Source organism: Jaculus jaculus, chromosome 8, assembly GCF_020740685.1.
Source record: "Jaculus jaculus isolate mJacJac1 chromosome 8, mJacJac1.mat.Y.cur, whole genome shotgun sequence".
Lineage (NCBI taxonomy): Eukaryota > Metazoa > Chordata > Mammalia > Rodentia > Dipodidae > Jaculus > Jaculus jaculus.
In genome coordinates, this window is record NC_059109.1 from 80,907,564 (window position 1) to 80,979,367 (window position 71,804).

Here is a 71,804-nt window from a genome sequence, read left to right on the forward strand (position 1 = left end):
ACTTTTGTAATTTAAGCAAATCCAAATTAAAGAATAAAACTTAGTCATAAAGAACTTATCCAGGCTAGAGAGATGGTTTAGTGATTAAGGTGCTTGCCTGTGAAGCCTAAGGACCCATGTTCAATTCCCCAGATCCTACATAAGCCAGACACACTAGGTGATGCACACACAAGGTCACACATGCACACATGTGGTACATGCATCTGGAGTTCTATTACAATGGCTGGAGGTCCTACTGTGCCAATTCTCTCTCTCTTGCTCTCACTCTCATTAAAAAAAAAAAAGCCAATCTGTTGGGTTTGCCACAAAAAGTGAAAAAATAAAAATTAATTTTTTAAAACGTTTTCTGGGTGTGGCCTGTGCACACCTTTAATGCCAGCACTTGGGAGGCAGAGGTAGGAGGATCACCATGAGTTTGAGACCACCCTAAGACTACATAGTGAAATGCAGGTCAGCCTGAGCTATGAGACTCTACCTCAGCCCCCCGCCAAAAAAGAATTTATGCAAAGCTGTAGGAGACTCAGAGCCCTGTGATCTTCCCAGAGCTTTGTACCATATCTCCCAAGATTCAATTGGGGGTGTAGCCAGGAGAGACACCCCTGCCTTTGTTCAACCTATGGAATCAAGGGTAGCAGGAGTAGGGTCAGGCTGTACCTCCCAGCTTTCTGCCCTTAGAAACTTCTAATTTAAGACACAGGTCTTCATGACTAGAAAGCTTGGATATGGGTTTTCATCTTTATTTTTTTATTTTAAATTGTTATTAGCATTTGCCATGATTATAAAAAAAAAAAATCCCATGGTAATTCCCTCCCTCCTCCCACACTTTTCTCTTTGAAATTCCATTCTCCATCATATTACCTCCCCATCACCATCATTGTACTTACATATATACAATATCAACCTATTAAGTACCCTCCTCCTTTCCTTTCTCTTCCCTTTATGTCTCCTTTTTAACTTACTGGCCTCTGCTACTAAGTCACCTTTATTTTTTTAATTATGTATTTATGTATTTGTAAAGGAAGGTAAAATAGGAAAAGCTAACTTCTTTAAGGCAGGTTCAGTTAGAAATTGAGGCCTAGAGAGAATCAGGAGATGCTAACCCTCCTTGGCATGAATAGAACTCTTGGCAGGAATAGACCTCATGTCTGATCAAGACTCATTCATCTATAACTGGCTACAGTTCCCTTGTTGCCCACAGTCTAGCATACTGCCTATATGGGCTGGCTCTGGAGTCCACCCTCCAATTCTATAAACTAATTGGGTCTTCCCTTTACATACCTGAATCTGATGTAGGATTACATTTTCTATGTTATAAAGGCTGTGGTCTTCTTTTTATTGCTCTCTGCCTGCCTCTCCTCTCTCTGGTCACAAGAATACAGGAGTCTGGTCTCTCCCACAACACAGCCTGTCTGTTTCTAAATCTACCACTACTGCAGTTCCTTTATACTCCAGATCTACCACTTGGATGCTTTCACTAACTCTAGGCTTGTTACCTATGTAACTTCTCTAAACTTGGGGTAGGCATGGGTACAACTCTCTTTACTACTCATATCTCACTTGAATTTCTTGGTCTCTGCTTTGATATTTTCCCTCTTGTAGTGTTCCTTAAGTTCCCACCATTTGCCCTCTTAACTTCCTTCCATGGAGAAATACAAGGTGGATGTTATGTGTGTTTCTTCTAAATCTCCCTACATATACACCTAGGCTCTTTCATATGCTTGTGGCTCTATTCCAGTATTTCCTTAAAAACCTCAATTTCGGGCTGGAGAGATTGCTTAGTGGTTAAGCACTTGCCTGTGAAGCCTAAGGACCCTGGTTCGAGGCTTGATTCTCCTGGACCCACATAAGCCAGATGCACAATGTGGCACATGCATCTGGAGGTTGTTTGCAATGGCTGGAGGCCCTGGTGTGCCTATTCTCTCTATATACATATCTGAATATATATATATCTGCCTCTTTCTGTCTGTCTCTGTTGATCTCAAATAAAAGTAAACAAAAATTTAAAAAAACCTCGATTTCTCTGAAATGACCCTTATGAACTATGCAGTGTTTTCCACCTGAGTGTGTGTTTCCTACTTCCCATGTGCTTTTGGCTCTGCTCTACCCTTCTTCCTAGACCCCAATTTCCCTTAAATAAACCCCACAACTTGTGATTTCTCCCTAAGTAAACTTAATAATTCATAATTTATCATTCTTGAGTTAATTTGTTTTTATATATTTATTTGACAGAGAAAGAGGGAGAGAGTGAAAGAATGGGCATGCCAGGGCCTCCAGCCACTGCAAACTCCAGACACATGTGCCCCCTTGTGCATCTGGCTAACATGGGTCCTGGGGAATCGAACCTGTGTCTTCTGTCTTTACAAGCAAACACCTTAACCGCTAAGCCTCTCTAAAGCCCTCTTGAGTTTATTTTATTTTTTATCACGTGTTTGTTAAAAATATAACGGGAGGGGGGCTGGAGAGATGGCGTAGTGGTTAAGCTCTTGCCTGTGAAGCCTAAGGACCCCAGTTTGAGGCTCCATTCCCCAGGACCCGCGTTAGCCAGATGCACAAGGGGGCGCATGCGTCTGGAGCTTGTTTGCAGTAGCTGGGAAGCCCTGGCGCACCCATTCTCTCTCTCGCTCTCTATCTGCCTCTTTCTCTCTCTCTGTCACTCTCAAATAAATAAATACAAATCTTTAAAAAAAAAAAAAAATATATATATATATATATATATATATATATACACAAACAGGGGGAGCTGGGCATGGTGGTGCATGCCTTTAATCCCAGCACTTGGGAGGCAGAGATAGGACCTAAAATTGGGGTTCATAAACTTTGGGGACCATTCTTCAATTCACAAATCCTGTATCACAGAGAGAAAAGGGGCACACCAGGCCCTTCTGTTGCTGCAAACGAACTCCAGATGCACACACCACTCTGTGCATCTAGTGTTACATGGGTACTGGGGAATCGAACCTAGGCCTTTAGGTTTTGTAAGCAAGCAACTAAACTCCTGAGCCATCTCTCCATCCTCACTTTTCTTTTTTTTGAGGTAGGGTCTCGCTCTAGCCCAGGCTGACCTGGAACTCACTATGAAATTTCGGGATAGCCTTGAACTCACAGTGATCCTCCTACCACTGTCTCCTGAGTGCTGAGAGTAAAGGTATGTGTCACTACACCTGGCTCAGCCCTCACCTTTTATTCCCCCGAGGCAGGGTTTCTCTCTAGCCCAGGCTGGCCTTGAGCTCACACCAATCCTCATACCTCTGCCTCCCCAGTGCTGGGATTAAAGGTGCCAGCTCCCCACCTTTTAATTAAATTTTATTGTGGTATAATTTACATACAATAAAATCCCATCAGATAATTCCTTTGTGCCCCTTATCAATTATTACTTGAAAGACAACCACTGACATTTCTGCCAGTAAAGGCCAGTTTGCTAGGCTTTATATTGATGGAATTAGACTATATAAACTAAGTAATTACCCCCTATTTTTATACCTTGTTGAGGTACAGCTGAAAGGTAGAGATACATGAACTTAACCTATTGAACAGTACAATCTGAGGCACTGTGGTATACATCTCAAATTGAAATGACCACCACACAAATAATGAACACATCTACCACCCCCAAAAGTTTGTGCCTCCTTGTTTTCCATCACTCCTTCCTCTACTACAAATTATTTTCATTTTTAAGAAGTGCATATAGAATCATCCAGTATGCACACTTTTATGCTTGGATTCTTTCACTCAGTATAATTACTTTGATTCATCTTGCTGAGTATCAGTACTTCATTCTTTTTTTTTTTTTTTTTGAATTATTGTATGGAAACACCAGTTTGTGTTTGATTCACTTAATAACGAATATGGAAATATCTTATAGTTTGGGACTCTTGTGGGGAAAGCCACTATGAATATTTTTAATAATATTTTATTTTCATTTGTTTATTTGACAGAGAAAGAGAGGGGGAGAGGGGCGGGGGAGAGGGAGAGAGAAAGAGAGAGAGAGAGAGAGAGAGAGAGAGCGTGAGCGAGCGAGCATGCGCGCTAGAGCCTCCAGCCACTGCAAACAAACTCCAGACGTGTGTGGCCCCTTGTGCATCTGGCTAATGTGGGTCCTGGGGAACTGAACTTGGGTCCTTTAGCTTTGCAGGCAAGCACCTTAACTACTAAACCATCCCTCCAGCTCCACTATGAATATCTTTATACTAAAACCTATTTGTGGGCTCAGGAGATGGTGCAGTGTTTAAAAGATCTTGCTTACAAGACCTGCCAGCCGAGTTTGATTCCCCAGTATTCACATAAAACCAAAGGCACAGGATGGTGCATGTATCTGGAGTTCACTTGCAGTGGTAGGAAGCCTTGGTGCGCCCATTCTCTCTGCTCACAATTTAAAAAATAAAGAAGGAGTGGAGCCAGCATGTAGCACAGGAGACCCTTAGGGGACACTGCTTTGTTAGGAAAGCTGCTACTAAGGAAGAAATTTGCCAGACCCTTTCTGTGTTGAGAGACCCAGGTGTCTTCTGCCCAGCACACCAAAGCAGTGGGCTTCCATTTCCATGAGGTTTGACGGTTTCCCAGACATCTGGTAACACACTGGAATACAGTACTACTGCAGCCAACCAGAACGTCTGGGGCAACATTGAGAAATGGCATTAGAGTGGAGGTGTGAGCCTAACAAACTGTTTTTGGCATAGCTTAAGCTAATCTGTGAGTCCCTCTTTTTTAGTAAGGTGAACAGTATTTCATAATAAACAGGCTTTCCCACTGCTGTGGATGGCCCTGGCTCTCCTGACTGCCCTTCCCAGTAAGATGTCACTCAAATGGAACTTCCTGCTGCTGTCACTGCTGAGTGTCCTGGTGATGTGGTACCTCAGCCTTTCCCGCTACCATGTGACCAGGCATGTGAGCTGGGTGTGCTTCTATGAATACGGGCTGCTTACAGACAAGAGTTTCTTTCACTCCACACTCCAAGGGCATCCAAACTGCTCTAACAAGAACCCCTTTCTGGTCATCCTGGTGACCTCACACCCCTCAGATGTGAATGCCAGACAAGCTGTGAGTTACCTGGGGTGAAAAACAGTCTTGGTGGGTATTGCAGTCCGGTTCGCATTGCTGGTAGAAATCACCCAACCAAGAGCAGCTTCTGGGAAAAAGAGGTTTATTTTGGCTTATAGGCTCGAGGGGAAGCTCCACTATGGCAGGGGAAAACGATTGCATGAGCAGAGGGTGGACATCACCCCCTGGCCAACATAAGGTGGACCACAGCAACAGGAGGGTATGCCAAACACTGGCATGGGGAAACTGGCTATAAAGCCCATAAGCCCGCCCCCAACAATACACTCCCTCTAGGAGGCATTAATCCCCAAATATCCATCAGCTGGGGAGCTAGCATTCACAATACCTAAGTTTATGGGGGACACCAGAATCAAACCACCACATTCCGCCCCTGGCCCCCATAAACTGATATCCATACATGATATAAAATGCAATGCATTCATCTCATTTTAAAAGTCCCCATAGTTTTTAAATCAATCCCAATGATGTTCATACATCCCCATAGTTCAAGATCTTTTAACTGAGCCATAATACCAAAAAATAACCTCAAAAAAACCCATAATGGCACAGAATAAATACTCATACTGCAACAGATGGCATTGGGCATAGCAAAGAAACATTCAACCAATACAAGATTTAAAACAACCAGGGCAAACATCAAACTCTGTAGCTTCAAGTCCAGCAACTCTAGCCAGTGACAAATCTCCAAGTCCGATAATTCTAACCAGCAACAAGTCTCTGGCATTCCAGCTCCACCCCTCCAGCTAGGCTACTCACAGTCCTGGAAAACTTCATTGGGGCTGGCAGCTCCTTGGCAGCCATCTCATGGTCCCGGCATCTCCATTGGGTCTCTCCACTGCAAGCCACAGTTCATCCTCATGGCCCCATGGGGTCTCTATGCAGGCAACCAGCAAACCCGCTTCACACTGCCCATGGCCATTTCCAAAACACAAGACCGTGTTGCAAACTCAATGACCCTCTTTCCAGCATTTCTTATACTCCACAATACCAGGTAGGGTGCCAATTTGTTAATCCAGGGGGGAATAAAGCAGACTTTGAAGAACAGGACACTCCTTGAGCACTCAGGCCCCTTCAAAAGAGTCTACATTCTTCTTGTTGCTCTAGCGCAGGTCAGCTAGCCCAGTCTCATAGATTGTAATCTCTCAGTTGCAGCTGAATGGGCAACAGTTCACCCAAAGATTTTTCTTTCTGTGCCATATCCCTCTACTCACACCAGTTCATTTCTACGCAAAGCAACCCTGCACAACTTCTCAGGACACAGACATAACAGCAAGCTTCTCACACAAACTGCTAGCCCAGTCCAAGCACAGCTCTTTCTCACCCTCATGAGCCAAACCTCACAGTCCATAGTTCTGACCAGAATAGTCCATCGAGCTGTACTTACAGCACTTCAAGGCATCTCTTAGGCCAAGATTTAAACTCCTTCCACTTTCCTCTTGAAAATCAGCTCCAAAAAGGCTGAAGCCACATAGTCAGGTGTTTAGCAGCAATCCCACTCCTCGGTACCACTTTACTGTTGCAGTCAGGTTCGCATTGCTGGTAGAAATCACCCAACCAAGAGCAGCTTCTGGGAAAAAGAGGTTTATTTTGGCTTACAGGCTTGAGGGGAAGCTCCACGATGGCAGGGGAAAACGATTGCATGAGCAGAGGGTGGACATCACCCCCTGGCCAACATAAGGTGGACCACAGCAACAGGAGGGTGTGCCAAACACTGGCATGGGGAAACTGGCTATAAAGCCCATAAGCCCGCCCCCAACAATACATTCCCTCCAGGAGGCATTAATTCCCAAATATCCATCAGCTGGGGAGCTAGCAGTCACAACACCTAAGTTTATGGGGGACACCTGAATCAAACCACCACAGTAGGGCTATGAAGTTCTTACATTTTTTTTATTAGGCCAAGAGGCCAAAGGAGAAGAGAAAATGTTAACATTGTACCTTAGAAGAGGAATACATTCTTTAAGGTGACATAATACAAGGCTTTTTAGATACATATGATAACCTGACCTTGAAAACCATTATAGCATTCACGTGGGTGACTGAATTCTGCCCCAATGCCACATACATCATGAAGACAGACACTGATATCAACACTGACAATTTAGTGAAGTATCTTTTAAACTTGGACCACTCAGAAGTTTTTCACAGGTTACCCTCTAATTGATAATTATTCCTCTAGAAGATTTTTCCAAAAAAAACCCAAACAAACAAATTTCATTCCAGGATTATCCTTTCAAGGTTTTGTTCCCTCCCTACTGCAGTGGGTTGGGTTATATAATGTCCAGAGATTTGGTGTTGAAGAATATATGAAATCATAAGTCATGTGAAACCCATCAAGTCTGAAGATGTTTATATTGGAATCTGTTTGAATTTGTTAAAGTGGACATTCACATTCCAGAAGACACAAACCTTTTCTTTTTATATGGAATCCACTTGGATGTTTGTCAGCTCAGACTGTATGTGGCTTTCCTTCCAGGGAGATCACATTCTGGCAGGTTATGCTAAGGAATAGCACATGCCATTATTAACCCACAATCGACCAGAAGCTAGGAAAGGAAGAGTGCTTTATAGAAAGGGTTAAAGTTGGTGCCATGTAAAACTAACTCATAAGGTGGTCAACACTGGCTTGCCTGGAACTAAACCTCAAGGAGCTCCCCTGGAATAGAGGCCAGAGGTTTCCATAATGATTTACCTTGAGACTTAACTCAGGTCCTTTAAAGATCACAGAGCAGTTAAACATCCTATAAATGAATAAGAAGATTTTTTGCTAATAAAACCAAGGGACCAGAGAATTCGACAATCTGTTCCACACACTAGAATTTCTTAGGGTTTCCCTGAAAGGTCAGCTCATCAGTCCACAGCAAAGAAGCATTGTGGAGTTGTATTTATTGGACATCTGATCACATAAGGGGTCATTGTGTACCTTACATGGGTTGCCAATTTTAAAAAGTACATATATATTGTTCTGTGTAAAAGACGACACCAAAGTTATACTGAACAAAGGTTCATTTGTTTATGGTCACTCAAAAGATACTTCAAGTTCTGGTATTTCAGAGTTATCAAGTGTTATTAATATCATTTCAAACTTTATGAGTGTTTAATGTTATGATGGTTTCATTACTGTATAAATAGTAAATTTTTAATATTTAGCTTTGTTCTACATACTCCACTGATCAGTTTATTATTGAAAGTCCCACTAATGTGACATTGTAGATTATTAAGCAGTAATTTGTTGAACTTTGTTACACACTTCACTGTGGTAACATGGAGAATTAGGAAAAAAAATGAACAAAAAGAAAATAAACAAGGCCGGAGAATGGTTCAATGGTTAAAGGTATTTGTTTGCAAAGCCTGACAGACTGAGTTAGATTCCCCAGTATCCACAAAAAGTCAGATGCACAAAGTGGCAGATGCATCTGAAGTTCATTTGTAGAGGCAAGAAGCCCTGTCATGTCCATATTCTCTCTCAAATAAATATTTTAAAAATGAACATGTCTGTCAACATAAGTTTTATCTTGGGCAAAAACCCAAACATGGAATAGCCAAGTCATAGGTAGATGTACATCTAACTTTCTAAGAAACTGACAGGCCATTTTTACAAAGTGACTGTTCTTTTTTACATTCTTTTCAGTTGGCTGACGTTGAGCATTGGTCTGGTTCCTCTCATTGCTTTTGTACTTGTTGTCCTCTCTTCCTGGAACAATCTCCCACTAGTTTTGGCATGGAAGCCTCTCCATATTCAGGCCTCATCTCACTGTCATATTCCAGAGTTATAAAAGGAAATGAATTATATTCCAGGCCCAAATTTATACATTAAAGCCATAACTCCCAGTATGTTGCTGTCTATATTTGGAAATGGGGCCTTTAAAGAGGTGATTAAAATGAAGTTGTTAGAGTCCTAATATAATAGGATGAGTACTGGTGAATGCATCATTGGACTAGAAGAGGAAAGGACACAGGGATGCACCCCACAGAAGAAATGGCCTCTGAGAACACAAGAAAGCTATCATCTGCAAGCTAAGAAGGCCTCAAGAGAAAGTACACCTGGCCACATCTCAACCTTGTTTCTAGGCTGTAGACTCATGAGAAAATAAATTTCTGTTAAGTAACCCAGTCTGTGGCAGTTGTTATGGCTGCCCTAGCAAATCAATATAAAGTCTTGCCAATTACTTATTTATTTATGGGTTGTTTTTTGTTTTTGTTTTTTTTTTTGAGGTAGGGTCTCACTCTAGCCCAGGCTGACCTGGAATTCACTATGCAGTCTAAAGGTGGCCTTGAACTCACAGAGATCCCCCTCTCACTGGCTCCTGAGTGCTGGGATTAAAGGCGTGACCTGATCTCAGTCATCATTTTGCAATGATTATTTGGAAAAAAAAAAAAAAAACTTAGCCAGGTGTGGTGGCTCATACCTTTAATCTCAGCCCTTGGGAGGCAGAGGTAGGAAGATCACTGAAAATTCAAGGCCACTCTGAGACTACATAGTGAATTCCAGGTCAGGCTCAGCTGGAGTGAGACCCTACCTCATAAAAACCTTGTGGTCAAGCAATAATCTTGAAAATGCTTTTTTGTTTTGTTTTATCAAGGTAGGGTCTCACTCTAGCTGACCTGGAATTCATTATGTAGTCTCAGGGTGGCCTCAACTCACTGTGATCCTCCTACCTCTGCCTCCTGAGTGCTGGGATTAAAGGCGTGCTCCACAACCCTAAAACAAATGAATGAATGAATAATATTCAGTCTCTCAATAGCTTTCGAGAAGATACTTAATAGTAACAAAGGAGGAAAAAAAAATGGAACTTTTGAGCCTGGTGTGGTAGCACCTGCATTTAACCCCACACACAAAAAAGAAACAAGAAATGCAGGGCATTGTGGTGCACGCCTTTAATCTCAGTATTCTGGAAGCAAAGGTAGAAAGATTGCTGTGAGTTCCAGGCCATTTTAAGACTACATAGTGAATTCCGGGTCAGCCGGGGCTAGAGTGAGACCCTACCTTCAAAAATCAATACTCCTTCTCCCATCAAAAAAAAAAAAAAAAAAGGTGGGCTGGAGAAATGAGGTGGCTCTGCACTTAATGCACTTGCCTACAACTTGGGTTCAATTCCCCAGAACACACATAAAGTCAGATGCACTAAGTGTCACATGTATCTGAAGTTCCTTTGCAGTGGCTAGAGATCCTGGTCCACACATTCTCTCTCTGCTTGAAAATGAATAAATAAAAATATTTTAAAAACAACTACAACAATAACAAAAAAATGCAACTTTTCAGTGTAGTACCTGGTAGCCATCACCTTAACCAATGATCAAGATTAACATAATGAAGCCAGCAGGCATGGCTGCACACACCATTAGTTCCAGCACTAGGGAGGCAAAGGAGGATCCCTGTGAGTTTGAGGCCAGCCTAGCCTACAGAGTGAAATCCAGGTTAGCCTGGGCTAGAGTGAGACCCTTCCAAAAAAAAAAAAAAAATGAAGCCAGGCATGGTGGTGCATGCCTTATGCCTTTAATCCCAGCACTCAGGAGGCAGAGGTAGGAGGACTGTCGAGTTTGAGGCCACCCTAAGATTACACAGTGAATTCCAGGTCAGCCTGGGCTAGAGCAAAACCCTACCTCAAAAAGGAAAAAAAAAAAAAGGCTGGAGAGATGGCTTAGCCATTCAGATACTTGCCTGTGAAGCCTAAGGACCCCAGAACTCACATAAGCCACATACACATGGTGGCACATGCGTCTGGTGTTGTTTGCAGTGGCTATAGGTCTTAGTATGCCCATTCTCTCTTTTCCTCCCTCTCTCTCTCATCTAGTAGACTTCTTGCCTAGTAAGCATGAAGCCCTGGATTCAATGTCCAGCACCGCATAAACCAGGCAAGGTGGTTGATGACTGTAGTTCCAACATTTGGGAGGTGAAGGCAAGAGGATACGAGGTCATTCCCCACTACAGTGAGTTCCAGGCCAGCCTGGAATACTACAGCCCCTACCTTTAAAAAACTACCCATAAACAGGGAGTGGTGGCACGCGTTTAATCCCAGCACTCCGGAGGCCGAGGTAAAGAGGATTGCTGTGAGTTCAACGTGAGATTATGGAGTCCCAGGTCTGCCTGGGAGCTAGAGGGAGACTCTACCTCGGAAAAAACAAAAACAAGATACCAACATAAAAAGCAGTAATAATCCGTCCCCCAGATACATTCCTTTCAAAAGAAGTTACATTGGACACAGTATTTCGCTTGGACCTATTAACCTGGGGAGCGAGGCCCACAGGGTTTGGCGGGGGTGTAAAGGGCAATGACTTGCCCAAGATCTTCGAGCTAATTAGCCAGCGTTAGGAGCATTCTAACCAGGCCTGAGCTCCGAATCTCCCGACCTGGTAAATCCAATTATCCAATTAGTTTTAGGTGCTCAGGCGGGCGAGTAGTCCTCACTCACGGAGGAGAGGGCCGACCCCAGGCTGACGCGAACTGCAGGATTTTGGCGCGTATTTTTTGTTGGCTGAGTGTTCTCGCCGGTGATTGGTCCAGGGCGCGACGGGTCGCGGCTGCTCCGTAGTCTGGACTGTACCTAGGCGGCGCCGCACTCTGCGGGCCTCCCGGGGGATGGGCCACCAGGAGTCTCCGCTGACCCGGGCTGCGGCGGGAGGTGCCGCTTACATAAAAAGGTTACGTAAAGGGCTCAGCTGGTGCGAGCACGAGGAGAGCCCCAGGAATCTGGAAGGGGGAGCGTCCCCAGCGAACGCCGCACGCCGGGCGTACACCGCCGCCTCGCGCCCGACTCGACCTCGGAGGCCAGCCGGGCCCGGAACGGACCTTCCCCCAGCGCACGGTCCGGGGGGAAACAGGGCTGTCCGGAAGTGGAACAGCGCGGGCCAGGTAAGGACTGGGGAAAGGCCCAAGCTACCCACCACTGCTCCGTCCACTAAAGGAAGCAGGGCCTTGGGTTTGTCGCGCTCTCACTTGAGCGACCTTACAGCCACTTTCGGCCACCGCTGCCCTTGGGACTAGGATCGGTCTTTTGGGCTTCTCTGGGGCTTACTTTAAAGGACTGTTTACACTTGGGAGAACCGCGTAGAGCGCGGGGAGGAGGGTTTAGACGGGACCTAGCGTGAGCCAAGACTAAGACGGCCCAAACCTCTCCTAGGGCGGTTGTCGTAGATGGTGAATGCCCATGCTTTTTGCTTTTCTTATTCTTGGGCTATAAATCGACCAAGAGGGCGGAAAGTTTGCGCTTTTCTTTCCGGGTCTCCCTCTGTGTCACTGCTCAGTGGTTCCGTCTCCCGCTTTCTTCCCCCTCCTGCGTTCAATCAGCCGCGGGGTCGACCTTCTTAAAGGAGCCGTGGCCGCGGCGGCGGAGGGACTCCCCCTACGGAGTACGCGCCTATTCTGCCCTTCGCGGCCTGCTTCTGTTCAGCGATTCTTCCACCCCCAGGTCCCCATCCAAGGTACTGCTCCTCGGCGTCCCGGGGCCAGACGGAGGGATGAGGCAGGGGGGGGCCGGGCGGCACCGTTGCTGCTCCCCCTGTCGCCCGCAGTCATGGAAACGGGGAAGGAGGACGGCTCCCGTAGAGGTACACAAAGCCCGGAGCGGAAAAGGCGAAGCCCAGTACCGAGGGTGCCCAGCGTAGAACTGAGGCCAGCGGCCCAGGCCATGGATGCGGTGGCAGCTGAGGCCCCGGGTGAGGCCTTCCTGGCCCGGCGGCGGCCGGAGGGCGGCGGCGGGGCTTCGCGGCCGCGCTACAGCCTATTGGCCGAGATCGGGCGCGGCAGCTACGGCGTGGTTTACGAGGCCGTGGCCGGGCGCAGCGGGGCCCGGGTGGCGGTCAAGAAGATCCGCTGCGATGCTCCGGAGAACGTGGAGTTGGCGCTGGCAGAATTCTGGGCCCTGACCAGCCTCAAGAGGCGCCACCAAAACATTGTGCAGTTTGAGGAGTGCGTCCTGCAGCGCAACGGTCTAGCACAGCGCATGAGTCATGGCAACAAGAGCTCACAGTTGTACCTGCGCTTGGTGGAAACCTCGCTCAAAGGTAGGAACGCCCTCGCAGGGTCTGGTCCCTACGCTCTCCGAACTCGTCGTCCTGTCTTCTAGCTTGCTAGGCCCTGGTCTTGCTGCTGTCACCTTCGCCCTGAGCCCAGACACACCCTTCTTGCCTAGGCATTGGGACCCTCTGTGTTTGTATGCCGGATCAGTCTGTGCCTCAAATGTTAGCCAACATTTTCATAAACAATAGCTTAAGCACTAACATTCATGTTAGTAAGTACTCAGTAAATCTGAGCTTTATTAAAAGCCTAGTACTTTTTAAAGGTGGATGGACAGCTAGAAGGGCAGCGTTGTTTGCAAAACTACGGTGCCCTCTCAACCCTCTATCATTTCTTCTTTTTCTTTCAACAAAAACCCTACCTGATCTACCCATTCCTGTGCCTTTCCTAGTTCCTAGTTTTCTGACACCCTCTGGTTTCAACCCCCAAGCTCCAGCATCCTCTTGAGATCCCCAACCCTTCATCCCAGGGCAGATAAGCAAGCCTGTTGATTTTCTGGCTTAGTCCTCTGGGACATGCAGATTAATAACCAACATATGTGGACTGTGAGTTGTCACATAACAAAATATAACATCTTTTCTAACTGTTGAAAAGTGGTTTTGTTTATAAAGAACATGGGGCTTCTTGAGGCCAAAAGGGCTTGTGGCCCAGAGAGAACTACAAGTATCCTAGGATCTGTTCAGAGGAGATGGGTAGTGGACTAGAAAAGTCTGAGGCTTTTTAGAGCTGGAGAATCCAAAGGTAAAAATTACATACTCAAGCCTCAGATATGGTCTGAGCACTAAAGCAACTTTAGTTAATGACTGTAAGTGTAAATTATATGCTCTTTCTATAAATAGAGAAACCAAGGCTTAGTGGTAAACAAATATAACTAACTTGATTAAGAAGGATAATCAGCTTGAAAGGTAAGTAAGTGGGACTCTGACCTCCAGGTTTCAAACCATGTACTTCTTGTATTTAGTGATCTGAACCCAATCTTCACTCATGACTTAGGTCCTTTCACTTGGGTAATGCAGCTTTCTCTACCCATGGTTGAACTGTTACTGGTGGGTTGGATTTGGGATTGGAGAGGCTGGTTTCCCTAAGATCTTTGTGGATTTTGAGAACTCCTTGAAAGGTTTCAAGTCAGTTTCACAGTGGATTGGATGGTGTGATCTGAGTCACTTTTCAAACTACACTGTCCTTTTCCCATTTTATCTGTCTGCTTTGAAAAGCCCACCATCCCCCCTGGGTGAATGCCTTTTATTTATTTATTTGAGAGCGAGAAAGGGGGGGTGCAGGGGGAGAGAGAATGGGTCCATTAGGACCTCCAGCCACTGCAAATGAACTCCAGACACATATACCACCCAGTGCATCTAGTTTACATGAACCCAAGTCCTTGGGCTTTGCAGTTGAATGCTTAACAGCTAAGCCATCTCTCCTGCCCTGCTTTTTGTTTTTTAAAAACTTCCCCAGGGAGAGTCATTTACTTTGTCTCTATTCTAGCTCAGTCCTTATTTTTTTTAAAGTCTTTATGCCCTTTGACTTCTTTATAGTTAATGAATGGTCTATACTTTGTATTTCAGGACTGCCTTGGAGTGTACACTTTTGCCTTGCCAAACACCTCAGTTCAGTGGTGCCAGTCTTGAACCTCACCTTCAGTTCACAGCCCTTGCTTACTCTCCTACTGTATAAATACTTTCAGACTTTCTTTACAGAAAGCCTCTGTAAGAGTTCTACAGTAAACACTGGCAAGTGATTAAGACTGTGGGCTTTGGGTTTACTCACATTCAGTCCTGGCTTGTCCTCAGCTGAACAGTGTAGGACACAAGCAAGTTTTAAAATCTGTGAGGAGCATGCTTTATCCTAAGATAGGTGTATCTATGTCATAAGGTTGCTGTGCATGTTGGGAATGTCAGTACTACTAAGATAAGAAGGAATTCACTTCCTCATTAAGGTCAGACTGCATTCTGAATCAAGTTCTTGTTGAAGCTTCCTAAAACCTTTTTTAAAACTACTGTATTTGGGCTGGACAAATGGCTTAACAGTTAAGGCACTTATCTGCAAAGCCAAAGGGTTTAGGTTCGATTCCCCAGTACCCATGTAAAGCCACGCTAAGGTATTACAAGCATCTGGAGTTCATTTGCAGTGGCTAGAGGCCCTAGCCAATTCTCTCTGTGTCTCCTTCTTTCTCTTAAGTAAATAAATGAGTAAGTAAAATATTTTTTTTAAATACTTTGTTTATTTGTTGGAGGGGAGGGGAAAAGAGAGAGAGAGAGAAAGAGAAAATGGGCATGCCAGGGCCTATAGCCATTGCAAATGAACTCCAGATGCATGGCTTATGTGGGTACTGGGGAATCGAACCCGGGCCGTTAGGCTGCACAGGCTAGTACCTTAACTGCTAATCCATCTCTCCAGCCCAGTCTAAAACTTTTTTGAACATGGAATACATCTTATTTTCTGTATGGTCAGCAATATTAAGTTTCCAACAACACTAGTATTTTCATCCTCCCTTTGTAGAAGTAGGAAAATGAAGTATTTCCCTTTGGGCTACATACTTAGGAAATTGTCCTCTTGAGTTTGGAGTCTTAACTATTTGAGCTTCTTCAGTGGCTGGGCTCGAAGATAGCGAAGTGAAATGAAGAAAGTGTATATTGTCTCTGCTTATTAAAACGACAGTCACACATGTCATGTGTCACCCTAGCAAGTACATAATCAAGTTTTGTTTTTGAACATTAAAGTGGGGAACAAAGACCCAAATTTCTCCAGGTTAAGTATTTCTGACCCCAGTTTCCAAGGTACTTTTGTCTTGATCAGTCCTATGGCTCTGGGTCTTATAGCATACTGCTGCTGTCCAGTAATGTCAGAGCAAGAAAAAATTCTAGAGAAAAGTTCTTGAAGCTAGGAAGATGGCTCAGCAGTAAAAAGAATTTGCCTGCAAAGCATACTGGCACAGGTTCAATTCCCAAGCCACCCATGTAAAGCTGGATGCAAAAAGTTGCTCAAATGTCTGGCTTTCTCTTAGAGCAGCAAGGGGCCCTTGTGTGTGCACACATAAATAAATAAATAATAAAAATTAAAAGTTCTTTGTAGTCATCATTTATCCAATCTCCTGAAATTTTCAAATAGGTCAAGGTGACTGTCTGCCTTGAAGTGTTAGGCACAAACTTTTAAAAAAAATATGCTTTTATTTATTTATTTGCAAGGGATAGAAGTCAGATAGAGAGAATGGGTGTGCCTGGGCCTCCAGCTGCTGCAAATGAACTCCAGATGCATGCTCCACTATGCATCTGGTTTTACATGGGGACTGGGGAGTCAAATTCTAGGCTTTGTAGGCAGAAGCCATTTCTCCAGCTCAAGTATTTGAAGGGGAAGAAGAAAAGCAAAAACTTATTTACCGACTTTGCTTATATTTGAAATTTGAAGACTACAAAAGATTTATATGATAGAGTCAGTGGGGGAAAAATGTCAGGTTAGCTCATTAACAAGGGCTTTGTGGAGGATATTATAAAGAATTAAGAGAATCAAGGGTTAGCAGAGAAGGTTGGCTTGAAAAGAGGCCATTCAGGCCATCAGTGGCAAAGAAAAGTTAAAGAAGAATCAGGCTGACCTGGATCTTAGTCTGTAGCTCCAGGCTAGTCTTTTGGTTTTTCAAGATATAATCTTGCCCAGGCTGACCTGGAATTAGTCTCAGGGTGGCCTCAAACTCCTGGCAATCCTAGCTCTGCCTCCCAAGTGCTGGGATTAAAGGTTTGTGCTACCACTCCTGGCTTTTTTTTTTTTTTAACTTTATTGGCAACTTTCATAAGTGTAAACACTATACTATGACCACAATCCCTTCCCATACTCCGCCTTTTCCACTCTCAAATCCCACCCCCATTGAATACCTTATTTCCAACTAGTCTGATTTTAATGTCATCATTGTTTTCCTCCTGTCATGCAGCTCTTATGTAGATTGCATCAGCCACTGTAAATTCAAAGCCACTTTGTATCTGGAAGGTAGCACTGTAAGCAGTCCTATCCTTCCTTTGGCTGTTATATTCTTTCACTTAGTGTTGAACACTCCACTTTCACATCTCAGCACTTTGTTGAGTTTTGAGTCTCCCCAGTTTTTATCTGCACAGAGAAGCTTCTCTAACCAAAAGTGAGAGTAGCATTACTATGTGGCCTAAACATAAGTATTTAGAAGGGTCTCTGTTTGGTGAGCATAGTATGTCCATTTAATCAGACAATAGTAGTAGTTTCCCCCTTAGGACTTATGACTTCCCAGCCTAAGGGCTTTTGATAAGGTTTTTAGTAGCAGGCAGAAATTGCCTCCCATGGATTGGATCTCAAATCCAATCAGAAAGCAGTTGGTTTTCCCAAATAGACATGCCATCATTGCACCAGTTAGTACTTTTGGCTTGCCATTTTGGCCTTGAACTCATGGTGATCCTCCTATGTGCTGGGATTAAAGACATGTGCCATCATGCCTTGCTGAAGATTTATTCTTATTATTGGGCCAGTAGAATATTTTCTCCCTTTCATCTCAACATCTCAGTAAATATTCAGAAATTATTTCTATAGTCTCAAGCAATAGCTTGTTTTGTAAATAATTTATTATCAAAAATGAACAGTGTTCTTTTAAAAAATATTTATTCATAAGCACAGAGACAGAGGAGAGAGAGATAGCACACCGGGATCCTAGCCACTATAGACAAATACCAGATGCATGCACCACATTGTGCATCTGGTTTTAAGTGGTACTGGGGAATCAACCCAAGTCCTTAGACTTTGCTGGCAGGCACCTTAACTGCTGAGCCACCTTCCCAGCCCAGAAACCATGTTCTTTGTTATATTTCACTTCTGTACATCTTGTCTTTCCTTTGTGAGCACAGACTAGACAAGTACTACAGTATACTATCAGAACTGGACTTAGATGTCTCATGTGGTGTCCTCTTTGGTGAGGGGGGTTGATGAGATAGGGTCTCGCTGTAGCCCAGGCTGACCTGGAATTCACTGTGCAGTCTCAGGCTGGCCTTGAACTCATTACAATCCTTCTACCTCAGCCTTCTGGGACTAAAGGTGTGATCCACCACACCTGGCCGTTTGTTTTTTAAGACTCAAACGTGCTATGTAGCAGAGGATGACATCGAAATTCTCTATTCTTGCCCTCTCCTTCCAAGTGCTCAACATTGGCCAGTGTCCGTAGTGTAGTGGTTATCACATTTGCCTCGCACCAGGTGCTCAACATCAATCTAGGGTGTTATGCATGCTGGGCAAGTACGTTTATATTTTATTTATTTGAGGGGGGGTGCAGAGAGAATGGGCACTCCAGGGCCACTGCATATCAACTCTAGATGCATATGCCACTTTGTATATCTGACTTTAAATTGGTTCTGTGGAATCAAACCTGGGCCCTTTGGCTTTGCAGGCAAGCGCCTTAAGTGCTGAGCCATCTCTGTAGCCCAAGCACCAGCGTTTTTAAAAACATATTAACAATCCTGCAGGTTAGGTTGATGGGTTGATATTCGTGCCTTTAACTTTCAAGTGCTTTTTACACAAACCAGAATTAAGGCATCAACATTTGCTTTAATCCTTGCTTTCCTTTGCTAAAAGCCCTGCTCTGAATGGTCCCAAAGCTGATCACTGCCAACTGGAAGGCAACAAGCAGGCCTGACTCATTTTCAAACTCAGAAATTTATTGCTCTAAATTTAGATCCTTCTGACCAACAGGAGAAACCTCTCCCAAGCAGACAAAAATTGAAAACTCATGAAACTAGAAATTTGAAAGTGCTGGGAGCTTAACATTCTTAGTTTGATAAGATACTGATTCTGCTTTGATGTTTATTGTCCTCAAAGTACCTCTGTTAGCTCAAGATATGTGGGAATGTAGGCTTTTGGGAAACGATACTGCCTGCACACCAGTGCTGAGTGGGCTGCTGTGAAGCAGGTTGCCATATTAAAAGGGGCTTCACTAACTTGTCCATGAGACGTGTGCACCCAAGTGATGGTACCACAAGGTCAAAACTGGTGGCATCTTAGTAAACAGGTTCGAACTGAGGGTTTCAAGGGACCCAAGGTCTAGCAATGATTGTGAGTTACTGAATACCTAAGGAAACATGGGAAATGAGCAGAAGCACGGCCCCTTGCCCAGGCTTCTAGAAAGCAAGTCTGAATTCTCCACTGTGGCTAGGGAGTTTAGAGAGCTCTCAGGTGCACAAAGCTGCATGGTCTTTGGCAACTTTGACATAGTTAGAAGAAACATTAAGGACTGTCTGAATTAATGGGCTACAGTAGAACACTGGATTTGGGATCCAGAAGTTTTAGTCCCAATTTCACTCCATTAAAAAGAACTGAAGCTTGTTGCTAAGCCACATGTAATACAAGCTTTTGGAGGGTGAGGCAGGAAGAGTGCCTCAAATTCAAGACTAGACAGGGGGATAGAGTAAGTTTCAAGCCAGCCTAGTCTACAAAATGAGATTTTGTGACAAAAAAACACTGTGTGTGTGTGTTGGGGGGATGGTCAGAAGTTGGCAGTGAATGCCTGCCTTTATTGTTTTCTACCTTCCCTTTTAAATATTTAGTCATTTATTTGAGGTAGAGAATGGGCACACTCAGGGCCTTCTGCCTCCAGATGCATGTGCCACTTTTTGTATCTAGCTTTATGTAGGTGCTGGAGAATTGAACCCTGGGCCATCAGACTTTGAAGCGCTTTTAACCTCTGAGTCATCTCTCCAGCCCTCTCTATCTATCTTTTATTTCTACTTTTATTTTATTTCTCACTTGAACCCAGAGCTCCTAGTTCAGCTAGTTTAGCTACCTAGCTTGCCCTGGGGTCCCCTGTCTCTACCTCCCCATCCCAGTGCTGGGATTACACTATGCCCACCCTTTACATGGGTGCCGGGGGTCTGAACTCTGGTTGTCATGCTTGACCCATTGAGCCATCCCCCCAGCTCCTCAAAACCAGTTTTTGAAGTGAATACTATGATAATATTTGACAGGTGAGACAACTGAGGCCCTGAGATTAATGAAATTGCTGTGTTTAAAATAACTAAGCAAGTAACCAAGCCAGGTTTCAAGCTCAGGCATTCTAACTTGAGCGTCTTAACTACTATGAAGCATATCCTGGATAGATGGCTTAAATTCATACTTCTGTTTTCCTTGGTTGTAAAAATGGTAGAATCATAATGTACTTAGTAAGCTAATGGCTACTATTTGTTGAATAGCACATTAGTTAGTGCTTGTGGCACTGCTTTCTGTGTGTGCTATCCATGTATCTCAGCCTTCTGTGTGAGCTGTTCATGTATCAGCTGCCAAGGATGTGGCACCTGTGTGTTCATGTGTGTGAGTGCAAGTGCACAGATCAGAGGCAACATCTGGGTATTGGTCTTTGCCTTCCACCTCATTTGAGGCATGTCTCTTTTGTTCACCAGGCTAGTTGACCCATGAGCTTCTGGGTTCTGCTCTGTCTCCCATCTCATTATAGGCATGCTGGGATACAGAAAACTATCATAGCTTCTGGCTTTTATGTGGGTTCTGGGAATCTGAACTCATGTGTATGGCAAGTGCTTGATCCATTGAGCCATCTTCCCAGCTCCCTTCCCACCCCCCCCCCATCTGCCCTTGAGTGTTTTGGACAGTTGTGTAGACTTCTTTTTTGCTACTGTGTGCTTCTGTATGCCGTGGAGATTTTAGATAGGGGATTTTGCCCTAGGAAGTACAAACAACTCTGACTTATTGATTGGTTAATTTGAGATGCATTGGAAGACTTTTTATACTGTAAATTATCAGGGAGAAATTAGCTTCCTAGTAGAACAGCAGTTCTAATTGAATTTGTTCTTTATATGGCCATCTTTGGGACTAGGAATTCTCCTGAGGGACTCAAATTCTAAATCCTTACCTAATTACCTATAATGCACATATTCTGCATGCAGTGGACAGGTTGAAGGAGTAGCTGCCCTCTTGCCAATGACCAAAGTAAAAGTAATGAAATTCAGCATATTTTACCTGATTGTTGTGGAAGACTAGGGACAGATGAGGCTAACTAGAGAGTCAGGCACCAGATTTGGTCTCTGTGCTCAGCTTCACTATTTCACTCCCCCCACATTTTTTTAAACCTCCCCACATCATGATTCTTATCTTGGCCTATTCCCTGTCCTCGTGGTAGGAAAGCCAAAACTTGATTATATGCCCAGTCTAATGAAGAAGATGGTTATGGTGAACGGATGTGACTTCACGGCAGCCCAAAGATGCTCTAGACATACTGCCTCCAATATTGTTGACTTCAGAGGCAGGAATAAATGGGTATAAAGTCAGAAATGACCTTGGCAAGAGGGGCCTGGCTGTGTGGCAAGACTTCTTGCACATAGATAGGCATTTGAAACCAGACTGCCATGGCTTGTTCCAATGCTGCCTGGCTGGTTAGCCTCCATGTTTATTTTTATTTTTATTTTTTTTCTTCCATATTAAAAAATTTATTTATTTGAGAGAGAGTGAAAGAGGGAGAGAGAGCATACCAGGGCCTCTAGCCATTGCAAATGAACTCCAGATGCATGTGCCACCTTGTACATCTGGCTTTTTGTGAGTACTGGGCAATCGAACCTGGGTCCTTTGGCTTTGCTAGCAAGTGCCTTAACCACTAAGCCATCTTTTCAGTCTCCACTCCCCCACCAGGTTTTTTGTTGTTTGTCTTTGGGGGGGGGGGTTGTATTTTGAGGTTAGGGTCTTGTTCTATCCTAGGCTGACCTGGAATTCACTATGTAGTCTGAGGCTGGCCTTGAACTCACAGCAATACTTTTACCTCTGAGGCCTTCCAAGTTCTGGGTTAAAGGCATGCACCACCATGCCTGGCCCACTTTTTTCATTGACTGGTTCTTACTGTGTAGCCCAGACTGGTCTTGAACTCAGCAATTCTCTTGTCTCAGCCTCCCTGGTGCTGGGATTGCAGGTATAAACCACCATGCCTAGCAGAATTCATGTTTTAATAAGGTACTTGGTAACATTCCAAGTAGTGATAGCTAGTCTTTTATAATACTTCCCTATTCATTTTCTCATTGAATCCTGTGCTGAGTAGGTGATTTTGTAACTTGATGTTTCAGATGAGTACAGTCACAATCCATTAAGGTCAAGTAGACTGTCCAGTATGACTAGTGAAGGATGGAGCACAAGATTTACATCCAGATGTTCTTCCAATTTCTGTATTGTCTTATGATAGTGGTCATATTGGATAGCTGCCAGTGGTGCCCAGAAACCTTAACACAGTTAACACAGTAGTTACCTGCTTTGGTGACCAGATACCATTTAATGTACTTTAGCTGTCATTATTAAACCTACGCCAGCCTGATGATGGAGGTGTTTTTTAGTTTATGGAAAGTGAAACCAGTGCTTAGACTGGTAGGTCATAGCTATTTAATGGATGGGTGTAGAGGAAAGATGTTGATGCCAGGCCTGGTTGGCACTACAACCCATCCTTACACTTGTAGGCCTGTGGGTTCCTACTTGGCTTCTGGAGGACACTACCTCTGGTCTGGCAGCAGTTGCAGCAGTACTTTAGACATACCAACATAATACCCAGCCTCTTTGTAGTGACATGACATGCCACTGGGTTGGCCCATGTCTACAGCTTGTCAGAACTGATATTTACCTGAACCAATCCTTAAAATTTGTGTGTGTGTGTGTGTGTGTGTGTGTGTACACATACATATACACATACACTTTTTAAAGCAGGGTCCCACTCTAGCCCAATTGACCTGGACTTCATTCTGTAACCCGGGCTGGTCTTGATCTCTCAGTGATCTTCCTACCTCAGCCTCCTGAATGCTAGGATTAAAGGTATGTACCACCCCACCTTGCTCAAAGTGAAATAATTTGATCCACAGTGCTTAGCTAATCAAAAGCAGGTAGTTAATTACAGTTAAGTTGGTTTTATCTAATCCTTTTTCATTCATGATTTTGTAATATTCTACATCTTTTTCCCTTCATAGTCACATAAATAAGCTTTTGTTGAAGTACAATATGGTTCTTGGTTTTTTGATTGTTTGTTTGAGATAGGGTCTCACTCTAGCCCAGTCTGACCTGGAACTCACTTTGTAATTCAGGCTGGCTGTGAACTCATGGCGATACCCCAATCTTAACCTTCCAAGTGTTGGATTTAAGGGCATGAACTATCATGTTCAGTTTGTCTAGTCCTTCACTTTATTTGTGTCGTATAAAGTACTATTTCTGATTTTTTTCTCTTTTATTTTTATTTTGGTGTGTGTGTGTGTATACACGCTTGGGCATACACACATGAAATTATGTAGACCAGAGGAGATGATAGGGTGTCCTCTTACTGTTTCTGCTTATTTCCTTAAAATGGAGTCTCTCACTAAACTCAGAGATGCTATTTTTTTGTCAGATTGGCTGACCAGCAAGTCCCAGCAATGCTCAGGTCTCCTCTCCACAGGGCTGGAGTTACAGGCATGCATGATGCATGGAGCTCAGGGCAAATCATGCTCTCATGCTCAAGCAGCAAGTGCTCTTACCCACTGAGCCATCTCCCTAGCCCCCAGATTTTGTTTTTATGTTGTGTCTTTTTGCTGACAGTGGGAATTTGTTGCTTTTTTTGCCCATTTAGAATTAGCATTTCTAAGCCTTATGATAATGTTAATTAGCCCTCATAGTGGCACATTTAAGTCTATCAAAATCCTACACCAAAAAAATGAATCTGCATGTTAGACAGTCCAGCATTAGAGTCTTGATGAACCCTAAGCTCCTTGGGTTTGGAGTTTGCTTATAAGGAGCTTGTGCTGCCAGGGGAAGTAGTAGAGTGGCCAGGTGTGAAACTGCTGCTCTAGCACTAAGAGACCATGGTAGAGCTCGTGAGGAGCCAGGCTATGGAGACCCTGGGTCCCACCCCGTTAGCTGTGAGAGCTCAGGCAAGTTCATCTTTTGAGCTTCAGTTCTTCTCACCTGAAAATGAGGATGTTATGACAAGAATTGGAATTTGGAGTGAGAAGAGATAATTGGTTAAAATGTTCTGAATTCTTCCATTTCATCACATGAGGCAAGTTACTAAGTTCTGTTGATCAGTACCTGCTAGCCTTTCTTCTGTACTCTCTGTTGTTTTCTCTTGCCTATCCCTACTCCTCTTGGCTTCAGAACTTCTGATGAATTCTCAAATGTTTACCTGTCTTCAGCACACAACCCCTCTAGCACCTTTAACCTGCCACATCCACATGCCAACTTTGCATATTTTTAAAAAACATTTTATTTATTTATTTATTTGAGAAAGAGAGAGAGAGAGAGAATGGGTGTATCAGGGCATCTAGCCACTGCAGACGAACTCCAGATGCATGCGTCACCTTGTACATGTGATTTTACCTGGGTACTGGGGAATTGAACCTGTGTCCTTTACAGGCAAGTGCCTTAACCGCTAAGCCATCTCTCCAGCCCCACTTTGGGCATTTTTGAGTTACTCTTTTTTTCCTTTCCTGGATTCTTATAGCCTAGGTCAGCATTATAAAGTCTAGTTGGCTGACTTATTTCCCTTTTTCCCTCAGTTGCCGTAGTTATCAGCTTTGCATATAAAATAATCATTCCCCCACCCTACATCCCCACACCAGAAGTTGCACTGTTATATTATGCAGTCTCTGTAGAAGAAGTTTTTATCTTTGAGACATGTATCCCAAGCTGGCATCAAACTTGCTACATAGCCCAGGATAACTGAACTCCCGATTCTCCACTTCCATATCACTGGATTACTGGCTTATGCTACTAGCACCTGATCTTATACAGTGCTAGGGATCAAACCCAGGACTTTGTGCATGCTAAGCAAGGCCTCTACCAATTGAGCTATATCTCTAGAAGGAATTTGATGGCTGTTTAATCCTTTCTTCTCTGCCTGTATCACCAGCAAAGAGTCCTTGCCATCTTTTTTCTGTGTGTTTCTTCTACCATAAGATGGGTTTGGGCTTGAGTTGGTGGCTTCATTTTGTAGCTTTTAGGCAGAAAGCATCAGCCTACTACTTGCCTGTAATCTAGAAAGAGGATTATGGGAGAGGAAACAATTATCTAAAATAAAAAAAATTTAAAGCCATCTGCCCTTAACTGTTCTACCTGTATTGTTTTGTTTGTAATACAAACAAATAAATTATATAATTGCAGGGGAAGCAAGGTCTGTCAGATTGTGGTTAAAAACCTAAGCTTTTGTGAAGTTATCTTGGCTTAGCCTGGTACTCCCACAGCCCTGGCTTTGAGGGATTGGACCCCTTGGTGTTTTCAAGGTTTGGGGTGGAGTGAGGACCCTTCGGGTTCTCTAGTCTCTGTAGTATGATATTGTAAAGTAAATGGCTAGGAAAAAGAACACCCTGGCAGAAACTGAGGAAATGCACCCTCAGCTTTTTTTGATATACCAGACTTGGAGCCATGAGACCTGTTTTAAGGTCTTGACTGTAATATAAATTATAAATGATCCCCCGCACCTAAATCAAATCCTTTCACTTGCAGGTCTAGCCTTTCTATGAGCAAAAGAAATACATCTCATCTGCCTACTTTAACTTAGTTTGTGGGGCATTTGTCATCAAATACCTACCACATAGGGACTCAGTATGCTCTGACTTGCTTTATGAAGAATTTGGAGATTCGTTTAAAGATACCAGCCACAGGCTGGAGAAATGGCTTAGTAGTTAAGGCAATTGCCTGTAAAGCCAAAGAACCCAGGTTCAATTCCCCAGGATCCACGTAAACTAGATGCACAAGAAGACACACTTGGTTTGCAGTGGCTAGAGGCCTTGGCATGCCCATTCTCTCTCTCTCTCTCTCTCTCTCTCTCTCTCTCTCTCTCTCTCTCTCTCAAATAAAGAAAAAATATATTTTTTAAAAAAGATACCAGTCACCAGCTTTCTTGGTTTTAAGCCACTGTATCTCAATTCTACCTTAGGCATTTGCTTTGGATTTCACTGTTCCCTGTAGGCTTGCCATCTATACCTGTCTGATCCACTTATCTCCTGTCTCAGTTCCCTCCTTGCATGTCTGTGCTAATCTACTGCCTGTCCTTTAAGGGTGCCTCAGGTTCTTCCCCTTGTGGCTTTTCAGATCTGGAGAGTACTGCCCCCCACCCTTTATTTTATTTATTTTTTTTTCTTTTGGTTTTTCAAAGTAGGGTCTCACTCTGGTCCAGGCTGACCTGGAATTAACTGTCATCTCAGGGTGGCCTTGAACTCATGGCAGTCCTCCTACCTGTGCCTCCCGAGTGCTGGAATTAAAGGCATGCGCCACCACGCCCAGCTACCCCTCACCCTTTATTGATAGATGTTGACCTTGGTATCATATGGCTTATGATTGCTATCATAGGCACCTGTGAAACCAAGCTTCATAGAGCCAGAAGAATGATATATACCTGTCCTGTGGTGGGCTAGCAAAAGATATGAATGGACTACACTGTGCTTCTGAAGTAAAACTGTAATACCATTTTGCATGTAGTAAACAAGAATCCCTAAATCAGGAAAAAAGAGAGGGGAGAGTATAAATATAAAGTAAAGTAAAAGTAAAATATAAAGTAAAATAAATATAAAGTAAAGTAGCAATAAGAGAAGCCACTGGCTCATCATCCCAGTGCTCAGGAGGCTGAGGTGAGAAAATGAGTTCCAAGCCAGATTAGACTACAGCAAGAAGACGGCAGAGCACACTGAGAGCCTTCTTGCATGCTTTACAGCCTCTCTCTCCCAGTAGCCCTGGGAGATGTGAGTAGAATCTTTTTTAAAAAATTTTTTTTTATTTATTCATTTACTTATTAGAGAGAGAAAAAATGAAAATGGGCACTCTAGGATCTCCAGCCACTGCAAACAAACTCCAGATGCATGCACCATTTTGTGCATCTAGTGTACATAGGTACTGGGGAATTAAACTTGGGTCCTTAAGCTTCACAGACAAGTGTCCTAACCTCTAAGCCATCTCTCCAGCCCCATGGGAGGAATCTTGCTCTAGGTGGAGAAACTATGAAGAAACAACATGGGTATGCATCAGCAAATCCATGTTCCTATTCAGACCTCTTAATTTCAAACCCCAGGTGCTTGACACCAGTTCTTAACGCCTATGCCATACCTTGACTTGTCTTGTTGTGGGTCCTTTTGGCGCAGTTATTTGTCACCACCTTCATTCTTACACTAACATAGTACATTCTTTTGGTACAAAAATGATATGAATGTCCACTTAAGCTCTTTCCTGTCCTCCTTTGATTTAGGAGAAAGAATCCTGGGCTATGCTGAGGAGCCCTGCTATCTCTGGTTTGTCATGGAGTTCTGTGAAGGTGGAGACCTCAATCAGTATGTCCTGTCCCGGAGACCAGATCCAGCCACCAACAAAAGCTTCATGCTACAGCTCACAAGCGCCATTGCCTTCCTGCACAAAAACCACATCGTGCACAGGGACCTAAAGCCAGACAACATTCTCATCACAGAGAGGTCTGGCACTCCCATCCTCAAGGTGGCAGACTTTGGACTGAGCAAGGTCTGTGCTGGGCTGGCACCTCGAGGCAAAGAGGGCAATCAAGACAACAAAAATGTGAATGTGAATAAATACTGGCTGTCCTCAGCCTGTGGCTCAGACTTCTACATGGCTCCTGAAGTCTGGGAAGGACACTATACAGCCAAGGCAGACATCTTTGCCCTGGGCATTATCATTTGGGCAATGATAGAAAGGATCACTTTCATTGACTCTGAGACCAAGAAGGAGCTCCTGGGGACCTACATTAAACAAGGGACTGAGATCGTCCCTGTTGGTGAGGCGCTGCTAGAAAACCCAAAGATGGAGTTGCACATCCCCCAGAAACGTAGGACTTCCATGTCTGAGGGGATCAAGCAGCTCTTGAAAGATATGTTAGCTGCTAACCCGCAGGACCGGCCTGATGCCTTTGAACTTGAAACCAGAATGGACCAGGTCACATGTGCTGCTTAAACTTCAGGGCTGAACGTCTTGCGTGTTTTTAAACTAGGTGAGTGCTTTCTTCTTGTCTGTGTATGTTGCCTGTGCCAGATCCTTTTCCTGGACTCTGTCCTAGACTGGAGTGGTGTCCACCAGCCCTGAGGAACTGGGGAGAAATTCCAGGGTTGGTGAGAAGTGAGGGGCTTGTTATCAAAGATCATCCCCAAGTCTTGAGTAGAGGAGCTAGATGAGGTAATCTATCTGTTCATTCATCTGGTTCTGTCTACAGGATTTAAGTCTTTTGTTGTTGTTCTGTTTTTGTTTTTTCGAGGTGGAGTCTCACTCTACCTTGGGCTGACCTGGAATTCACTTTGTAGTCTCAGGGTGGCCCTCATGGTGATCCATCTACCTTTGCCTCCCTCCTGGGATTATGGGATTAAAGGTGTGCACTACCACGCCCGGATCTACAGGATTTAAATATTGATGAAGCAAAGGACATTGTTTCTCCCTCATTTCTCAATAGTGATTTGAGTATCCCTCTCATACTTCAAACAGATAGCTTCCAGTAATTATACGTGCATTATATGTACCGTACTTTAACTGTTGTCTTGCTTGAGAGTTTAGGTATCCAATTTTCTCCATTTTAGAGACTATTCTTATATGGAAACCTTTGCTTGATTAGCAGACTGAGTTTCCCTGTCCCCATGAACTCTGGAGCTTAAATTATTCAGGGACAGAAATGATTATCAGTTTTGATCACTTAGTTAAAGTAAGTTCACCTCTCAGAGGACTTGGGCAGTAGGGAGTATCCCAGGTAGAAGGACCAACTTTCCTAAGGTCTTGAAGCCAGAAGATCCCTCAGACTTGGAGAGAATGGACCAACTTGGATTAGTGAGGAATTGAGGAAGTCAGGAACTTGCCAGGACAGAGAACTGTGTGTCCAAAGGTTGAAGTAAAAAATCAAAAGGTGTGTACTGAGACAGACTAGAACAGAGTCTGAGATGTGGACCAGGGAGCCAGGGCAATAATATTAGAAATTGAACACTATGCATGCTAGGGATTTTTACATGTGTCAGAAGTGATTTATCCCAGACCCTGTTAAATTAAGGACTGGTATATCTTATCCCTTCCTCCCCTGTTTCCTTAATACCAATACAGCAGGGTGGAAATAAGCTGCACTCACATTTTGCCGAAACCTTGTAATGATGTGATCAGGGATAGTACTAGTCTCAAATGTCACAGGAAGGGTTTGTCAAGCACAGGACCTCACTTGACCCTAATCACTTTTTTCTTCCTTTTTAATTTGGTCATTGACATATACATATATACATGTTATAATTTTATCGTACAGATTCCCATTACCCTTATTCCCTCCACCCCCACTGAATCCCGCTTCTGTCCATGTCCACATACACTCTTGAAGATAATGACTCCCTCTCCTCCAGCAACCACTGACTACTAATAGCTCCTGGGGAGTAGTGTGGATTCAAAAGCTGGAATGGTGGCTAGCTCTATTTTGTACAGGTCACCACAGTTGCTGTGAGTTCACGAGGTCAGTGGCCATGTCATGTCTCGGTAAAAGAATTCCTAACCTTCTTCCCTGCCCTCTAGTTCCTAGGTTTTTTCTGCTCCCCACTTGAGTGGAGTAGCATTTTCCAGAGCAGACTCCAGGTTAGAAACCAGAAGGCTTGGTTAGTGGGTACTTTAACCATTTTCATGCTCTTGCTTTCCATTTCCATCTTGGCCTCTTCACTTCTGAAAGACCTCTTAGAATTCAACTTTTCCCTAGTATAGGAGGAAGGTTGTCTTTGGAAGAATTTAGATTAATATTACAAGATTGTCACAACTGTAATTGAGATTGGGGCTCTCATTTGGACATTGACACTTAAAATTTGTGTTCATTCACAGAGCAAAGTTTTAGCTAAAGAAAAGTGATTCCATTTAAGAAAAATAAATGGCCTTGACAAGAGGGTAAATAGTTAGGGACCTGTTTTATGAGTAAGTGTCCCAGGCTGTTTGCTAAGTTTATTTTTTGGCTGTAATTAGGACTGTGCTAGTGGAACCAATTTGACTGCTCTTTATTGCTCCCAGGTGGCCACTAAGTTTCAACTCCATTGTCAGATGAGCTGTATCTGCTTGGTTAAAGAATGAGTCCTAGTGGCCTGGAAAGATGGCTTAGTGGTTAAGGCGTTTGCCTGCAAAGCCAAAGGACCCAAGTCCAGTTCCCCATTACCCATGTAAAGCCAGGATGCACAAGGTGGCACATTTGACTGAGTTCATTTGCAATGGCTAGAGGCCTTGGTGTGCCTGTTATCTCTCTCTTTCTTTTTCTCTCTCCTTCTTTCTCTCTCAAATAATTTTTTTTTAACTTTTTTGGGTTTTTTGAGGTAGGGTCTCACTCTAACCCAGGCTGACTTGGAGTTCACTATGTTGTCTCAGGATGGCTTCAAACTCACGGTGATTCTCCTTCTGCCTCTGGAGTGCTGGAATTAAAGGTATGTGCCACCACATCTGGCTAAATAAAATATTTAAAAAAAAATAGAATGAATCATGAGTTGAGAGAGACATTGAGCCTAGTTCCTTGTCTCTGTTCCAAGCTAATTTCATTCATTCAGCATAATATTAGGAAGCAATTTTTCAAATACCAGTTTTGGCACAGATGATATAGTAATGAACACAGCAGACAGAGTTTTGCAATTATGAAGTTCATGACCCATGGATAGACAGTGAACACAGATCCTCTTAAAAAGGGCTAAGTGCGAAGGTAGATTCCTTCTTTTAGAGCAGTGAGGTCAGGATGGGCCTCCCTGAGATGGTGCCCCCCAAGCACAGGCTAGGAGTTGAGGGAGTCTCTTGAAGATTTCTGGGGAAAGCATCCTTGAGCTGACAGACATGTGACTTAACAACTGAATAGTGAGTTAGGAGTAAGAAAAGAGCTGGCTAGGAATAAGTACAGTAAGCCTTTTAGGTCATTGCAGAGATCTTTTCTTGGTGAAATAGAAAGACATTGGTGCATTTTGAATTGTGTGATAGTTGTCAGATCCTTTGAAAGGATTACTTTGTTATGCTAAAAATAAACTCTAGGGTAGCACGTGACCAGATAAGAGGAAGGGTTTTGTACTAATCCTGGTAATATGATCTGCAACCTAAAAGATACGAGCATGAGAGAGGTGATGATTAGATTTGGGGCATAAAGTCAGTGCCAACAGAATTCCCTCTAGACTGGAAATGGAGTATAAGAGAAGGATTTAAGGATGATTCCAAGGATTTGGTCTTAACAATTGGAAAAGTAGAGTTGCCATTGATATGGCAAAGACAATGGGAGTAGTCGGTTTGGCTAGAGAAAGTTAGGTTCCATGCTCTAGTGCACATATGTAGCTTAGGCAGCTGGCTGAGTCTGGAGTTGACAGGGAAGAGTCCAGCCTAGACATAGACACATTGAGAGTGCCAAGATAGAGGAAGTGGGTCTATACAGGTCAGAGTACAGGGCACTGGACTGCTGTGAAAATTGACCACTGGGGGGAAATCATATAGTGCTTGGCCTGTTTTAGTGGAATAATGAGGGAAATAACTAGAGTGGATGAAAGATGAAATAAGAAAAGAGAATGTGTAAGCAGAATAGACCCTTGATTTTTAGAGTTTAGGATGTGAAAGTCCCTTTATATTATTGAAAGGGAGGACTCCAGAGAGCTTTTGTTTTAGATTATATGAGATATTTGCAATGTTTCAATTTCAAATTGAGCAGGGGGCTGGAGAGATGGCTTAGCAGTTAAGCATTTGCCTGTGAAGCCTAAGGACCCTGGTTCGAGGCTCAATTCCCCAGGACCCATGTTAGCCAGATGCACAAGGGGGTGCACGCTTCTGGAGTTTGTCTATAATGGCTGGAGGCCCTGGCGTGCCCATTCTCTCTCTCTGCCTCTTTCTCTCTGTCGCTCTCAAATAAAAAAATAAAAATAAATTAAAAAAAAATTTTTTTTAATTGGGCAGGGTTTGGTGGCTCAAACCTGAAATGCCTAGGCTATATAGTTCTAGGACAGATTGTGTTACAGAATGAGACCCTGTCAAAAACCAAATGAGTCCCTGTGGTGCTGGTTCAGGCATGTAATTCCAGCACTTGATAGGCTGAGGCAGGTGGATTGCCATAGTTCAAGGCCAACCTAAACTAGAGATCCAGTTAATGTTCTCTTCAAGTGAACAAAAATATATAGGTACATGTTATTTTATCATAATTTATGGAAAATTACTATTTAAAAAACTCAACTTATAAAAAACTCAAACTTATAATAGCATTTTGCAGATTTGATTAATGCGTAAACAGCTGAGTGTCTTTGGAAGTCTAGCTTTCCAGACTCCCAGACTGGGCAGTGTGTGTGAATGAGTGATGCAGATGTCTCTTCCCAAGAAATTTTGGTTGTGAGGAGGAGCTGAGAGGGAAAGAATGATGGTTAGAAACCTATAGAGAAGTGTTTGAGGTCCCAACTGAAAGGACAGAAAACTTGTGTGTTCTTAGGTAAGTTCTCATTAGACTTGGTGTGGTTGCAGGTAGTAAGCACATCTGACCCTGCATAAAGAAATGTCTCAATAATCTAAGATGGTACATTTCAGAATAATATCTAGGTCAGGATTTAATGATTTTAGGGGTTTTTTTTGTTTTGTTTGGTTTTTTTTTTTTGTAGCCAATGCTGGCTTTGAATTTGTGGTGATCCTCCTAACTCAGCCATATTGTTTTGTTTTTGCAACACTGAAGCTTTAAAAATGCATTCGGGACCGAAAAATTAGGGCTCCTCAGGAAAGATTATTAACTAGTGAAAGTGCAGGGATGGTGTCTTATTTGTATGGTTTATTGGCTTTGTGACCTTTGGCAGGTTATATTATCACTCTGGACCTTGATTTTTATCATACCTAAAATGGAGTGGATCTTGTTTAATTTAGAGTGGTTGTTATAATCACAAGAGATTGTGAAAGTGCCTCAGTCTAAATGAAATGTCACACAACAAATCTTCAGAGTGTACTTTAAAAAATATATATTTATGTGTTGGACTGGAGAGCTGGCTTAGCAGTTGAGGTGCTTGCCTGCAAAGCCTAAGGACCCAGGTTTTATTCCTCATTACCACATAAGCCAGATGTACAAGGTGGCACCACGTACCTGGAGTTTGTTTGCAGTGGCCAGAGGCCTTGATGTGCCTATTCTCTTTCTGCCTCTTTCTCTCTGTAATAAACAAACAAATATTTTTAAATATTTTATGTATTTATTTGCAAGAAGAGAACAAGAAAGTAAGTATGGGCACACCAAGGCCTCTTATCTCTGCCAACAAACTACAGACACATCCACCCACTTTGTGCATCTGGCTTTGCATGGGTACTGGGGACTCAAACCGGGACCTTCAGGCTTTGGAAGTAAGCATATTTAAACTGTTGAGCCACCTCCCCAGCCCCTTGGTGTGTATTTTTTTTGTGGGGGAGGGGTGTTGAGGCAAGGTCTCGCTCTAGCCTAGGCTGACCTGGAATTTACTGTGTAGTTTCAGGCTGGCCTCAAACTCATAGCAGTTCTGATCCTTCTACTCTGCTCCCTGAGTGCTGGGATTAAAGGCCTGTGCCACCAAACCCAGAAAGATATATCTATTTTTAACAAGCATTGGCTCTTCTCTCTCTCTTTATTAGTCACTTTTGGAAGAGAGAAATTTCTAATGAACCCTATCAGGTAGCCATAAGCCTTAACCCAAGCCAAACTGATATTCCAGGTGCCACCACCAGGGAGTGTGTTATGGGATGAGATAGTCTGCATATTCCTGGCCAAGTCTGCTGTCCAGTATACAAACCCCTATTACTAGGGCCTTTTGAAGGCAAGCTTTTGAATGACATCTATTTATAGTGAGCACTTAAGGAAATCAGATGTTGATGTCATTTGAGAATGTCATAGAAAATTTTCTTCACTCCATATGAGGCCTTGGTAGTTACCTGACATCACCAAAAGAACTAGGCTTCATTGTTGATTAAAGGTCACTGAGCTAATAAGGGGCAGTGCTTGGATTTGAGCCCAAGTCTTAAGTGCATGGCTCTAACTGTATTGCTGTATGCTGTATGCTGTATTGCTTCTTTGAATATCTGTAAGTCACATCTAAATTTCAGATGTCTTCAGAATTGAATTCAGTAAATGGTTGAGCATGGACTACTGCCCATCTAGGCATTGTGAGATGAGTGGCTGGGATTTGAGACTGGTGACACTTAGTAGCTGCCATTTCCCATAGGAAGTAGTTTCTTGTGTTCTGGAAAAGCCAGTCCTGGTCAACAACCAGGTAGCCCAAGAGCAGAAACCAGGAGGATTTACAGGAAGTTGTGGCTGCCAAGATCGGTGGACTTTATGCCCCAGAAGCTGATTCTAGCCTGTCTCTGTTGGATCCTTGAATTACCTGAGGGGAGGGCAAAAGGAGAGACATGCCACCTGTGCCCTAAATAAAGTGTATCCTTAAGAATGTGGCTTTTCAGGACTGGAGAGATGGCTTAGTGGTTAAGACACATGCCTGAGAAGCCTAAGGACCCAGGTTCAATTCTCCAGGTCCCACATAAACCATATGCAGATCGTGGTGCATGGGTCTGGAGTTGGCTTGCAGCGGCTAGAGGCCCTGGTGTGCCCACTCTCTCCCCCACCCCTTTCTGTGTCTCTAACAAATAAATAAATTTTAAAATATTTAGAAAAAAAGAAAAAAACATGTGGGTTTTCAGAAAACCAAAGGTTCCTGGGAGCTTATCACTGAAGTAAACTTAAAAGCACACCTACCAAATCTCAGGCAATTTTGTAGAAGAAGGGGCAGAAAGATTATAAGAGGCACAGGTTGGGATGTTATGCCTCTCCCCAATAACTGACTACCACTCCCACATATGCATGACCCACAACCCCATGGGGAATACCAGCAACTCCGCTAAAGAGGGCCACCTGCAGAATGGGGACAGGGAGGAGGGAAAAGATGGTACCAACCCATGATGTGTCAATACAAAATATGTTCTTGATAATAATCAAAAAAATTTTAAAGAATGTGGCTTTTGCCAGGCTGGGGGTGTGCACCTTTTTTAATCTCAGCACTTGGGAGACAGGTAGCCACCCTGAGACTACATAGTTAATTACAGGTCAGCCCGGCTACCTGAAAAAAAAAGAATGTGGCTTTTATTTAAAGTAGATCATTTGGCTTCAGGAGGTTATGAATCCATTGCTTATCATAGGTTTTGTTGTTGTTGTTGTTTAAAAAATATGGAACACGAATTTGCATGTCATCCTTGCTCAGGGACCATGCTAATCTTCTCTCTGTCGTTCCAATTTCAGTATATGTGGCTTTGTCTCTCCCGCTGTTCAGTAGGAGTTTTCCTCAGTGGCTGGGGGAAGGCTGGTACAAGGCACAGACAGCTTCCCAGTGTCTTCCTGTTGTCACCCCTTGAATGACTGTTGCTGCTGCAGAGATTGGAGGAAACTGAGCTGCTGTTAGTTATGTAATGGGCTGTGCCCTCACCCCTGAGGATCATCTGTCCCTCTGAGCTCTGCAAGACAGACATGCAAGCATTTGGGAGGGGACAGGCATGTCCTGGGGCTGTTGATAGCAGGGTCCAGATGCTCAGCACATTCTCTTCCTTCCTGACTTCCTTGACTCCACCCTGTGAAGACTTCATCCTTTTGGGTAATTCCATGAGGCTCAGATAAAAGGATGGTAGCAAAGCTGTCTGAATGTTGGGCCTCTTTCAACTCCCAATTCCTTACCCCTCAGAGGCACTCTCACTAACAGTAGTAAACGCTAGCTTGCTTGAAGCACCTCCCCAATTGGGACAAGTGGCTCTACCTTTTTTTTTTTTTTTTCTTTGAGGCAAGCCCAACAGATTGGCCTTTTGTGTGTTTAAGAAAGATTTTAAAAGAATTGGCGCATCAGAGCCTCCAGTCACTGCATTTAAAATCCAGATGCATGTACAACCTTGTATGCTTACATCACAGTGCATCTGACTTATGTGGGACCTAGAGAGTTGAACATGAGTCCTTAGGCTTTGCAGGGAAGCACCTTAACTGCTAAGCCATCTCTCTAGCCCCTCTACTGTTTTTTTTTTTTTTTTTTTTAATCTCTAGTCCTGAATAAGTTCTCTACTTAGTGTTGTTTCACATGATTTGCCTAGCTGTTCTGATTGCCCTTGTTCTATAGATGAGGGAACAGATCACTTTTCCAAAGGTTGAGAGATTTGGAATTTGACCCAAGGTGTATCTAGCTGGAGCCTCCATCCTTCTGTTCTGTCTCCTAGAGTCTCTTGAAAAGCCCCTTTGGGTAGTTTCCTTTCCACAAAGCACTGCACTGATGGCCCTATAGGTCTCAGTGGACAAGGCTGCCATGGTCCTCCACAGCCTGACAGCTAAGCTTGATCAGATACACCATGGCAGGACTAGCCCAGCCACTGCTTCAGGTGAGGTCAGCCGGTGTGCAAGTTCCTTTTGGGTCACCCTGGCACTGCCTCAGATGTTGGCAAGAGAGGCAAAACTAGGATAGTGAGGCACTCACATCACTAAGAGCTTGGCAGCAGAAGAAGTAGATGTCACATTAACAGACAGAGGCCAAAATCATCCTGGCAACTAGTAAAGCTCAAGGGATGGGGGAGTATTCTCTCTCAAAGAGTGCAGCCCTAGCTCTTAGGAAGAGCAGAAGCTGTCTTCATCATCTCTGAGCCCTGCTACCCTAGCTGAAGTTTATTCCCAGGAATAAAGCCAGAGATTTCACTTAAATGTGGACCTGAAGCAAACAGCAGAGGTTGTTTTGTTTTTTACCAACAGATCTTCCAGCTCCCTCAATTCCTGACTGAAGCCAGAAATGCCATCATTCTTGTCTGCTCTGATGGGGTGGTGCTAACTACAACCCTGTGTTGAAAAATTCTTAGGCCAAGTCAGGTTTGGTGTGTAGGAGTCCTCCTAGCATCTGGCGGGCTCTTGCCCAGTGGTGATGTTGTCTTTAGACCCAAGTATTATCCCTTAGAAACTTACAGTTTAGACATGGGCATTTAGTTGTAGGTTATGGCTCAGAAGAGATAAAGGAAGACTGGAGAGCCAGATGGAAGGCTTCATGGGGAAGTTAGTATTTAGGGCTGTTTCTTGAGGGAAGTTTGGGAGGTACCCTTTCACAGGTGAAATTTGAAAAGGTCACATCTCAAGGTGTGAAGTGATTTGGCTCAGCAAAGTATTCTACTGTGAGGAGAAGGGAGCATTATAGTGGTGAAACTCCTAGGTGGCCATACATGGATCCAGGCCTGGGGAAAGTACCTAAGGTACCTTTTCTTGACAAACTAGGGAAGAGCACACAAGCTCCCAGCCCCTCTTTCTCATTTCCACTAGTGAGTCCTCATAGTATTACAAGATTAGAGGAAACAGAGATCTCCTTTAACATTTATAGGACTCAGAGGCTTGTCGGGTTTTAAAACTGCCAACCAAGTTTAAAATAAATCAATACTATAAAACATTACAATGAATTTTCCAACTTTACTGGCATTTCACTTTCAGTAAGAGGTGTCAGGGGGAAGCTATAACTTAGCCTGCATCAGACACAGGTCAGAAGAATTCTATATTTTGTTTCTTTGTTGAAGAAAGTAATGTCTAGGGACTTGGAAGGGAGTGTGTTAGAACCATGTAAGCACTCCATAAGGCATAGTGAGGAAGATGGAAATGCTTATTTTATTTTCCAGGGCTACAAAACAGGTGTTGATTTGAGGCTGAGGGTAGGAGTCTTGTAAATGATGGCTGTGGGTTTTTGCTTGTTCTCTGAATTCAGAATCATGGTACTACAGTTGTGATGAGAAACAAGTCGGCTTTGGTATATTGTAGTAGATGGTAGTATTCATCCGTTGAGAAAATTATTGAGGATGTGAGTCAGCTGATTAATTAGTTATGCATCTACTTCTGTCCCTTGGGGAAAGGACCCCTTTAATGACCACTTGTAACACCCCTTTGCTTTTCCTTTTGTGCTTTTTTTTTTACCCTCTTTTGGACAAGCCTAAGACATGCCCTTCTAGAAAGCTGAAATCCTAGGGCAAATCTAAAGCATAGGCTGGGAGTATAATGCTGTGGATCTTGGCAGATTGCATAGGCAAAGCCAGCATTGACCAGGCAGAGAATTAGAAATCGGAAGCGAAGGCCCATTTGTTGTTGGTAACCAGATTGCATGCTTGGGTCTGGTGAGTGTTTGCATGGGGCAACAGAAATGGGTGTGAATATACCACACCCAGACAAACAGAGTGACTTTTACCTTTAATAAAACTTGTTCTGGGATTTAGGCCAAGTGTCTGAACTGAAATCCAGATGTAACCACTGACACAGTCCAGAGAATGCTTCCCCCTCCCCCAACGCCATACACAACCAGAGTCTTAGGACCTGTTAAGCATCTTGTCTCTAGTGTGGTACAGAATGTGCAGATCCACCCCAGTATTGCAGACATCCTGAGTTCCAGTTGGGGCTGATGCCATGGGCACACAAAATGGGAATCTCCTGCAGCCTTGAGTGCCAGTGCCAGAAACTAAGTAGTGTCTCTGCAGCCATGTCTTGACCTCCAGCAGTGCAGAAAGGATATAAGGAGATGCAGCCACCTCTACCCCCTCCCCCCCGCAGGACTTCTTTTTATTTATTTTTTATTGACAACATCCATAATTACAGACAATAAACCATGGTAATTTCCTCCCTCTCCCCACTTCCCCTTTGCAACTCAACTCTCCATCATATCCCCTTCCCCCTCTCAATCAGTCTTTCATTTATTTTGATGTCATCATCTTTTCCTCCTATTATGATGGTCTTGTGTAGGTAGTATCAGGCACTGTGAGGTCATGGATATCCAGGCCGTTTTGTGTCTGGAAGAGGATGTTGTGAGGAGCCCTACCCTTTCTTTGACTCTTACATTCTTTCCACCGCCTCCAACACAATGGACCCTGAGCCTTAGAAGGTGTGATACAGATGTTTCAGTGCTGAGCACTCCTCTGTCTCTTCTTCTTAGCACCATGGTATCTTCTGAGTCATCCCAAGGTCACAACCATCTGAAAAGAAGCTTCTCTAACCAAAAGTGAGAGTAGCATTAATGTATGGGTATGAACATTAAGAGAAGTGTTTACTGGGCAGTTTGGTGAGCATAGTATATACATTTAGCCAGGCAGCAGCAGATGTCACACCCCAAGGGTTCATGATTACCCGTTGTAGGTCTTCCTTTGTACACAGAGAGCAGATATATACTGGGAGCTTTAGGGTCCTGCTTGTATTCCTATATTTAGTTTGTTTCTGTTTTGAAACAAGCTTGGGGGAAGCTGGAGTCTTTATCATGGGAAGGCATAAGTGGGGGCTTGCTGAGCATGTTCTATTTGTCAAACTCATTACTCTTCTGCTTATATTGTTATTTATTCACCTGAATCCTGGATATCACTGCCCCTCCCCACTCCTGTTTTTGAGAGGAAGTGATTTGCCCTTGGTCTTGTAACTGACAAGTGCCAGTTCAAGGGCAAGAGTGCCAGCCCAGGCTCTTCTCTATTGGGTTCCCAAAGAGAGTCCATCTGGGCCGCCATTTTAATATCACCAGCAGCTCAAAGAAGGGCATTTTGGCTTTGTTGAGTAACAACAACATTGGGGACGCACATGTTTAGATGGACTTGGAGAAAGGATATATCAGGGGAGGGCCTCCTGAGCAGGTGTCAGTGAATACAGGCTCTGTAAACAGTATGAGTGTGTGGAAAACCCTGGCCCTGGATTGGCTCACACAGAGGTATGGTAGTCCTGGGCTGCCAGGAACCTTAAATGTCAGCCTAAGGAAAAGAAACTTTATCCTGCAGGTTTAGGATGGTGCTCATGGAGAGCTCAACACTGACAATGTCATGCTTTACCCTCATCCTGTTTTTTTTGTCAAGTCCTTATAGGCTAACCATGTATTTCATTTAATTTCTTCAACAGAGCCCTCCTTTCTCTAAGGGAGCCACAAAACCCTTAGTAAGAGTCTTTGTGAGCTCCCTTTGGCATTCTGGGATTTGGGTTGCTTGCTGTTACCAGAAAACCATATGATCTTTCTTTTGCCCAGACCACTCTAGGGCATAACCTTGCTGGAGTCTTTCCTGTTATAACCACAAATTATCCTGTTACCATATGGAAGAATGACCTCTCCTTTAGTGAGTAAAAGTCTTTGACGGCTTTTCCTGGGAAAAGATCCTTAGGGGAACTCTCAGAATCTTGCCCTTTCCCCTGAGCCCTTTATCTGCTAATCACAGCAGCTACAGCTGAACCTGGTTCTATGGGGACCATCTGAGGTAGTTGGCAGCTCTTATTTCAACCCCATACTTAATAAACTTGAGGAAGGGAATTGGTTAGGATATCCACTTAACTAACTGCCAATTAACTGAGCTGTTTCTAGGGACAAAAAGTTCCCCTCAGTTGATCTTGAGTTCCATCCAGGACCTATTTACCTGTTAAAGTACCAGGCCAGTGTCTCGAGGTCTTTTCCCAAGGCCAGAAACACTAGGTTTAATGGTGTCTGGGTGCTTAGACCCAGTCAGGATATTCAGCTGGCAGCCCAGCTTACTGCAGGTCATGTGTAGCCTTCCAAATCTAGGATCTTCCATATTGCCCAGTGATTTTTCTTTTTGTTCATTTGGCATGTTTTTTAGTGCTAGCATTGTTTGAGAGAAAGAGGCAGATAGAGAGAGGGAATCGACACTCCAGGGCCTCCAGCCCTCCAGCCACTGCAAACAAACTCCAGACACTTGTGCCACCTTTTGTGGGTTTTGAGGAATCGAACATGGGTTCTTCCCTTGGCTTCGCAGGCAAGCACCTTAACCACTAAGCTATCTCTGCAGCCACAGCACTGCATATTTTGACCAAGTCTCTGAAAGCTTCCTAAGGAACCATTTATTTAAATTGCCATATGCCCTCACTACCTAAATGAAGCTTTCTGGCATGCTTGAGATAAAACTCACATACTTGTAGCAGCATACATCTTGGCTTTAAAAGCTCTGCTCCTACCCTTTTTCTCTGTGACTCCTGATGTCCATTGGACCTGCCAACTGTATTGCAAGAAGGTGTAGGGTGTGTGTGTGTGTGTGTGTGTGTGTGTGTGTGTGTCCTTCAGTGGTATTCAGCGTTAGTGCACAGACTGAGAGTCTTCAGAAGTCTTCCCAGCTTTCATTATCATTTGTGTCATGGATCAGAATCTGATGTGCCATTCTACCAGAAAAATGCAGTTGACTTATTGTGATAGTTCACAGCCCTCTGAGGATTGCAGAACCTGTGCCATATCCCTTGTGTTACAATGATCTCAGGTTAAGAATACCTGTATTGGGACCCGGCTTCCTAAGTGACCACCCACACTGGGCAAGGCTTTCCCAGGATGTGACTGACCGCCCTTAAGTCACTCACTGCCCCCCGGAGCAACCCCACTAAGCTCATTGGTTTACCAGGCTCAATGTGGGTGGAACCGTGTCTTGGACTGTCAATGGTGCTACAAGGTACTGGTTCACAGGCCCCCGCAACTCCCAATGTTGGGATCTTCAAACATAGAAAGCCACCTTGTCAGCTACTGACCACATAGACATCTCTGCAGATACCTATGCCTAAGATGTTCGAAGAAGGAACACCCCCCTCCCCACAAAATGAGTAAAGAATAGGAGATTTCAAAAATAACTAGAACTGATTTTTCTTCCGCAAGGAAATTTCAAGGCCCAGATTGTAAACAAAACTGAGGAAGGAGGAAAGAGAGCAAAGATGAAATGTTTTGAGATGTGGGATAAAAGGTCTGTATTGAGTGAAGAAAAGATGATGGCACCAACTTTACCCTGATTTTCTGCAATGAGGTGTTTTCTGGAATGCATGCGAGAGTAGGGAGACGCAAACAGAATCCTTGGGGCTTCACAAGTTGAAGAGACAGAACTCAGAGCTTGAGAGCTGAGAGTGGTGGATTGCTCCTTTAATCCCAGCACTCGAGAGACTGAAATAGAAGGATCACCTTGAGTATTAGGCCATCCTACAATGCAGAGTGAGACCCTGCCTCCTAAAAGGAGGTGCTAGAGAAATGACTCAGTGGTTAAAGGCACTCACTTGCAAAGCCTGATGGCTTGGGCTCGATTTCCCAGTATCCACATAAATCCAAATACACAAAATGGTGCATGTGTCTGCCTGGAGCTCATTTGATACTAATTCTCTGTTTCTCTCTCTCATAATAAATAAATAAATAAATGAACAAACAAACAAAAAAAAGAATACCTGTATTAATCTCAGATTCTTCAGTGAGCACTTGAGGACATGAAGTCTCCAGAGAGGAAAAGGGAGAAAGCAATGGGACTGGAAGCTAGGCCTCTTAGCTCTTGTCTTACCCCAAGCAAAGTCTAGCATTATTTTTCTATAGCATCTAATAGGCCACCACCTGGGAGCCTGTGTTTAATTAGGATTATATTTGTGCTGTTACAGGCCATGTGGCAGTCTGTTTTTTGGAGAAGCCCTCAGGCTTCCTCTAGACACGCATTTAATAAGTAGGTACATAGGACATAGAAGATGAGAGGGAGTGTGGGCTTCCTAGGCTGTGCAGTAATGGGTTCTCAGTTCCTCATAGGGCTGCCCGTGTTCACAGCCACTTCATTTGCCACTCCATGTAATGTGATGGGGACCATCCCTGGTGGTACCCTGGCCAGCGCTTTTCAGTCACTTGCCAGTTAATGAGGGTAATATTGATTACTGATATTTTTATAGGTGGTTGGTCTTGTAAGGAAACCACTTAAGATCTATGCCAAACCCCAGTCTGGCGCTAATTGTGCACTTCACATGAGCCTTCTTCTATAGCTGACTTAGACATCATCTGAAGCCAGACTTTCCTCAGCTCCATCTGGGTTTTAGCACCTCTCCACATCAGCAGTGCATTGGTGGATAGTTGGATCTGCTGCCCCTTGCGAGGGCCTCCTGCTGAAAAGTTGGGAAGGAGGACTAGTGAAGAGTGATGGAATGGAGTCAGGGGTATCTTTGTAGAACCAGTAGGCTGTCTAATGTCAGGAAAATCCATGGCCCCATATGCTTCATTTTTCCCATCCAGTTCTGAAGGAATGAGAAGGGGCATAGCAGTGTAGCATGGTAGTAAAATACCACAAGCGACAGGGTTGGACACAGTCTCAGCCTTGTCCTTTGCCAGCTGTCAGAGTGTAGAGAACTAGTCCAGGCTTGAGCTGAGGATGAGCATCCCTTCCTGCACTTGGCTGTGCGGGTGTTCAGTGGGAGCTTGTGCAGAGTAGAGTACTTGGCAGTGAGATGGGAACTTAACCAAAAGCGGGCATTTTGATAACCATATTTTTATTTAAAATGCTGTTATGTTGAATAAGTGATTATAGGAAGTTTATAAATTATTCATAGATTAGTTTCGTGTTGTCATGTACTAACTTCTGGTCATTCGGTATATGAGCTTTTTGTAAAAACCAATGCTTCCTGGTAGCCCAAAAGTCTTAAGAGAGTCAGCAGAGTGTGGTCTGGAGGAATGGTAAGATTGGGGCAGCCAGTGCAATCAGTGGAAGGCTGAGGTATACTATGCCTGCTTATTGGGGAATAGAGTCCCTGAAGAAACCATTCTTTGGACATGCTTTCTGGGAATAGGTACAAGGATGGGCCTGGAAGGCTGAGTGACAATTTATGGTCGTTTGAATAAATGGCCCCAAATATATAAAGTTTTTTTTTTTTTTATTAGTTTGTAGTTTGCATCTGCAACCAACTGGCTGGAGGCATTGTCACTGGGCAGATCTTAAAGTGTGGTGGTAGATTTGAGATTTCAATCTACAGATATGCAAAGTGTGCCTAGCTGGAGTTCCTGAAGTATGCTGTGCTGTGTAGTTTTTCAGCTTGTGTTCCTCCCTCCCTCCCTCCCGCTCTCTCTCTCTCTCTCTCTGTCTCCCCCCTCCCCCCTCCCCCCTGCTTGGACTTGTGAAGGCAGGGCAGCTTCTTCTGCCATTATGGAACTTACCCTGGGTCTGTAAACTTCAATAATATCCCTTTCTCCATAACCATGTCTGGTCTGGAAGTTCATCTCACGAACCTGAAGCTGTCTGCTACACACCTAGAAGAGAAAGGATGCAGGAGCAGTGGGAGCTGAGGACCAAAGCAGAAAGGAGATGTCAAGCAAAGGCTGACTGGAGACCAAGTTGTCTTCTCTGGAATTTCTGCCTAAACACAATTACTGTCATGAAGCTGAGCATGGAGACACATGTCTTGTACCCAGTTCTCAGGAGGCTGAGGCAAAGAGAAGTGTGAGATCAAGGTCTACCTAGAAAGACCTATCTCAAAAAAACAACTCCACTCCCCATGACTAAAAAAAAATGTGACTTTTTTTGTTTGTTTGTTTTGAATACTGTTTAAAGTTGACAGTAGAAGCCAGGTGTGTTGGCGCACACCTTTAACCCCAACACTTGGGAGGCAGAGGTAGGAGGATCACCGTGAGTTCGAGGCCATGAGACTACAGAGTGAATCCAGGTCAGCCTGGGCTACAGTGAGATCCTACCTCACACACACAAAAAAAAAGTTGGGCTGGAGAGAAGGTTTAGTGATTAATGAGCTTGCCTGCAAAGCCAAAGGACCTAGGTTCAATTCCCTAGTATCCTTGTAAGCCAGATGCACAAGAAGGTGCATGCATCTGGAGCTCGTTTGCAGTGGCCGAAGGCATGCCCATTCTCTATTTGCCTGTTTCTCTCTCTCTTTTTCTCTCTCAAATAAAAAATATATATATATTTTTAAAAGTTGACATTAAGCCGGGCGTGGTGGCGCACGCATTTAATCCCAGCACTCGGGAGGCAGAGGTAGAAGGATTACCATGAGTTCAAGGCCACCCTGAGACTACATAGTGAATTCCAGGTCAGCCTGAGCTAGAGTAAAACTCTACCTCAAAAAAAAAAAGAAAAAAGAAAGTAAGTTGACATTGGAAATTAAGTACCTCTTGCCACACTATACTGGAGATACATATATACTGTTTTCATAGGTCTTCATACCTAGTAGAGTAGATGCTTTCTTATTTTAAGTTGAAAACTGAGGCTTGATAATGATAGTAAATTGGAGAGCTGGGATGTAAAGTTTGGCTCTTCCTAGGGCCCTGCTCATGACAGAACAACTGTTTGCATTCTGTGAAGTATGCCCTGAATAGTTCTCCCTCATTTGGAACCTGCTCCTCAGTATGTGCCTGCCACTTTGCTCTGACTCTGGTCTTCTAGATTGTTGTAAACAACGAGGTTTCTGCTGGGAGATTATCTGTGAAATGGTGATATTTCCTCCATGGATTTGTATCTAGGTAGGGGAGACAATGCACAGTAAGCCTTGTGTAGGGTCAGGCATATCTCAGATACCATTAGCTATAGTGTCAGTTCCACTGTAAAGGAGTGGGGGAAAATTCATGTACCAGTGCATTCTGGGCTTCCCACCCTGTAATTCACACCTTGTGTTCATCTCTGTGTTAATATGCTAGCCAGGTGACTTTTCCAGTACACAAGAGGCAAGATGGAAGAAAGAAGACTGGGTTTTTGGTTGGATTTCTAGGCAGTCAGTTAGTAGCCAATTACTTGATATTCTTATACTTCTTAGCCTTTTGTAACCTGCTAAGTAGTCTCCCAAAACTGAAATTCCTCACCTGTGGAGAGAATTTTTCCCTTGCAGGTAAATGTGCACATGTTCAGCAGTGTACATGGAGCACATCTGGTACCATAGGTGCCTGATGTCCCTGTCTGCCTTCCCAGCAGGCTCTGTACCACCCCTTTATGGGTGACTGTAATGCTTTTACCTTAGCACATAGATCCTAACAGTGAAGTTGTATTTGAACTTCTAGATTCCTAGATGCCTTTATTTGGGGTTTAAAAATTAGTTGTTAGGTGGTAGCAAGGCAAACAGTGTTGTGAGTACCTCTGCCACTATCTAACTGTTCCTGGTGCTATTAGGGCAGTGAATGGCAGAGGTTTATATCCCTCTGAATGAAAATAAGGGGGCAGGTTGGAGAGATGGCTTAGCGGCTAAGGCGTTAGCCTGCAAAGCCAAAGAACACAGGTTTAGTTTCCCAGGACCCACATAATAAGCCAGATGCAGAAGGTGGCACATGTACCTGGAGTTCATTTACAGTGGCTGAAGGCCCTGGCATGCCTATTCTCTGTCTTTATCTGCTCCCCCCCTCAAATAAATAAATTAATTTTAAAAAAGGACTTTGCACCACCATCTCTGTGGCTTTCATTCTCTTGTCTACATACGAAGGACATAGGATAGTTTGTGAAGCCTTGACTGAAGATAAGCTCTAGGCCAGATAAGGTGGTATGTGCCTGTGGTATAAGCCCATCAGTTGGGACAGGAAGATCAGGAGTTTGAGGCTAGCTTGGGCTCTATGATGCCCTATCTCAAAAAATAAAGGAAAGTTCCACATGGTCCATAAAACAGCACAATTTAAACCAGGAACCAGGTGAAACTACCATTTTTTCAAACTATTCCTACTTAACTACCATCAAAGAAATGACACTTGTACTGCAAGTAAGGGAGGCTATACTCTCAGAATTAGGAACAATCCTTTATCCCATGCCTGCAGGCTGAGGAACAGGAACTGGGGATGGACATAAGCTCTGTTTGTCCCCAGCTCCATCCTTTTTTTGTCACCTGCTCACATCAGCATTTCCTAGCTTCTGTGCTCCAAATTGCTAATGGCCTTAATGGGAACAATTTCCTTCCCCTGCTCCTTGAACAAACCAGACAACTAACTGCTTAGCTGGCAAAGGAACTGTGTGACTGGCACCATATAATCCCTGTGCCCTGGGCACCAGACCTGTGCAGAGGCACCTAAGCCAAGTCTTCCATAAGCTCTTTGCAGAATGATTCTATTTATACATGTAGGGATTAAAACTAAATGTAAGGTTTTAAACTTCACTTAAGCTCTTGTCTCTCTAGGAACGGATTTTATACTACAAAGGTGCATGTTAAAAGTAGGGCTTTTGGAGGGAGACTGACCTACGTTTAGACACTACTACTTAGTGAATGTATAGCCCTTCTCTGAGTTGGTGACAGTAGCTCCTACCAGATAGAGTTGCTGGAAGATGTAAATAGTGATAGGAAATCAGTGTAAAGGGTTGAAAGTTCCCTCACTGGGTTATGACCTATAAAGTATTTGTTTCTTGCCTGGCACTAAGGGATTCTTACTGTGATAGCTATAGAGAAATTAAGAAGTCCTGGGGGAAGTTAGTACAAGAGCTAAAATAATGAAGGAAGGATATCCTAAAACCTTCCTCCCCAAGACTATCTCAGATACGAGCTATTAGAAACAGTGTTTATGTTAGCATTGAAACACGTAGGAAAGGTTGTTTTAGTGGGAGAGTTTTGGGGAGTGAAACTGGAGAAGTTTTGGCTAAGTGCTGATGAGGGCCAGCTTGCTTCATACCTCTCGGGGCCTGTTACCTAGAAACAATGTCCAAACCCATCCTCACAACAACCATGAAGTTCATCAAAGACTGTAAACTCCAATACAGTTGGTCACCCTTGATCATTATACTTAGCAGATTGGCTTTGCCTTCCAAGAGGTCTCTGTGGTCAGTGGTGGGAGTCTCACTAATAGGAAGCTCTGATTGATGCTAGAACTAGGCTGTCACACCACAACCTGGACAGCCAGGGAACCAAAGTTTAGCATCTGTTAAGATGAAGGATGACAAGCAAGGTCAAGTGCCAAGGTAGGTTGGCTGATTTGGACTATGACTGTGAAGACCTAACTATTCCTGTTTAAGCTACAAAAAGGACCCTTCCCATCTCCCAATGGACATACTGTGCCATGGGCTCCCTGGGATAGGTGATGAGAGACAGGAGAGTAGCCCAGAGCTAAATTCCTCTCCATAGCACAGACAGCCCTCCTATTTCCCTTACCTTGACTGCAAAGGAGAACCTGACTGAGGCCTGTCCCTGTCCTGGGGCCTCTTACCTGGAGGGCAGGGAGGAGCCTTGGGAAATGTTAGCTTTACTTCCTGTCAGGGGATCTGTGACCACAGCAGTCATTATGAGCTAGTATCTCAGTTCTCTGAGGCTGTGATGTAGGTCTGACCTTTTATAGTCATACCAGTCAAGTAATTTATGATCTAAAAAGGGACCTCTGGCTTCTAACTCTTAGCTGCCATGTACCACCTCTCTGCTGATGTCATCCTTTTGAAGATGCTGTTCTCAGCTTGGGGCAGAGAAAATAATAAGTCTGTTGAAAGGTCCCAGAAATTGTCTTTGTATATCACATGTGACCAGTGTCCCTGGGTTCATTCATATTCACAAGAACTACCAAAAGGGCTAGAGAGATGGTTTAGTGGTTAAGGCACTTGCCTACAAAGCCTGAGGACCCAGGTTCAATTCCCTAGTACCCACATAACATAAGTCAGATGCACAAGGTGACGCATGCGTTTGGAGTTTGTTTGCAGTGGCTGGAGGCCCTGGCGCTCCTATTCTTTCTTTTTCTCTCTCTCAAATAAATAAATAAATAAGGGCTTCTGCGTGAGAATGAAAATACTTGGTAGCAGAGGCCAGTAAGTTAAAAAGGAGACATAAAGGGAAGAGAAAGGAAGGGAGGAGGGTACTTAATAGGTTGATATTGTATATATGTAAGTACAATGTTTGAGATGGGGAGGTAATATGATGGAGAATGGAATTTCAAAGGGGAAAGTGTCAGGGGGGAGGGCAGGAATTACCATGGGATATTTTTTTATAATCATGGAAATAAAAATTTAAAAATTAAAAAAAAAAAGGGGGCATGCCACTGGGAGAGGGGTCCAGCCACAAGGTATGTTTGGAGGTGGATCTCCAGTCTAGCCCCACAAGGTGTGTGCAGTTGTTTTTGTTGCTTTTGGTGTTTTCTGGCTGTGTGGTGTTTTTTTTTTCTCTGTGTAGATCTATGAAAGGGGGTCAGTTTTTCCACGATTGATGGAATGTCCCCTGGATCTGTAAGTGAAATAAAGCCCCTCCTGCTATAAAAAATATATATATATTTTTTAAATGTTGGGCATGGTGGTGCACACCTTTAATCCTAGCAGAGGTAGGAGGATCACCATGAGTTCAAGGCCACCCTGAGACTACATAGTGAATTTCAGGTCAGCTTGAGCTAGAGTAAACCCCTACCTCGAAAAAACAAAAACAAGAAAAAAGGAATTTTGCCATTTCTTGCCACATTGTCCCACAGTGTTTGTGGGAAAGGTTATATAGTCACAGTCTATCAGTCTGTTTTCTGTTGCTAATAACACATTACCATGCTAGGTAACTCATAAAGAAGCTTTACTAGATTGTGGTTTTGGACCCAAGGCAAAGGTTCACATCCAGATAATGACTTCTGGCTGGCAGACATTTGAGGTGACATAGGACATCATTTGACAAGAAAGCTGTATGTCTGTCTGAGTTTTATCTCTTTTTTTATTTTTTAATTTAATTTAATTTTTTATTAGTATTTTCCATGATTATAAAAAAAACCCATGTTAATTCCCTCCCTCCCCCACCCTGACTTTCTCCTTTGAAATTCCATTCTCCATCATATGAGTTTTATCTCTTATAAAGCCACCAGAATTTGATCATGGACCCTTCCCAAATGACCTGTCTAAAAACCCCACCCATTCAAACACCACTGTCAGTTTTAATTTTCCCCCCTCATTACCTGATAACAGGGTTAAGCTCCAGCTTGAGCTAAAGAGACAAATAATATTCCTATTCTCTGCCACCTAGCTTTGTAAACTTACGTCTCCCACTTGACTCAGACAGGCTTTTGGCTAATGTTCAAATGCCAGTCACTTTCATTTCCTCAATCACTGAGCTGGTGGGTCGTTTGTTTAATCTTTTAATTTTGGATTTGGGAGTTAGTGCCTCATAATTAAAGGGAATAAACATCTTTATTCGCACAGTTTTTTCCATATTCAAGTTATGGGTTAAGCTAGGCTTCTGGGAGTAGAATTATGGGGCTTCAGTTCTAAGCACTGTTTTCATTCCTTCAGTGATATTGGTGGGGGGGAGGTGGAGGATGGCACATCCTTCTCTTGACAGCCATGGCCAGAACCACCTTTTTTTGGTACAATAAAACTTTATTTAGGTGCTTTACAGGGCTGTGAAGAAGACAGAAAAAGGTGCTGAAAGAAAGGGCTGGTTCAATAGGACTGGTTGACCAGATGGATATTGCCCCACCTCATTGCCTCTTCTGAAGATGAGCCAGGCACCTGTGAGGGCTAAGACTGATGGGAGCGCTGATGTGGTCCAACTGCACAGCTCATGTGCTACAGTAGAAAGGATGTGTGTTGGGCCAGAAGGGCCAATTCACTTTTAGTCTGCAGAGAGGCTGGCTGTGTCCACAGAGAAAGCAAGCACACGGGGAAAGACTTGTTTGAATAGTTACTTGGGATAAAACCAGACACTTTTAAACTGTCAGGGCTGAGAAATGGCTCAGCAGTTAAGGTGCTTGCCTGCAAGGCCTGACGACCTGGGTTTGATTCCCTTAATACCCACTAAAATCAGATGCACAATGTGGCACATGTGTCTGGGGTCCGTTTGCAACAGCCTTGGTGTGCCCATTCTCTCTCTCTCTCTCTCTCGCTTTCTGTCTCTCTCTAGGCTTGCAAATAAATAAAACTATTTAAAAATAACAATAAAAGATTATTTTAAAAAAACCTGACAGGCTGATTCCATGTATAGGGAGGATAAAGGCATTGCTGACCAGATGGCTCATCCTGCGTAGAACACAGCTATACTTAGCTCTGATTAGATGGCTCAGAGTATGAGGCTGGCCCAGGACTAATCTCTCTATAGACCTTTGTGTCCTGGGTTTCCCTGAAGGACAGAATTCTTATTCCTGAGGCCTGGGTGCTAAGACAGTTCCCAGATAGCCAATACCAACAGGGTCAGGTACTCTTCTAACTTTTATATGTACAACCACATATAATGATGCTTCCATCAACTATAGGCCATGTATACAAGGTGGTCCCATTATATTACCCAGTTACATTATAACCATTTTGGTTTGTGTAAGTGTAATTTAGGATGTTCAAACAGCAATGCATTTTTATATCACTGTCATTAAGCCAGACATGACTATATTTATGTAATCTTTATAATAGCTCAGGACATAACATGTACAAAGAACAAAGGACTTAAATTCACTCAAGTCAGGTGGTAGAGTCTGTTTACTAAGCCATAGTAATGGCTCCAAAGCCCTCAGCAAGCAGAGCAGAGGCATGCCGGTTCTAGGAAATCTTGCTCTGAGGCCACCTGACCATGATGGAGGCCAAGTGAGACTTCATCCTCTTAAGACTTTGGTAACCTAGATCAGGTTCTTTTCTCATCAGTAAAATAAAACAGCAAAAGCTCAAGAGGATTGCTGTGAGGCTTATGATAGCACAGTAGTCATGAGGGTGGGGAGGAAAGGCTGAGTGAAACCAAGGCTGTTAGGGTTTGTGAAGACAGCCCTTTCAGAATGGATCCTATGGGATACAGCAAAGCTGGAGTGGGAACAAGGTATGGGATTCGTGATCAAAATGGTAGCTGTAGCCAGCATTCCCTCTTCCAAGGTTTGCCCTCAGTCTCCATGACCTTTGAGCACTTCAGTATTCTTACCTAAGAAAGAAGAAAGTGTGCTGGATAGTATAAGGCAAGGCTCAATTTACTCCATGTAAAGTATTTAGAAAACCCAGGCCCCAGCAAACAACACAGATTCATATTCAGTCAGAGTCAGGTGCTGGTCCCTTGCGCTCTCCCATTGATCTCATGTCTATCCTTGTCTACCTTCTGTCTTCCAGGTCAACTCTTTTGGACCCACAATCTCATCATGTCTCCAACAGGACCGCAGAGGGTGGTGGCTTGGCTAGTGACGATCTCCCAACAGCTGGACCTCCCACAATGTGAAGCTTTGCTTGGGTTCCCCCTCCTTTTAGTTGTGCTTTCTCTCCCCCTACACCATCCCACTTTCTGCTGTCTTTTTCCCTTTTAATTTAAACCATCAAGACTTCAGAAGAGCAGCAGGCTGTGCTATGGAAAGGCACTATTTCTTTAAAAACATTGAATGTGAACAAAGCATACGCTTAACTTTCACTGTTATTTCTTAAGGAGCTAGGAAGCAATTTTGGTTTTGTCTTTCATTTTCCCTCTGTTCTTTGTTATACATCTCAATTCTGCTTTAGCATTTCACTTCTCAAAGAAACCCTGTCTCCCCAGAGAAATTTCGATGTTTCTCCTGGAATGAGATATGAAGACATAAGGAAGCGGCCTCTGAGCTACCTCCCTCCAAGATATGGGAGGCTGCTGGATTCCATGGTGTGCTGGTCCTGGCCAACCTTCAGGCCTCAGAATCAGAGGTGAAGAATCACCTGGAAGAGGAAGGCCAAGGTTGCGACAGGAGGACTCCAGAAAGGAGGCCTAAACCATGGCTTTGGTTCCCTCTTCTGCCCTTTACAACTGGGGTTCTGTGGTCAGCCACAGTGGGTGATCCTCCCCCTCACTTGGTGATAAGGAGCCACCCTGCCCCAGCTGCACAAGCCTACCTTCTGTTAGGACTGTTGTGCCAAACCTCTGCCCAGACACACTGGGAGCTCCTGATCACTGTCAACTGCTATGAGGCCAGCATGCCTCACCCTCTGTCTCCCAGATCGTCTTCCCAGGTGTGCTGCAAGTGTCAACTTAACCTAGGCCCTAAGATCTGGTTGTGACCATTGCAGGGTACCCTCAGCTGGCTGCTGTCTCTGACTGTCGGGTGTCTGTGATGTTCTAGTTTGTGATGCATACTTTCCAGCACCAACTCCCTCAATCCCAGGGACATAACAATAGCTGTCCACCTTCAGTAGGAATTATAGGAAGAGAAAGAACCTGTCATGAAGAAGGAGGTGTGAGTTGGCTGAGACACCCTGTGTGGCTCTTAGGGGTCACATATGGGGACCAGTCACCCTAGAATGTCCCCAGCTTAGATCCTTGTGCTCAGCTGCCTGTGTCTGCATTCCTGTGCTTACTCCCTTAGCAGTGTTCCTGCAGCCTCCTGAGGAAAAGCATCCTCCCTCTGGCTGCTGCTTGGAGGCCACCATTCTTTCTCTGTCACATTGCCCTTTATCTGGATGCACCTATGGCTGCTCCAGAACTTTTCCAGACTTTTCACCTCATTCTTGCCACATAGGATGGGGTCTCTGGGCGAGGGGAAAGGAGTTGTTTGCCTTTGTTTTTGTTTTTGTTCTTCCTTCACCCCCATAGGTTAATGGAGAGATAGTTGGGCATTTTAATTAGTATGTGACCAAGGGGAGGCTTCCTTCCAAGCACTGGTAAGTTGGCCATGGAGTGTGGAAGAGACCAGCACAACCTCAGCTCTGTCTACTCTTCCAGCCTTCCCTTAGGTCCCTTAGCACCAAAGTTTCTTCCTCTAATGGGCTGGCTGGATGGCCAAATGCTGTTCCTCGGGACTGCAGCCCTTCCCTTCTTGAGTTGAAATTCCCTGTGATTGTATGTCTGTCTTCTTGCCTGTTAGCCTACTCTGAGTGACAGCTAGGAGGATGGGGACAGCAGAATCCTCAGCTGTAAAGCATGTTTCTTCTCTATCCAATCACTGTGTCTTCCCCTGGGGGCTGTTGTCTCTGTACATGAGCAAATGGGAAAAGTTGTCCCTGAGCTCAGCACCCCATTTTTCCCTGGCTGCTCCAGAATCCCTGGTAAGGGTTCAGGTCTAGCAAGTATACTGCCCCTAACCTGCCTGTCATTTTCTTTGTTTCCTTTGTCTCAGCTTTAGCTAATAAGGCTTTTACTATACTTCTTCCCCTTGGTACATTTTTTGTGTGTGTGTGTGTGGTGGTGGTTGTCAGAATCTCTCTGTAGGTCACAGGTATGCAGCCTTGTTTAGGGTATCCCTGCCTGTCTTCCATGACTCCCAGCTGGCCTGGCTTGATGGTAGCAACTTCTTTCCTGGCTCAAATGAGGGCCAGCTTTTTAGCTCCAAGTGCCTATCCCTGTCTCTTCCTTCCTTCTCTCTCCCCTGCTGTCTGCTTGTCACCTGCAGGCACCCCACCAGCCATGTGGAAGCTGGCCCTGCATCCCTGCTGGCTCTGCCACTGTCAGTGGTTCATTCTCTAGCATCCCCTACAGTCTCTTCAGAGCCCCCACCCGCCCTGTTTGTTCCTCTCAAAGATCAACATACTCCTCTGTTGCTTCCTTCTTCCTGCACCTCAGATCTTCCAGCAGCTCTGTGGGGCATCATCTCAGGCACCTCCAGGTTTGCTTGACCTGTTCACATTCTAGGAATGTGTAGATCTTAACAACAGCAATCACTTCTACTCTTGAGTGAAGATTGCCTGTTGGGGGGCCATAGTGGCCATGGCTCTTTTGGGTCCACTTAGTTCCCTATCAGTGAGAGGAATCAGCAAGACAGATTGTAGTGCCTTATTCCATTGCCCTCCCCAGCCAGACCTACTGGCTCACTTGGAAGCATGTGGCTGTCTCTTCCCCTCTGTCCATTTGTCACTTACATTCATACTCCCCTATCTTCAGAGAGCCACAGGGGCAGGAAGACTCTCAGCCCTTACCCTTATCCTGTGAACTGTAGTCAGGCACATCTTCCTGCCTCTTCACAGCAACTGGAGCCCAGAAGAGTTGCTGCTTACATATGTACACTGCCTTGTGTCCCCAGCAGGTCCCTTCTTGCTCTTACCTCTAGCTAGGAGGATGCCATCTGTTCCTCCCAGACTGGCTCCATCCAACCCCCTTGTGGTCCCAGGAGACTAAAGTTCAAGCTTTAGCCTGACCTCCCCCCAGGGGTTCTGGGGTAGGGCATGGGAACTCTTTCCTCCCACCTTGAGAGTTTTGCCCTTGACTGCCTTTCTGAGGGAGTATACTAAATGTTTACTTATGAAATACCCTGTTTACAGCTGGAGGAGAAACCTACCCACACTAGGTAGAGATTTGACTCTGGATAGGGCCTGACCTCCTTTTTGGTGGCCCCAGAATGAAGCAGAGAAGCCTGGAGCTGGCAGAGGCCCTTCACTCCCTCTGCTCCCTGACCCTGTGGTGCTAAGACCACTCCCCACCTTCTTCACTGCCTTCTTGCCCCAACATTCCCTACCTCCATCATTCCCTTCCTCCAAGATTCTGGGCTCCTTCACATATCATTTGTCTCCAATCTAAAGAAACCAGTGTTTGGAGCAATAAGATTATTTTTGCTTGAATCTTTTTCTAAGAAAAGTAAGAGTTGACATTGTGGGAATCTGTGCTGTTGTTTATTGTTTTAGAAGACAACTTAGAAGGATGAATGATGTCTGGGTTTTAACTTTAGGATATCTTTTGGAAACTCCGAAGAGCAAAGTGGCTGCTACCCTCTAAGGAGGGACCCTAACCTGCCCTTGCCTTGTTCTGTGCCTCCCCTCCCAGTTCTGCTTACCAAGAGCTTCTCCCACCTTCCATTCCTGATCATTTGTCCTTCCTCCCACATCGAGGGGCTCTTACTCTAGGTGCATCTCTTGGTTATCCCACTCCTTGCCTAGTTTCCCTTCCCTGGACGTGTCCTGGGGGCATTGGAGGCATGTCCTTCTCAGAAATGGCCTAGCTTGGTTATTCAGCTCTCCAGGCTGCAGAGTGGAGGCTGAAGCCCCAGAAGCATTGCCACTGCTGTCCCCCCATCCTGAGCTGTCACATAGCCTGCAGGTCAACACAGGCCTAGCTTTGAAGGCAGGGGTCCTTGTCTGGAAGCATGCTCTGGAAGTAGGTACCACATGATAGGTTAGTATCCATGCAATCACTGAGGGACAAATCCACTACCACTGATTACCTAGGGGCCCCTAGGATTGCAGAAAGTAACTGAAAAAGCCCAAGCCTCTACTTTTTTTTTCTTCTTCTAGACAAGACCACAGGAAGAAGGGAGTTTAGGGATGACTTAAATCTTTTGTCCCAGGGCTACTTGCCATCAAAACAGGGGACGATAATTTTCGTTACTTTTAACACTCATGTGGGCCAGACTTGGTTTTGAGGGAGGTTTTAAGCCAGGCACAGGGTTAGTTTCAAATAGTAGTTAATCTATTTTTCTTTATTTTCTTTTTTGCACAGAAGCTGGTAATATAGGACCTATGTGTGAACAACTTTATATGAATATTTTTTGTACTTGGTTTACTTGGGTTGGTATGATACATTATATTTAAGTTTTGAACACTGTGGATCCCTCTAATGTGTATGAGTGACTGAGGCTTTGTAAATTAAGGGACGTTTGTGTGAATAAAGTTATTTGATGGGGTCAAAGAAGCCATATGTGATTTGAAAATGAGTGTTTTGTGGTTTTGTTGCTGTGTGTTTGGCAGAGGGGAGAAGCCACTTCATGGTACAGCACCCTAGTCCCAGTTGGTGGATGGGCTGAGAGAAAAGGATGCTCTCCACCTGTTAGACTGCTTGGGAAAACTGCCCTGAGGCCCCCAACTAGTAGCTGTTCCTGTTCCACACCCAAGAAGCAAGCAGCTAGAAGTGACGGAGACCCTGTCTGAAATTGTGCCAGCAGACCTTGTTGTAGTGTTGAATACAGACCAGGCTCCTCTTTGGAAGATTCTGCCTGGGACCTCATCAAATATTGGTGATGTTTATCCCAGACAGTTCAAAGGCCCTCTCAGCCCCAGCTTTGCAGGCCTACCAGTTTAATCCTGAGTGATTTTTTTACTATAAGAAGAAAGGTCAGAGGTCTCCACTCTAGCAATAAGAGTAAAGGTCAAATTCTAGAAAAGCTTGGGCCCTAGCAAAGAGCAGAATGCCTAGTGTGCTTAGTCAGTAACATCCTCCTTGGAAAGGTAGTATGATCAAATAGCCACAGTGATTGGATTAGGAACACAGAAAAGAACAGAACTTATCTTTCTCTGCCTGGGCCAACAGAAGCCACACTCTGCTAGGAACAACAATGAGTTTAAGAGCGAGGTACTACTTGTAACCCTCACTGCTTAGTAGGTATGACATATGCCCCTCTACTGGTGAAGAAATAAAAAATCCTAACGGGCTGGGTGAGTACAGCGTGGACTGGGAAGAAAAAGGACCTGTGCCACTTGTTAGCCTTCATGGACCTCTTTCTCGTGTGGCATGGAGGTGCTGTGGCTACCTTAAGAACCCAACATGTCTCCGCATGAAACACTGAGTCCTATCTGAAGGTACTGTGCAGCCCTAACTGAAGCTCAGCTGTGGTAAGGATTGATGTTTGACATAAAGCCAACCATTCTAGACCTTTCCCAAGGAGACCTGTATGCCAAGAAAGAAGAAAAGAAACAATGATAGAATATATGTTAGAGGAAAAGAAAAGTCTTCCCCAAATCTCAGGCTTCAAGGTATACTCCAGGCCCAGCGTCTGGGGACCAAGCTGCCTACAATGAATTCTGCCTGTGACTTGGACAGTGAGCTGGAACTTGAAGGGGGTTTATTTATTTCTGTATTTTTAGAGAAAGTGGGTGTGCCAGGGCCTTTTGCCACTGCAAACTAAAACTGCAGATGCATGCACCACAGGCTTTATGTGGGTACTAGGGAATTGAACCCCAGGCCATCAGGCTTTTGCTAGCAAGCATCTTTAACCCCTAAGAGGATTTATTGAGATAATTTACCCTTCTGAAGTTTACAATTCAAAAGTTTTAGGTATATTGACAAAATTGTGCAACCATTACAACTAATTCCAGGGTTTTGTCTTTCAAGGTAGGATCTCACTATAGCCCAAGCTGACCTGGAACTCAACAATCCTCCTATCTCTGCCTCCCGGTGCTGAGATTAAAGGTGTGTGTCACCATGCCTGGCTTTCAGAGAATTTATGCCAACTCAAAAGGGAATATTGGGGGCCTAAGGCACTTGCCTGCAAAGCCAAAACACTCAGGTTCAATTCCTCAGGATCCATGTGAGCCAGATGTCGCACAGGTGTTTGCAGTTTGTTTGCCTTGACCCACCTTCATTCATTCTCTCTCTCTCAAATAACTTTTTTTTTTTTTTCTTAAAGAGTGTATTAGGAAGCTGGGCATGGTGGCGCACACCTTTAATTCCAGCACTCAGGAGGCAGAGGTAGGAGGATCGCTGTGAGTTTGAGGCCACCCTGAGACTACATAGTGAATTCCAAGTCAGCCTAGATTAGAGTGAGACCCTACCTTGAAAAACCAAAAACTAAAAAAAAGTGAAGGTATGGAGGAGCTCGTGGCATGGCTGACATAGAACAGGGACATCTCTAACAGTCTGCTAACCACCAGGCTGTAAGGATGTGTCATCAGACCCTGGTGGGAAGGATCAGGTTTAGTGGTTTGCTAAGTGCCTACTCACTGTAAGCCATAGCTCCTGGTTGGAGGAGGGCTTGGAGAATCGGGTACATCAGCATGACAGGTGGCATGAAAAAGAGGAAAGGCCTAGAGTTCATGGCATCTAGAGGAGGCCCCAGGGCAACTTGGAGGGCACTGGGGAGATTTCCAAGAGGGTAAGGCCTAGGGTCCCAAGCTCAGTCTGATAGCCTGCATTCTGAGATATAATGGCCTAGCTTTCCAACTTTGAACTTTGAACAAAAGGTCTTTACCTCATAACAACCCTGTTTAAACAGGTTGTTTAAAGCTCCAAAGGAGATCCTATGGCAATGAGACCCTCACTTTGGTTCAGTCTCTACAAAATTTCCTTTGAAATAACCATCAGGTCATACAGTGGCTCAGAACACTACAGACTTCATTCCCAGGCCTTTGCACTGCTGTTCTCCCTACATACATTGGGACTTGACTGCTTCTTATAGATCACCTGAGAGGTCCTTCCTGGACCTTTTATTTAAAGAAGTACCTCCTGAGATGATAATCTCGATTGTCAATTTGATTGGATCTGGAACCACTGAGGAGGCAAATCTGGTCATGTCTGCAAGCTTCTATATTAATTGAAACCAGAAGGCCCACCCTAACAGTGAGCCACACCATCCCATGGGCTGAGGCCCTGCTTCAAATAAAAAGGAGAAGGTGACCTAAGCAGCAGCAGTTACCACTTTCTGCTTCCTGACTGTGGATACAATGTGACCAGCTTCTTCGCACTCCTGTTTCATACCTTCCCTGCTATGGTAGACTGTGTCCTCAAACTGAACCAAGAGAAACCCTTCTTCCTTAGGTTACTTTTGTCTGGGCATTTTCTCACAGCAGGCAGAAAGTAAGTAGCATGCCTTTCCACCACCAGTACCCCTTTAGCATGCTATGTTTTTCTTATAGTACCTAATCATTACACCAAATTTTATATTTTACATATATAACACATATATTCATATACAAATATAAATACATATAAATAATATAGCTATAGATGTGCATATGTCCTCAAACAGTGCCTGACATGACACACAGAAATCAGAATATATGTATTAAGTAGATGAATGGGAACCTGTGATGTCAGCATATTCTGTGGCCCCAGTGGAAAGAACTTGCTTAGGAGCCTGCATAACAGAGGTCGACAGTGGGACACAAACCCAGAAGCCCTGTGCTCTGCCTGGTCTGCAGCTTCACTCCTGAGGCTTAGTCACAGGCTTCTTCATTCCTGCCCACTCCAGCCATGTAAGTATGAAACCAGCTACTTGAGAAGGAAGTCACCAGATGTGAAGAAGAATAGTGTTTTGATTTCTTTCATCTGGGTCGAGGATCAGCAAACTTGTTCTGTAAGGGCCAAACAGTAAATATTTTAGGCTTTGTTGAAGCTATTCAACCATGCTCTTGTAGTACATGGACAGCCATTGAGACTGTGCCACAAAGGAATGGCAGTATGCCAATAGGATTTTATTTATGGAGAAATGTGAAATTTGAATTTCCTATTTGGGTGTCAAAATAATACTTTTAAAAATATTTTATTTTTTTTTAATTGAGAGATTGGAAGAGGGAGAGAGAGAATGAATGGGCATGCCAGGGCCTTCAGCCATTGCAAACAAACTCCAGATGCATGTGCCCCCTTGTGCGTCTGGCTTACATGGGTCCTGGGGAATCAAGCCAGGGTCCTTAGTCTTCACAGGCAAATGCCTTAACTGCTAAGCCATTTCCTCAGCCCCAAATATTTTTTATTTCGACTATTTAAAACCATACTCTGGTGGGCTAACTTTTGCCTTTGTGGTAAACAATGTCCCTTATCAACAGATAGGTCCAGCCCAGCCCATGTATCAAGTCCACAGGGATGAAGAGGAGGCCTTGTGCCTATAGGCAATGGGCAGAGTGGTCCAGACCCTTCAGTTCTGCTTCATTCCCAGCTGGCCACAACCCTGGGTGTGGGGTAAAGGTGTTGCTGAGTAGTGAGGTGGGTGTCACCCACCATCTGACATGGGCCTATGTCTGTATCTAGACATGGGTCTAGAAGCAGCCAAAGAAGAAAAAGCAATTGGAAGAGGATTCATGATTCCTGACTCCAGATCCATTGAGGCCTGCCACTTGTGGGATGTAGCAAGCCCTTTCCCTTTTTGGGGGTCTAGTAGTATAGTGAATTCAGGAATGTCCGGAAGGGTTTTATTACCACTCTTTTCTTCTATTTATTTACTTATTTATTTATTTATTTATTTTGAGAGAGAGAGAATGGGCAAGCCAGGGCCTTCACCTGCTGTGAACAAACTCCAGACCCATATGCCCCCTAGTGCACGTGTGTGATGTGCGCTTACATCACTGTGCATCTGGCTTATGGGGGACCTAGAGATTTGAACAGGAGCTCATAGGCTTTGCAGGCAAGGCATCTCTCCAGCCCCACTCTTTGCTGCTTCTTTATTATTATTATTATTATTGACACCTTCCATAATAATAGACAATAAGCCATGGTAATCCCCCCCACACACACACACATTTCGCCTTTACAACTTCACTCTCCATCATTCCCCTCCCCCTCTCAATCAGTCTCTTTCTTATTTTGATGTCTCATCTTTTCCTCCTCTTATGATGGTCCTGTGTAGGTAGTGTCAGGCACTGTGAGGTCATGGATATCCAGGCCATTTTGTGTCTGTAGGAGTGTATTGTAAGCAGTCCTACCCTTCATTATTTGGCTCTTAAATTCTTTCTGCCACCTCTTCCACAATGGACCCTGAGCCTTGGAAGGTGTGATAGAGATGTTTCAGTTTTGAGGACTTCTCTGTCACTTCATCCATCATTATGTTGCATTCTGAGTTATCCCAAGGTCACCACCATGTGAAAAGAGGTTCTCTAACAAAAAGTGAGAGTAGCATTAATATATAGATGTGAATGAACCTTAAGAGAAGTGCTCACAGGACAGTTTGGTGAGCATAGTATATACATTTAGCCAGACACCAACAGACATTACACCTGTCATAGGTTTTCAGTATCAGGCAGGTATTCCCTTTTCAGTCCAATTAGAGAGTGGTTGGTTTCCCCCATAATAGACATGTCAATATTGCATCTCTTGGCTCATTTGGCCTTGTTGGCCACATTTAAGGTTTGTAGTATCCACTCTTGTTTATCTCCACTGGTAATTTCTCTCTCTCCCAAGGAACTGCATGCAGCATAGCTTTTTCCAGCTTTCTGTCAGCTGATTTACACAGAGGAAGTCCTCTTTGCTTCTTAATAGTCTTGTGATCTTGGCATGTTATCCTCTGAACCTCAGTTTTCTCTATTAAAATGACTTCATAGAGTTGTTTGAACATTAATGAGATAGCATATATAATTCATATCATAGGACTTGACATGCAGTAAGTTAAGGTATCTACTGATATATATATTTTTTAAATTTTTTAGGTTTTTTTTTTTGAGAGAGAGAAAGAAAGAGACAGAGGGAGGGAGGGAGAGAACAGGCATGCCAGGGCCTCAATCCATTGCAAATGAAGTCCAGGTGCATGCACCACATTGTGCATCTGGTTTGATGTGGATCCTGGAGAATGGAACTTGGGTCCTTTTGGCTTTGTAGGCAAGCACCTTAACCACTAAGCCATCTCTCCAGACATGATAATTTTTAATATTTTATTTTTATTTATTAGAGAGAGATAGTGGGAATGGGCATGCCAGAGCCTCTAGCCAATGTAAATGATCCCCATATGCATGCCACAACCATGTGCATCTGGCTTATGTGGGTCCTGGGGAATCAAACCTGGGTCCTTAGGCTTCACAGGCAAGCATCTTAACCACTAAGCCATCTCTCCAGCTCTGATAATTTTTTTTTAAGAATAAAGATGGGGCTGGAGAGATGGCTTAGCGGTTAAGCGCTTGCCTGTGAAGCCTAAGGACCCCGGTTCGAGGCTCGGTTCCCCAGTCCCACGTTAGCCAGATGCACAAGGGGGCGCACATGTCTGGAGTTCGTTTGCAGAGGCTGGAAGCCCTGGTGCGCCCATTCTCTCTCTCTCCCTCTCTCTGTCTTTCTCTCTGTGTCTGTCGCTCTCAAATAAATAAATAAATAGCATTTTAAAAAAAGAATAAAGATGTCCTTTGAGATGTTCTTCTGAGTTTAATGTTCAAAATGCTGTTAATTTAATTTCCCTCTGGAACATCCCTGTGTGGCTTCCAGGCTCTGAGAAGTCCATACCAAGCAAGTGCTGTTTCTCAAGCTGCTCAGATCACTTAACCATAGTCTGGATCCCCTGTCAAAACATCATGGGGCTACTGTATCTGGAAAAATGATCTTTGATAGATGTACTTTCAGGTGTTGTTTTTTGTTTGTTTGTTTTTTGAGGTAGGGTTTCTCTCTAGCCCTGGCTAACCTTGAATTCACTATGTAGTCTCAGGGTGACCTCAGTCTCACAGCAATCCTCCTACTTCTGCCTTCCGAGTACTGGGATTAAAGGTGTGCGCCACCACCGTTGGCTACTTTCAGTTTTGAATGAATGAGTTTATCAAGTATATCAAAACCAAAAAGTAGGGCTGGAGAGATGGCTCAGCAGTTAAGGCACATGCTTCCTAAGCCTAATGACCCAAGTTCGATTCCCCAGTACCCACATAAAGCCAGATGCACAAAGTGGCACGTGTATGTGGAGGTTTTTGTTTTGTTTTTGTTTTGCAGTGGCTGGAGGCCCTGGCATGCCATTTTCTCTGTCTCTTCTCTGTCTCTGTCTGTCTGTCTGTCTGTCTGTCTGTCTCTCTCTCTCTCTCTCTCTGCTTGCAAGTAAATAAATAAAAAGTAAAAGAAGAAACAGTAAGTAGCAGATAAATAACAGAAAATCAAGCACTTGCACTATCTAGCAAGAATTACTGGAGTAGCCTCACTGAAAATTGAAAGAACAAATGGCAGGCAGCAGATAAATAACTGAACAAGTCCATCGCTCATAGCATTCAGCAGAAATGACTAGGGAAGTCCTGTTAAAACAGCCAGTGAGTTTCAGATAGTGTCCCAGGCAGAACAGAGCATCAGATATGACATTTACAACATCCAGCTGAAGTGACTGGGGAAACCTCATTTCCATGTCAGGTGTAATCCCTGATTGAGGATCCCAGGCAAAGCATCTTCTCAGGTGAAGCTTTCATGAGCCACTTCCACCACAGACCTGTTTTATATCATGAGACAAACGATAGTGACCTCTGTTCAAGTCTAGAGATTTGGGCAGGGCGTGATGGCGCATGCCTTTAATCCCAGCACTCGGGAGGCAGAGGCAGGAGGATCACCTTGAGTTCGAGGCCACCCTGAGACCACATAGTGAATTTCAGGTCATCCTGAACTAGTGTGAGAACCTACCTTGGGGGGAAAAAAAAAGTTTAGATTTAGGAAGGTACCAGATTGTCTGGAAGATGGTGGACCTTCCATCTGTTCTCAAGGTCATAGCCTTTAACCCTTGGGCTGTTGGCTGTTCTTCTATCACAGGACATGGAATTTCAGAGGGCACTTTTAGTTTTGTTTATTTATTTACTTATTTGTGTGTGTGTGTGTGTGTTCTTCAAAATAGAGTCTCATTCTAGCCAAGACTGACTTGGAACAAACCCTGTAGCTATAAGCAGGCCTCCTACCTCGGCCTCAATGGTGTTGGAATTAAAGGTGTGCACTACCACACCCAGCCAGAGGGCATTTTTTGTAAACATGCTTGGATCTGAGAGGGGTCTCTCAGCAAGCTTAAACAGCACATGAAAAGTTACTAATACAGTTTATATTACAGGAGCCCCAGCCTAAACAACTTGAAGTAGTAAGAACAGAGTTGTTACCTAGCTTTGACCAAGGACAATGACAATGACAAAGCTACACATTACTGGTTCCTATATTGGCAGGTCCCTTTGGTTAGTGTTTACTCAGTGCCCCAAACATGTCATTAGCCCTCTGCTAGGAGGCACCTTTAGTTTAGTGTTTCTGCACACCAGCTTCACTATGAGAAACTCTGAATTCCAATCAAGTTGCTCTGTCTTGAGGACTGTTTCCTCACATAAAAATGAAGATAATAACTGCCTTTGTGAGGATTAGGCATTGCTACACAAACAGGAAACCCCAAACAGTAATAGCTGAAACAAGGAAGAACTAAGCTTCTCTTGCACCCAACCAGGGAGCCACATAGGGCTCTCAGTCTGGTTTCATGAAGTCAGATTTGCAACCTGTCTTCAGTCTGTGAAGTCCCTCTTCCAGGTTTCTCCTTGTCCAGAATGACTTCTGGCCAACGGCAGCAAAAGGGAAGAGAGAAAGAAGCTTAGCCCCTCTTTTGAGATGCCTTCTGCACTTCTCCATGCATTACATAGTACCAATGAGGCTGGGAAGCAAAGGTGTCAATGGCTTTGTTATTAAGGGTGAGAGAAACTGGAAGTTAGGGTGGACAGCTAGCTGATCCATCACCAAATGTCTGATGGCTCATACAGGGAGTGCTAACTCAGGAAGCTGAGGCAAGAGGAAGTTGTAGGCCAGCTTGGACTACAAAAGTGGGCTCAAGGCAAATCTGAGATACACAGGAAGACCTTGTCTCAAAAAAAATCTGCATACTTAGCTTGAAAAAAAAAGAGTTAGTGGTAGGGTAGAGAAAAGAAATATCTTTTAGCTCTTCCTCATAGCCAGAGATCAGAGCTAGAACCATACCTAAGGCTGGAAACCCACAGTTGCCATTTTCTGTGGAATCTTTGGGCTCATGAATGCACAGAATCTCTGAGGTGAAGGAGGTGATAAAAATACCATAGCAGAACTGTCTAGAAGATTAACAAATACAGTGCTTTAGAGTCGGGCATGGTGGTGCATGCCTTTAATCCCAGAACTCAGGAGACAGAGGTAGGAGAATCACCTTGTGTTCAAGACTACCCTGAGACTACTAAGTGCATTCCAGGTTAGCCTGAGCTACAGCAAGACCCTACCTCAAAACTAAAAAAGAAAGAAAGAAATACAGTGTAATACAATGCTTTGACACTGTGAGGAATGAATGAATTAGAGATATCTTCTGTGTACTTGGCCTTTTTCCTACCTTGAGCATTTAAGTTGGGCACTAGATTTCACATAAGCCTGCATTCCTCTACTGTGAATGTTCTCCCACTATGAGCCAGACTATGCCACAGGATGAAAACACTGAGTGAGAAGAGTCAGTGTGTGGAGCCAGGCCTGGGATGCATAGGTGATGGATCCTGAGCATCTTGGATCTAAGGAGTGAAGAGATGTGGGCTGTGGTCCCAACTCTGAGTGGGATGCAACTTTTATGTACATATCTGTATCCATCACTCTGAACAGACTGTAAAGTCAGGCCTAGAGAAGAAGAGTAAGAGAGAAGGCTACCCAATTCTGGCACAGAAAAGTAGTGTTTGCCTAGGTCATCAAATGAACCATAATCCAGGGACAAAAGACAATTAGCCATGGATGCTTGGGAGCTGAACCAATTGCCTGCATCCTGGAAGCCAGCCAGTTCTCTTTTGTGGGAGCTTCAAACTAGCCTCCCAGGATGTTTCTCTGTGACCTTCATACCCCCAGTCTCCAGCAAGCTGTGGAGAGTAGTTAACAATCTGCCCATTTGGGTCACATTTATTTTATCTCAGTTCCAAGGGTTTGTTCAAGATGTATTCTATGGTAAGCAAAAGAATGTCTTTGAGCATCTATTCTTTTTTTTTTTTTTATGAGAGAGAGAGAGAGAGAATTGGCATGCCAGGGCATCCAGCCACTGCAATTGAACACCAGATACATGCGCCACCTTGTGTGCATGTATGACCTGCTTGCATCACCTTGTGTGCCTGGCTTACATGGGACCTGGAGAGCTGAACATGGGTCCTTAGGCTTTGCAGGCAAGTGCCTTAACCACTAAGCCATCTCTGCAGTCCAAGCATCTACTCTTTAAAGAGAGTTTGAGTTTAAATTCTCATAGAGGACACTGTAAGGATGTGGTTCTTACTCTTGCCTTGGGTCCAAAATGATCTGGCTATAATCTTACAGGCTTAGCTTGGTTTTATCTCTTGTATGATCACCTTATTTTTTCCCTTTGATTAAAGCCTACAAAGTTTTAGTTGTTTTTTGATTAACATACAAATAACTGGTTTCACTGTGACAGACAGACAGATAGATACACACACACACAAAGTTACCCCTTCTAGGTTTATGAGATACTCTATTACCCTCTTGTGTAACTCCCTTCTCTTTAGACTCTTCCTCCCCTCCCATAGTCCCCTTTAAATTTCATCATATACACACACACAATTGAATCTCAACTTTTCATTTGAGAGAAAGAAAAAATGCAATATTTGTCTTTCTAGGTTTGTTTTATTTTGCTTAACATAATGATTTCCAATTTCATTCAATTTCCTATGAATGTCATAATTTCATTCTTTCTTACAGCTGAGTAAAATTCAATTGTGGGGGCTAGAGAGATGGTTTAGTGGGTAAGGCACTTACCTGTGAAGCCTAAGCACTCAGGTCTGACTCCCCAGAACCCGCGTAAGACAGATGCACAAGGTGGCGCAAACATCTGGAGTTCGTTTGCAGTAAATACAGGCCCTGGCGTGCCCATTCTGTTTGTCTCTCTCTCTCTTTCTCTCCCTCCCCCACCATCTCTCTCATAAAAATAAATAAAAATATTTTTAATTCCATTTTATATATGTACCACATTTTCTATATTCTTTCATCCATTCTTGGACATCCAGGCTAGATCCATTTCAGCACTAACAAACATGGATATACATATACTATGCTGACTTGGATTCCTTTGAATATATGCCCAGGAGTGCTAAAGCTGGTCATGGTAGTTCTATTTTTAGGTTTTTGAGGAACTTCCATACTGATTTACCTAGTGACCCTACCAGTTTATATTCTATCTGGCATTGTTTAAGGATCCCTCTTCCCCACATCCTGGCCAGCATTTTCTGTTTGTGTTTTATTGATAGCTATTTTGACTGGGCTGAGATGGAATCTCAAAGATAGGTTCAACTTGCATTTCCCTGGTGACTAAAGATGTTGAACACCTTTTCAAATATTTACTGGACATTTCTTTTTCTTTTCTTTTTTCTTTTTTTGAGAACCAGTTTTTCAGTTCATTAGCCATTTACTAACAAGATGATTTCTTGCACTTAATTTTTTGTTTTTGTTCATTTTTTAATTTATTTATCTGAGAGTGACAGACACAGAGAGAAAGACAGATAGAGGGAGAGTGAGAGAATGGGCGCGCCAGGGCTTCCAGATTCTGCAAACGAACTCCAGAAGCGTGCGCCCCCTTGTGCATCTGGCTAACGTGGGACCTGGGGAATCGAGCCTCGAACCGGGGTCCATAGGCTTCACAGGCAAGCACTTAACCGCTAAGCCATCTCTCCAGCCCGCACTTAATTTTTTGAGTTCTTTGTAGTTTCTAAATCTTAAGCATGGTGGGACACATGTTTAATGCAAGCACTCGGGAGGCAGAGGTAAGAAGATTGCCATGAGTTCGAGGCCACCCTGAGATTGCATAGTAAATTCCAGGTCACCCTGGGCTAAAGTGAGACCCTAACTTGAAAAAATAAATTAGATTTTTGGAGGTAGGTAGAGTTAAACCCAGCCCAGGCTAATCCGCAATTCATGTTGTATCTTCAGGGTGACCTTGAACTCATATCACAGTGATCCTCCTACCTCAGCCTCCCAAGTGCTGGGATTAAAAGCATGCACCATCACTCCAGGCTAGATATTAATCTTCTGTTAGATTTACAGTAACAAAACTTTTCTCTCTCTTTTTGTAGGCTATCTCTTCACTCTGCTAATTGTTTCCTTTGCATTGCAAAAATTTTTTAATATTATATAATTCCATCTTTCAGTTTCTGGGGTTATTTCCTGAACTGTGGAACTGCTTTTCACAAAGTCCTTGCCTATGTCTTGAAGGTATTTTTTTCTCTTTATTTTTAATTTAATTTAATTTATTTACTTGAGATAGAGAGTGGGTGCACCAAGGCCTCTAGCCACTGCAAACAAACTCCAGACCTTGTGCATCTGGCTTATGTGGGTCCTGGGGAATCAAACCTGGGTTCTTAGTCTTTGCAGGCAAGTGCCTTAACCACTAAGCCATCTCCCCAGCCCTGGAAGTTTTTTTTTTTTAATTAATTAATTTATTTGCCAGCAGAGGAGAGAAAGAGAGAGAGGGAGCATGCCAGACCTCTTGTCACTGTAAATGATCTCCAGACACATGGGCCACCTTGTTTATTGTCTATTCTGGGGTACTGGGGAGTTGAGCCCCATTTTGCAAGCAAGTGCCTTTAACCACTGAGTTATCTCTCCAGTCTCTTGAAGTGTTGTACCCTAGCAGTTTCACGGTTTCATGGCTTATAATAAGTTCTGTGGCTCATTTTGAATTGGTTCTTATGCAGGGTGAGAGATATGTATCTTATTTCATTCTTCTGCATGTGGACATCCAAATTTTCCAGCACCATTTGTTGAAGAGTCTGTCTTTTTTCCTCTAACTTATGCTTTTGATACCTCTTTGAAAAAAAAAAATAATAATCAGTTGACTTTAGCTGTGTGGCTGTATTTCTGGGTTCTGTATTCTCTTCCATTGATCCATATGTCTGCTTTTGTGCCAATGCCATTCTATTTTTGTTACTATGGATCTATAGTATGTCAGGTATTATGATACATCTAGCATTGCTATTTCTGCTTAGAATTGCTTTCTTGTATTTCCATATAAATTTAGGATTGAGTTTTCTATTTCTGTGAAGAATAATGTCATTAAAATTTTGATGAATATTGTGTTGAATCTGAAATCACTTTCGGTAATGTAGCCATTTTCACAATATTAATTCTTCCAATCCATGAGTATAGGAAGTCTTTGCATCTTCTAGTGAGTTCTTGCTTTAGTGTTTTTACTGTTGGGGTCTTTCACTTCCTTATTTATTTATTTACTTATTTTTAATTTTTTTCTTTTTTTATTTAAAAGAGAGAGAGAAAGAGAATGGGCGCACCAGGACTCCAGCTGCCACAAATGAACTCCAGATGCATGTGCCACATCGTGCATCTGGCTTATGTGGGTCCTGGGGAATTGAACCTGGGTCATTTGGCTTTGTAGGCCTTAACTGCTAGGTCATCTCTCTAGCCCTATTTTCTTTTAAAGATGGTGTGAATGGAATAGTTTTCCCCTAATCTTTGTCTCAACAAGATCATTATTGGTCTATAGAAAAGCTACTGGTTTTTGTACACTACTCTGTTTCCTATCTACTATTCTGAGAGTGTTCATAAAATCTGAGTTTTCTAGTGGACTCTTGAGTATAGGGTCATACTGCCTGCACATAAGAGTGATTTGGCATCTTCTCCTATTTGTATCTTCTTTGTCTTAGTCCTCTAGCTAAGAGAAGCAAGTAAGTCCTGTCAAGAACTGTATCAAAAATTGAGAAGCTGGCATCCTTGTTGTTTGTGATTTTTAAAGAAAATGTGGATAAGGTCATATATAGCCTCAATTGCCTTCAAGTGTGTTCTTTATTGAGAATTTTGGAATCTACACTCATGACTGATATTAGTCTGTAGTTTGGGTTGCTGTTTCCTTTAGTTTTGGTATCAATATTAGCTCCACACACTGAGTTTTAGAACATTGCTTCCCTTCATATTTTATTGAGCAGTGTGAGGATCATTGATGTTAGCTCTTCTTTAAATGTTTGGTAGAAGTAAGCATTGGGCCCTAGACCTTCCTTCCTTCCTTCCTTCCTTCCTTCCTTCCTTCCTTCCTTCCTTCCTTCCTTCCTTCCTTCCTTTCTCTCTCTCTCTCTCTCTCTCTCTCTCTCTCTCTCTCTCTCTCTCTCTCTTTCTTTCTTGTTTTGATGCTTTTGGTATATTGATTTCTGTTCCAGTATGAAAAGTGATAATGGTTATCATAAAGATCATTTATATGATGTTCATATTCCTGTTATGACAAGGTAAAGCACACTCTGCAAGTGCATTCTTAGCAGTGAGTGTTTTGCATGCTGGTCATGTCACCTCTCTCTGCATGATACTCTGTCCATAGCTATGTGCACCCATGGTAAACATAGCATTCTGCAATACAATATCTTTCAGTTTACAGTGGATTTCTTACCAGTAGAATAGTTCAGCAACTAAAATTTCATGTCATATTAAAATGCTATATATGATTAGATAATAATGGATTAATGCATGCATTTTTTAGCATTTCTCTGAACCAAATGACAGGTACTTATTCTTTTAAAAGCCATCCTTCCCTATATCCTTTCCTTTCTCCTTCTCTCCCTCCCTCCTTCCTTCCCTTCCTTCCTTCTTTTCTTCCTAAAAATTAACTACAATCAATCACAAAAGAACTACATTTTAGATTTTTTATTGGGGGACTATTACTGCTTAAATCTTACTGTTTATTATGGATTCAATTAAATTGTTTTTATCCTCTTGATTTAAATTTTAGAGGGTTCAATGCATCTAGAAATTTATCCATTTCCTCTAGATTTTCCAGAGTTTTTGGAATATAAGTTTTCAATATATTTCCTAATAATCCCCTGGATTTCATTACCGTATCCTCTTCTTTCTTCCTTTTGGTTAGATTGGCTAGGAGTTTATCAATCTTTGTTTATCTTTTCCAAGTACCACTTTTTTGTTTGATTGATACTATGTGTTGTTCTTTTACTCTCTCTTTCATCAGTTTCTGTGCTGCTCTTTATTTTGCCTTGCCATCTACTCTTTCAGGTTTTAGTTGGTTCTCGTTTTTCTAAGACCTTAAGGTGAAGGTCTTGTGGGGGTAAAATGACAGATGCTATAGGATCATAAAGTGGCAGGTATGAAGTCAAAAGATAGTGTCCCAAAGTATTCCACCCTATCCCCTGGCTCTGACACTTTTTCTGCCTTCTATCCTACAACATTTTCTCAGGGTATAATAAAAGATGTTTCATTTAGCACTAAACACTCATCAACCTGATGAGTTTTGAGTTTCCCCTGTACTTACCATCATCTGAAAAAAGAAGCTTCTCTGACAAAAGATGAGAGAATTACTAACCTATAGTCATTAATATGATATAAAAATTAGAGAAAAATAAGCCAGGCATGGTGGCACACACCTTTAATCCTAGCACTCAGGAGGCAGAGGTAGAAGGATTACTGTGAGTTTAAGGTCAGCCTGAGACTACATAGTGAATTCCATAGAGTGAAAGCCTATGTCAAAAAAAAAATAAATAAACAAAAAATGAGAAAACAATTTGATGGGTACAACATATTCTTTTAATCAGTTGACAATATTGGATTCCCCAGAATCCATGACCTTTCCAGGACTAGACTTTCAATGCCAAGAATGAATCCAATCCCATGTAATGGGCCTCAGACCCAATTAGAGAACAGTTATGCTGAAACAGAGGAGAAGCAGCTTTGTGAACTGTGAGCTTGCCTGAGTGCTTCTTCACCCAGATGGCAGTAAAGCATTGCTGTTCTGGGCCACAGGATAGTCATAGGCTGGTAGAAGAATGTGTGCAATGGGCTTTATTGCATGGGGAAAAAAATTACAGTGAAGATAGACATAGCAAGCTTAGTTTCAAGCAGCAAAGCACCCCTCAGGGAGCCCCCAAAGTGGGTAACTAACTGAGGGTTGAATTCAGTGCACTTAAGTATGTTGGACTCTCTTTATCCATAATTGAGAGAGTT

At 43.6% G+C, this 71,804-nt stretch overlaps 1 protein-coding gene, 1 non-coding gene and 1 pseudogene across 2 annotated transcripts; 2 read left to right on the forward strand and 1 right to left on the reverse strand.

The window, feature by feature from the left end:
- Positions 1 to 4,752: 4,752 nt before the first annotated feature.
- Positions 4,753 to 7,586, forward strand: LOC101601546 (annotated as a pseudogene).
- A 3,992-nt stretch (positions 7,587 to 11,578) lies between these two features.
- On the forward strand, positions 11,579 to 56,175 carry Stk35 (serine/threonine kinase 35). The gene is made up of 4 exons (XM_004661457.2): positions 11,579 to 11,911; positions 12,468 to 13,062; positions 27,258 to 28,007; positions 51,695 to 56,175. Exons 1-3 carry the CDS (start codon positions 11,639 to 11,641, stop codon positions 27,968 to 27,970), a joined length of 1,581 nt encoding a protein of 526 aa, XP_004661514.2. The 5' UTR covers positions 11,579 to 11,638; the 3' UTR covers positions 27,971 to 28,007; positions 51,695 to 56,175.
- On the reverse strand, positions 35,178 to 35,279 carry LOC123463132. The gene has a single exon (XR_006638741.1). It is a non-coding gene; the product is annotated as a U6 spliceosomal RNA (small nuclear RNA).
- Positions 56,176 to 71,804: the final 15,629 nt, after the last annotated feature.

Excerpts from the sequence above, each read along its gene's own strand:
- Stk35 (XM_004661457.2), top strand. The coding sequence starts at position 11,639 with ATGGGCCACCAGGAGTCTCCGCTGACCCGGGCTGCGGCGGGAGGTGCC. Across the intron at positions 11,912-12,467 it reads AGTGGAACAGCGCGGGCCAG|GTCCCCATCCAAGGTACTGC; the intron begins GTAAGGACTGGG and ends TTCCACCCCCAG. Across the intron at positions 13,063-27,257 it reads GGTGGAAACCTCGCTCAAAG|GAGAAAGAATCCTGGGCTAT; the intron begins GTAGGAACGCCC and ends CCTTTGATTTAG.